Below are 72089 nucleotides of genomic sequence, written 5' to 3' on the forward strand. Positions count from 1 at the left end.
TTTATTAAATGTACTTTTAATATTTTTTTAAAGTGTTTAGAAACATTTAAAAAAATTTATATTTTAATATTTTAAAAGAAAAAAACATACACACTTAGAAACATACTTGTAATATTCTATTAGAATATTACATGTAATGTCAAAAATTGACACACACACACACACACACACACATATATATATATATATATATATATATATATATATATATATATATATATATATATATATATATATATATATATATATATATATATATATATATATATAAAACCTAACATGTATGTTCACAATAAGACTTTAACGCTTAACTTTAAAGAGGGATCCCGACAACTGATATTATATATATATATATATATATATATATATATATATATATATATATATATATATATATATATATATATATATATATATATATATATATAGAGAGAGAGAGAGAGAGAGAGAGATTTTTGCATCACCATCTTTTAGTAAAATAAAAAAACATTATTGGAGTCAACCATGTTGAAGAATATTCAACACACCCACCATCCTGGTCTTTCTTTCAATACTATTTTTTATGTTTAAGATAATGTTTTATGTTGAACCACAAATGATTCTGTCCAGTGTATATTACCAACAAATGCTTGTTTTTATTCTATATTGGTTGCATAATTATTTAAATATGACTTATTTTTTCTTAAAAAATTACATTATTGCAATTGAAGGGGACTTATCCCATTTTTTGGGATTAATTAAAAAAGGGAAAGTTGAAAAGCAAAAAAAAATTAAATACATGATTGGACCATTTATGCTCGTATCATTGTAAATATTCATTTAACAAGATAATGGAAGACGTCACATTCAATTGCTCTTGTAATTGTGTTGTAAGTGCAGAGAACATAGATAAGTAGGTTTCAATAAATTAAAAGCGTTATTTAAGTACGAATAAATAAGCAAAATCAGCTATAACTATTGCATTTAATTTTAACCGTTAATGTAATGAAGTAATTAATTGAATATATCATATTTATTAGAAAATAATTTTGTCATTTGTCATATTCTAATTCATTATATCTTTAGATATATAAGAACGATATATTACATGAGTTTATTAAAATTAAAAATTTAATATAAAATTGTAAGTGTTATATATCTTTTAAACTAATACTTTTATATAAATACAAATGATATAATAAATAAAGTAAATAACTCAATATATTCTAGCTATAAGATTTGGAATAGGAAGGAAAGAAAATGATCATAGAGCGTTTATTTTGAAATTTAATAAACCCTTAGTAAGATGTTGATTTTAAATTTAAAAAAACGAAAAATAAAAAAAAAAATGACAAATGAAAAAGAATAATTAAAAAATCTCAAAAATTGACATATGTCAAATTCAATAAATACATGACATTTGGCAAAAATGATTTTTATTTAATAGGTTATATATGAATTTTTTTTCTTATTATTTTCTTTTATTTTTTTCCACATGTCGTTTTATGATTTTTTTTTCGTTAAAATTTTCACATAATATTTAAATATAATAATAAATTCATATTAATTTCATTAATGTAGTTTCCTTCTAATTTTAAAATTACCAAATTAAAGTGTTATTAGTTTCGTTTGTTTTTCTTTTTAAATTGGCGAATGAAATTCTATATAAAAATCGAGCATAGCAAGAAGCTAGGCAAGGAAAAGCAAATAACAAGGAGTACAAGTACATGAAGAAAAATTAAACACAAAGAAACATATAATTACACCAATTTGCCCAAGAGCCCTAGCTGAAGGGATGTGTCTCATTTTAGCTCTTCATGTGAAGCAAAAGACTTTTTTCAGGAGCTCATTTGCCCATACGAAATTGTCAGAGGATGAGGAAGTACCTCTGCTAATTTTTTTTCTTGGAGCTTCGACAGTATATACCTTATCTGGGTTTATTACATTGGTGTCACACCCCAAAACCATGAACGGCGAAAACGTTCTGGGGCGGAGGACGTCATGTACAGTATCACAACAATGAAAAGTAGTAAACAAGCAACAACATCATCCATTGCATTAATAATATAATTTTAATACAAGTGTCTTCTGTCAAATTATGATAAACACTAAAGTATAAATCAAAATGAAAGATGAGTCTTGAACGAGCACCATCTTCTCTAAACCTTACATCAGTACCTGTCTACTGTTGACCTGAAAATACAAGTTATTTTGAAAGAGAGTATCAGCTTTAAAGCTGGTGAGATCATAAGTATTTTAGTGTCTTAATTTGTATGTAAGTATTTCTATGTATATGAACTGTAAGTATTTGTATGTATATGAACTGTAAGTATGAAAACGTCTTGAACATCCTAGAAAGCCCTATGCTTCCTACTGAGAGTAGCCTTCTACCAAGGCATCTAGTATATGTGTGTGTCTCCTGTAAGAGTGTGTATTTTCCCAAATCCGACTATCATTAACCAAAAATATAGCTTCTACATTACCTTGCATCGTGTGAATGTTCACGAAGTGAATGTAATGGGAAAATGAAATAGTACTATGGTGCAGTATCAAATAACTACGACCGTACTAACTACTTTAAATCTATTGGAATATAAAGTAACATCTGATCGACCTATATCCTGCTACCGACTCTAGTAAAACGACGATGTAAGACGCCGTAAGAAATGACACTTGGCACCCGTAGACTTGCAAGTTCCACTATAGCGAGCAGCAAGGTGTAGGATAGTCAATCCAGTATAGATCTATACGCAAACTCATACGCTCCCCAATTAAGGAGATTCGGGATACAAAAGTGGTCATGGCAGGAAGTGCCATGACCCGCTTAATGGTTCATATAACTGCATGAAAGTACATGTAACGAATGTGCTAATCTTAAAGTGTACTCTTTCTATGTCTAGCCTGTATGTACTGTAATGTTCTGTGTGTGCTAGCTGTAATGTGTGTTCTCTCTCTGTCTAGCATGTATAGTAATGTACTGTGTGTACTAGCTGTAATGTGTGTTCTCTCTCTATCTAGCAAGTATTGACTCATGAATGAACTGACTCATGGTATGATTTCGCATTCTAGTAATAGTTCTAGTATCTTCCTGAACTACCCCTATGGTAGCTTACTAGTAATGTAACTGGTACGTATGAACGTGGAAGTATACCCTTGCTACCCAAGGTATTGAACTGACTGGACGACCCATTATGACTATATATGTACACATGAAATATAACTAATATTTATACGACCTTCGGACGGATACCCAATACCTTACCAGACCACATCCCAACGGGGAAAAGGAAATAAAGCAGGCAATCCTTCCTAAGTCCTTTAAACATTTCTTATATAACTATACATATATAGGCATGCAATTGACAATATAAAAGCATAAAATAAGTTTTGTAAAACCATTTGAAGTAAACCGTTTGGTAAAACAGCTAAAGAAGTAATAAATCCTTTTGTATGCTACTTATTAATCACATGTGACTAATATAATAACTAGCATGATTCAACTTGTATCCCCCCCCCCCCATAAAAACATTTAAAAACAAACATTTAAATCATTAATTAAAGAGGTATGAACTCACCTGTAGTGAGTGGTACGGATGAACTGAAGATGTAGGATTGCTAGGTGTCAAGTGAAGTCTTGAACACACTCTATGATCCTAGTTAACATATAATATCACATATATGTATCAAATTAGTCTTAAGCTACTAATAAACATAGTCAAAACACCCTAGGACATGTTAAACACCTTTAACAAGTGTTATAAGCCTCAAGGATTGCATCTAAGTGTTGTAGGGAAAAGCTAGTGTGTGTAGGGTTCAAGGAAAACTCCTTAATGGAGTTCACAGCCCTAAGGTCATCAACAAATGAGTTTACGGTCGTAAACTCATGGGTTTACGGCCGTAAGCTCATACTTACTTGACCATTTGATGTTTTGAGGCTTTACAAGACCCTATGAAGCATTTCTACTTAATGGCAAAGTCTTTGGAAGAGATTAGGGAACCTTTCAACTCCTTTGAGGAGTTCACGGCCCTAGAACCAATTCCCTTAGAGATTACGGCTGTAATCTCTCATGGAAATGGTGTTTTTAGTGTTTTCAAGTCCCTAACTTAACTAGGAATGAATCTAGGCTAGTGTCCAAGGCTTATGAAGAGTTAAAGCACACTTTGGCACCCTTGATTGGGGTTCACGGTCCAAGAACTTCTTGGGCCGTGAACTCCTTACTCTTGGTGTTCTTGGGGTGTTTTCTAGTCCTACATACATTAGTGTACGAGTCTAGGCTAGTTTTATTGCAAAAGGAAGGGACTAAGGCACTCTTTTGTCCCTTAAAGAAGGGTTTACAGTCCAAGATGTTCTTGGGTCGTAAACTCTTTGATCTTGTGGGTTTCTTATGATTACTTGGTTACTAGACACATATCAAGCCCTATAATACACTTAGATAGAAGTACTCACGATTTGGGATGAAAGGCCGAAGATCCGTGAGAGAGAATTTGGCTTTTCTCTAGTTGGAATGGAACAAATGAATAAATATGGCTAAGGACCATATATATACCCCTGGGGTTTTTGGCAGAAAATATTTTATTCAGGCAGTAAACTCTAATATCATAGAGTTTTGGAATAACAGAGTTGCACAATACCCTAGTGCATCCTCTCTCCTTATATCTTTTTAATTGTAAATCCTGAAATACTCAAACTTATACCAAAAGTCTGAAAATTTACTGCAACTATTCTAACTTCTATTGACTTGATATTGTTTGTACATAATAGAAATTTCGGGTTGTCACATCATCCCCCTGTTAGAGGGAATTTCGTCCCGAAATTAGAATTTAGGTAAGGAAGTAGGTATGAATGATCGAGTCATGAGGTGGGAACTTCCTAATCGATTGGTTCTCGCGCTCATAAGTGAATTCGGGTCCTTGGTTGGTATCCCAACGAACCTTCACTAAAGGGAGGCGGCGCTGCTTCGTCCGCTTGACCTCTCGGTCGAGGGTCACTACAGTTCTTCTACGAAGGTGAGGATCTCGTTAATCTCGATCTCGTCGAGTGGACTTACGAGAGTCCTGATGGAAAGGTACGTTTTCAAGTTCGAGACATGAAGGGTAAAATGTACGTTACTGAGTTCGCGGAGTAGGTCTAGTCTGTGAGATACAGGACCGATTCCGGTAAGAATCTTGGAGGTCCTAACTATCTTGGATTTAGCTTTCCACGCGTTACGAAGCGTATTAAGCCATTCACAGAGTGAGTTTTCCTAAAGAACTTGGTCTCTCGCTTGGAATTTCCAAGGTTTCTTTTTTTCTTGCTTATCTTCCCAGTCGAGGGCCACCCTCTGCTGGGTCAAAGTCATAAGGGTTTCTGTAATTTGTGAGGAGTTCTGAATGGACTACGATAGTACGTCTGCAAGACCTAGAATTTGGCGAATTTCTGTCGGCGTCTTCGGTGTCAACAAATTCTCAACGGTTTTGATAAATTGAAAGAGTACTCAAGAATTACCACAACACTAATAGTGTGTCTTAGGAATCTGACTCTTCAATTCCAAAACTCGTGCTTAGAGAACTTCGCGAAAGTTTCTCAGAGGATAATGTTTCCATGGATTCCTTATTACTATGAGGGTAGATAAGTAAGTCATTACAAGGAGAATGACGAATTGATCCAAGTAAGAATGGCGTACCCTACTCATTAAGCTCTTGAATATTATGGGCGTATTGGTCCTATCCGAGGGGTATCACTTTGGACTCAAAGTGTCCGCATTGAGTTTGGAGGGTAGTCTTTAGGACAACCTTCCCTAACACTCGAAACTGTTGATATTCGGATCTCGGTCCAAGTCTGAAAGGTAATTCATTCCTTGCGTTTGCTCAACCGATTCATCTATGTGTGGCAGAGGTAATGATTTCTAATGGAAATCTTGACGGAGTCCTCGATAGCCGAGGTAAATAAGATGCAATCCGTCGACTTCGGGAAGAATAAGACTGGAGCTCTCCAAGGTGAGAACCCTGGTCTTCCAATTCTATTGTTGAGTAGTTCGCTAAGTTGTCCGGACTGTTCTTGTATCTCCGTAGGTGTTTAGACTGTAGGGCGATCTGGTTACAGGAGTCATACTGGGTTCTAAGTTTGTTCACATGACAATGCGATTACTCACAGTCTTGGGCAGTCTCCGTCCTGAAGTTCATATTATAATTCCTACATGGTTCAACAATCACAATCTCGTGTATACGAGTCGTATATAATTAAGATTGAAAATATAGTCGAATAACTTATTCTTCTTTAAGCTCACTTCCCATCGAGGAAAAAGAAGTTAAAGTGGAATCATCAATTCTAAACCTGTAGAACCTTGATTATATATCACCCCTATGTATACATTCTTCAGCGACAGATCAACCGTATGGATCTTTGGATTGAACTTTACGTACTGTATGAGTGGTACTTCGGGGATTTCTTCAGAAAGGAAAAAAATATGAGGTACTCCATGCATGAGTACTTCGGTGTTCTGATATGACGGCTTTGCTGGAAAGGCGATTTCGAAGAAAGAGGTGTACGTATGAAGCTGGTATTGTGCGGATCAAATTGAATCTAGTCGTATGTTAATGTCGGAATCATAAAGAAACTTAAAGACATTAGATTTCAACATAAGGCGTTACAGACAAAACACAACTGTGCAACCATCAATAGAGTTACAGTACTTTAGACTTATTACAAGACTATTGTTGCAAATAAGGTATACTACAAAAGACAAGTATACACAGCACGAGCATCCCTATACCGACGGGATCTCGAAAAAGATAAGACTCCAATTGCACTAGTTTTGGATGGTTGGTAAGTCTGTTACAACGAAACGCCTTAATTACATTAATGTGGGTCCGGAGCAGGTTCTCCTGCAGCTATGATCCTGAGAATCTTCCCGTCTACGCTAGAGTTCTTCACTATCGGGCAATCCTTCTTGAGGTGTCCAATTTCACCGCATTGGTGACATATCTGGACAGCACCAACATTGGTGATGGAAGTGATGTGTCGAGCTAGAGTGACGTGCACACGAGTGTTCTCCTTGTTCATCCACTTTGAATTTTTCCTTTCATAGGGTCTAGTTTTAACACCACCATCATAAGCCTGGTTGACTCTGATGTCAGGGGCTTGAGTAATAGGTCGTGCCGGTGCTCCACAACTACGAGCATGGTGCCCTATTTTTAGGCAATTGCAACATTGCATCTCATGTCAAGCCCCATGATGATGGAAACTACACTTATCACACTTCGGGAGTTTTCCCTTGTATGGTCTGCTCGGTACGGGGATGGAAGGGGTTTCCACTTGTTGTTGTTGCATGGACAGCTTTTGGGATTTCTTGCGTTCTTTCTGGGCTTGGCGCTTTCGTTTCTTGTTCTCTGCTTTTCGGCTTTGCGAGCCTGCGACTGTTACCGTTTGATGACTCCCTGGATTGATACTACGATCGGAATTCTTCAACCCCATCATCAGCGTTGATTGCACTGATAGCGCTACGGTGCTCAAGGACAGCAGTTACGGCAGCCATCGCGGTAGTTGTAACTGCGGTTTGGAAGGTAGCGGCGTCCATAGGAAAGGCAGGGGTTTCATTGTTTGGCTGGCTGTTTACGGGTGACGACATGATTCTATTATCACGAAAGATAAGGATTTTGTGAGTGATTTTGGTTGACCCTAGAGGTACTTCGATTGCTCAAGTAAAGAGTTAGAGTATGTTCTCGAAAGTTTGACCTACATCCTTATGATGCAGTCCTAGTACGGATTGGAAGTATGTTCGCGAAGGTTTGACCTACATCCCCATGATGCAGTCCTAGTACTGAGTGGAAATGTGTTCATGAAGGGTTGACCTACATCCCTATGATGCAGTCCTAGTAATGAGTGGAAGTAAGTTCGTAGAATCGTCTCAAGACGTTTGTCGTTCAAACCGAGGTATCGTTGGTTGGTGAATAACATGATCCAACCACTAAAAGAGGCTTGGAAATGTCTCCGGAGCTAAATTGATATAGTTCAATGTCTTGACTAAAGCATGTTTTAGATATACTCCAATGAAAGTATGATGAGAGTATTTGAATAAAGAATGACACAGAAGTTAGCCGACTGTCAGTGTCTTTGATATTCATGACGTAAAAGTTCGGGAAAATGACCTTGTAAAAGGTCTTACATCATATCCAAAGAAGATAGTCCTTGACAGCATAAAGACCTAACCAAAGGTACTTACAGTACAAGGTAGTTTCATAGAAAATGCCATATCAGGCATAGACAGAAAAACGATTCCTTTAAACAAGGAAAAATAAAGTAAGGCATCAACTACTTGCGACGGTCATCCCTCTGGTGATCTCTCAGTTCAGCCAGTTGGCGCTCCACATCAAGTAGATATCTTTTGTACACCCTCTGGCGTACTCGAAGTTCTATGACTTCGGCTCGTGATTCAGCCAGTTCTTGCAGCAAGCTTTCATGGTCTCTCTCAGATCTCTCACGATCATCTTCTAGAAGAATGGTGCGGAGGGTATGCATTCTCGCATTGTTGACAACTTATGTGATATGATGTAGGGCTGTCCTGCCTTGAATCTCATTTCGAGCCACTCTGCGGACCAGGATTGGCAAGATTCTATCTGTTGAGCCCCCATTGCTCAGGTCATAAAAGCTTCGGTCACCATTAAATGGCATGGGCTGATCTTGTCCTTGGCTCCATGTTTCCAAGCATTCCACCCATGGAAGCGTCGGGCCATGAAAAGTCGGACGAGGGTTACGATTTGGAAAGGGAGCTGTCTGGGGTAGGTTCTCAACCTCGGGTTCGGAGTTAGCACCTTCTGAAAAGTCTTCATCATGGTGATCATTCAATGGGATAGGATGATCATTCTCTGGTTCTTTTCCAAACCATCCAGCAATGACTTCGTTCGGAAGGTACTGGTTGCCGTGGAGAAGGAGTCCAGCCATGTTATCTACGCGAGAATTGGGGTAAGAAAATAATTATTAGATGGACTATCTAGATAATTATTAAGAAAATCTTCATTAGTTACATCACTATTTGTGAAGTGCATACCAGTTATATGTAATCGAAACATGATAGTCCTTCGAATAAGTGACCTTAACTCCATATTCACAAAGAATAGGGGTAAAGCAAAATTTTCACAGATTCTAAGTCTATAACGTACTAGTTACATATGACTTTAGTGTATCCACTTAGCAATTATCAACTTAGTAATGAAGATCCTTTTTAATTCTCAAGTATAAAGTACCTATAGTAACACCAAATACCTCTATAGTATTTTAGGTTTATGTTCTTTTGTTCTCATAGTGGTATTGTTGGTAAGATTTTAGACTTGTTGCAATCTCACAACTACACTTAGGCACATGCTACTCAACCCTCGGATAATATAGTTGATCAGGCTATATCTTCCCAGTTTTGACTATATGTCTCTAAGTCCACCTGTGTTGCCCAACAATCGTAATTCTTTTATACTATCCTAGTGACACTGATTTTAGTATGAATGCAAGCACGTATATTTAATTAAATATTTTATTATTTAAAGTATAAACTCTTGGTCAGAGTATTTTAATCACATTGTATTTATAGTCTGTATATCTTTTATGGGTTGAACGAGCACCATCTTCTCTAAACCTTGCATCGGTACCTGTCTACTGTTGACCTGAGGATACAAGTTATTTTGAAAGAGAGTATCAGCTTTAAAGCTGGTGAGATCATAAGTATTTTAGTGTCTTAATTTGTATGTAAGTATTTCTATGTATATGAACTGTAAGTATTTGTATGTATATGAACTGTAAGTATTTGTATGTATATGAACTGTATATGAACTGTAAGTATTTGTATGTATATGAACTGTAAGTATGAAAACGTCTTGAACATCCTAGAAAGCCCTATGCTTCCTACTGAGAGTAGCCTTCTACCAAGGCATCTAGTATATGTGTGTGTCTCCTGTAAGAGTGTGTATTTTCCCAAATCCGACTATCATTAACCAAAAATATAGCTTCTACATTACCTTGCATCGTGTGAATGTTCACGAAGTGAATGTAATGGGAAAATGAAATAGTACTATGGTGCAGTATCAAATAACTACGACCGTACTAACTACTTTAAATCTATTGGAATATAAAGTAACATCTGATCGACCTATATCCTGCTACCGACTCTAGTAAAACGACGATGTAAGACGCCGTAAGAAATGACACTTGGCACCCGTAGACTTGCAAGTTCCACTATAGCGAGCAGCAAGGTGTAGGATAGTCAATCCAGTATAGATCTATACGCAAACTCATACGCTCATCAATTAAGGAGATTCGGGATACAAAAGCGGTCATGGCAGGAAGTGCCATGACCCGCTTAATGGTTCATATAACTGCATGAAAGTACATGTAACGAATGTGCTAATCGTAAAGTGTACTCTTTCTATGTCTAGCCTGTATGTACTGTAATGTTCTGCGTGTGCTAGCTGTAATGTGTGTTCTCTCTCTGTCTAGCATGTATAGTAATGTACTGTGTGTACTAGCTGTAATGTGTGTTCTCTCTCTATCTAGCAAGTATTGACTCATGAATGAACTGACTCATGGTATGATTTCGCGTTCTAGTAATAGTTCTAGTATCTTCCTGAACTACCCCTATGGTAGCTTACTAATAATGTAACTGGTACGTATGAACGTGGAAGTATACCCTTGCTACCCAAGGTATTGAACTGACTGGACGAACCTTTATGACTATATATGTACACATGATATATAACTAATATTTATACAACCTTCGGACGGATACCCGATACCTTACCAGACCACATCCCAACGGGGAAAAGCAAATAAAGCGGGCAATCCTTCCTAAGTCCTTTAAACATTACTTATATAACTATACATATATAGGCATGAAATTGACAATATAAAAGCATAAAATAAGTTTTGTAAAACCATTTGAAGTAAACCGTTTGGTAAAACAGCTAAAGAAGTAATAAATCCTTTTGTATGCTACTTATTAATCACATGTGGCTAATATAATAACTAGCATGATTCAACTTGTATCCCCCCCCCCCACATAAAAACATTTAAAAACAAACATTTAAATCATTGATTAAAGGGGTATGAACTCACCTGTAGTGAGTGGTACGGATGAACTGAAGATGTAGGATTGCTAGGTGTCAAGTGAAGTCTTGAACACACTCTATGATCCTAGTTAACATATAATATCACATATGTGTATCAAATTAGTCTTAATATACTAATAAACAAAGTCAAGACACCCTAGGACATGTTAAACACCTTTAACAAGTGTTATAAGCCTCAAGGATTGCATCTAAGTGTTGTAGGGAAAAGCTAGTGTGTGTAGGGTTCATGGAAAACTCCCTAATGGAGTTCACGGCCCTAAGGTCATCAACAAATGATTTTACGGTCGTAAACTCATGGGTTTACGGCCGTAAGCTCAAACTTACTTGACCATTTGATGTTTTGAGGCTTTACAAGACCCTAAGAAGCATTTCTACTTAATGGCAAAGTCTTTGGAAGAGATTAGGGAACCTTTCAACTCCTTTGAGGAGTTCACGGCCCTAGAACCAATTCCCTTATAGATTATGGCCGTAATCTCTCATGGAAATGGTGTTTTTGATGTTTTCAAGTCCCTAACTTAACTAGGAATGAATCTAGGCTAGTGCCCAAGGCTTATGAAGAGTTAAAGCACACTTTGGCACCCTTGATTGGGGTTCACGGTCCAAGAACTTCTTGGTCCGTGAACTCCTTACTCTTGGTGTTCTTAGGGAGTTTTCTAGTCCTACATACATTAGGGTATGAGTCTAGGCTAGTTTTATTGCAAAAGGAAGGGACTAGGGCACTCTTTTGTCCCTTAAAGAAGGGTTTACGGTCCAAGATGTTCTTTGGCCGTAAACTCTTTGAACTTGTGGGTTTCTTATGATTTCTTGGTTACTAGACACATATCAAGCCCTATAATACACTTAGATTGAAGTACTCATGATTTGGGACGAAAGGCCGAAGATCCGTGAGAGAGAATTTGGCTTTTCTCTAGTTGGAAATGGAACAAATGAATAAATATGGCTAAGGACCACATATATACCCCTGGGGTTTTGGCAGAAAATATTTTATTCAGGAAGTGAACTCTAATATCATAGAGTTTTGGAATAACATAGTTGCACAATACCCTAGTGCATCCTCTCTCCTGATATCTCTTTAAGTGTAAATCTTGAAATACTCAAACTTATACCAAAAGTCTGAAAATTTACTGCAATTGTTCTAACTTCTATTGACTTGATATTGTTTGTACAGAATAGAAATTTTGGGTTGTCACAACTGGCCCATGTCTTCGACCCCACATTAGTTAATTTCATTACAATACTAGAAGTTGGAATCTCGTGTTTTGCTAAGACCTTAATGTTGGATTAATGTCTAAGTCCATAACTATAATTGGTAAGACTTGACCCGACCCGGCATGGTCCATTTGGGTTGCATACCATCATGCACTTGGATAGACTATAATGAGAGAAATAAGACACTTATGGTTATTAATATATTATAAGTTCTAGTATATTAATAATAAGAATAATAAGATTATTTAATTAGTATTGATCAAGAATTAATCTAGGATTAATTAAGTGATCAAAAGAAGACTAATTAAATATATGGGTTGATTGTGTAAATCATCCATACTTGTATAGTGGGCTAATGCTCCATGGATAATCAAGTTGGGCTAAAACCCATAATTTGGTCCATGGATGCTCCATGGTGTATTTGTACCCATGGATCATGGAAATGAAAGGCCATGTCAATTAGGGTTTACATGGTGTAACCCTAACTATATAAGCATCTTATTCTTGACCAAAATCGGCTACTAGTGTGTAAAAAGAAAGGGCTAGCCGATTTCATGAGTTGTAGAATTCTCTCAAGCTATTCTAAGTGTTTTGATGATTGTGATTCCATTTGAGGTGTCACACATGGGGCACTAGGCACTCAAGCTTCATGAAGATTTTTCTACATAAGAGGTATGTATTCTATCTTGTTATATTCATTGTTTTATATGCTAGATTAGGATAATACCTTGGAAGTTCTTATTTGCATGTATAATAGAGAAAACATAGATCCAAGGAATTTAGGGTTGCATGTACACTTAGGAGTGTTAGAATGCTCAAAACCCAACAGTGGTATCAGAGACTAGGCTTGTTTTCTTGTTATACCTGCTATAGAAGCTGAAAAAAAAAACGAATTTGGTGCTGTCTGATCATCTGACTCGGCGAGTCCATCAGAGGACTCGGCGAGTCCATGCCTAAAATGTGATCAATTCGATCCAACTCGCCGAGTTTGTTCATGCACTCGACGAGTTGGACCCCCAGACAGCATATTTTCGATTTTTTTGGCTAGAAATGCACTAGGAACATTACCCTAAGATGTTTTTGAACTTATAAACTTGTTTTTTGATGTGGTAATGTTCATGCTAATCCATTTTCAAAGATAATTGTCAATAGATTCATGTTTTGTATTAGTTTAAGGTTTAGACTAATTACATGAAAAAGTTTGATTTGAATTATCTTGTTCTTATGAGTTGCTTAGATTAATAGAAAAGTTAATTGAAATAGTTGTTTTCAATCCATTTTAATCTAAGAGTTGAGTATAAAATGTGTTTGTGTAACTTGTCCTCAAGTTACATGAAGAGTCACATTAAAGACTCATAAAACTCATCATAGTTGGCAATGGTTACAAAATGAAGAGTCTTGTGTCATTGAATAATTTTTATGACTCCATAACTTGTTCTCAAGTTATGGAAGTTCAAGAGTCACTTCATTAAGGAAAAATATGTAACCATAATTAAATCCATAAGTTATAAAATAAAGAAAAAGTTAGTTCTTTTATTAGTTTAAAGTCTTCCATAACTTGTCCTCAAGTTATGGAACTTGAAGAGTTTTTGGATTAAAACTACTTTAAACACATAAGTTATGGAATTAATTAGTTTTTAATAGTTTCAAAACTTGCTCTCAAGTTTTGGAATTTGAAAAGTTTTCCTTATGAATACTTTAATTCCAAGTTAGCCCTTAGAATTTTAAAAGTTAAAATTCAACCCTTATACTTTATAATATTATGAGTTAATAATATATATATATATATATATATATATATATATATATATATATATATATATATATATATATATATATATATATATATATATATATATATATATATGTATAAGAGTAAAGTCAGTCTTACCGCTAGTACGCCTCATTCACGAAGCCGGTCTATAAGGTGGGTATAAGGTTGTTGCCTATAAAATGGCAACTTAATGGGTGTCCACTCTCACCCACCGCTTGCTTGACTGGTGGAGGGTCGTTAGCCGAACGGGTTTGACAGGACTAGAATTCTCCCTTCATTAAAAGTATTAATGATAATACTAAGTAACTAAACTCTTAATAATACCCAATCTTAGTTAGTTAGGAAAAATGTGAATAAGGTGCTAATCCATAAAATTACACTTTGCACTTTGTTTAAGTCGGTTAGTGGAGCGTGTGTGGTTAACCGGCACACTAACGCATATTTAACAAGGTAGGCAAAGGGTAACTTAATGTTTTATCATAGTATCGATGGAGCGTGTGTGGTTAACCGGCACATCGATTGAGGGGTAAACACTTAAGGGTACCAAGTAATTTGCATGGTTACTTCACACCTTGTTTTGTGATCCTCGGCATCCCAGTCACAAAACCTGAAGGGCACACTCGAGATTGAAACATGCCATTGAACAGTTCAATGAATCTCAAAGATCTAGGAGTTTCAAAAACCAATTAAAACCTAATAATACATTTCGTTTATCTTGGTGGAAATTGGTGAATCGTCATTCACCTACCTTCAAATATTTTATAGCTTGGATTACGGCATACCTCTTCTAAGTTATAAAATAGTTTGTTGGGTCCTAGCCTTAATATTTCATATTGGGTGTCATATTAAGGACTTAAGATCAACTATCTTGAATATCTCCCAAAAGATGTCTGGTTTAGACACCTATGATCTTCCCGAATCTCTTGAAACAAGGTTTCCTAAATGAAGATGATGTCCCATGGAAATCATACTTCTTTATTCTCCCCAACCCACAAATTCATGAAAAGTTTAAGGTCACTCAAGCCCTATTGGCAAGACAAGTTCTAGGTGTGGTCACGTCTTGGAGATGTAGTCACATATTGACAAGCCGGGAGAGTTGGGTGTCAAAGTCTTGAGAAAGTTGGTGATTCAATCACTTTCTAAGTCACATAGTGAGTTCCTTTGGGACACCTATGAAACAGACTATGACAAGACCCTTAATGATCTTATCTATTTGTTAAGATCAACTTCCTTAAAACTTGATGGACATTGACAATAGTGACACAGGAAATCCAGAAAAGCATTCTCTTCCCAATGGTAAAGGGATCGGCCATAGTCAACTCGGTTGACCAAATGGTAAAGAGAAAAGCTAAGTCTGTGATAGTCCCTTGTACCATTATCAAAGGGTCCATATGTTTATATTGCCAAAGGAAGGGGCATTGGTTGCGAAGCTGCCAAATTTACCTAAGGATGTTGAAGTCAATAAGTTTGACTCTACTTCAGGTAAATTCCACTATCTAACTCTGCTAAGTTTCTATTCTGAGATTCCTGATACATGATGTGACTGGGTCACATGGTGATGTTTTAAGAATCAAAGAAAAGTGAAGAAACTTAAAGAAAGAATATGCTGAATCTGATCGCATAGATGGATTTCTATCGCATAGTTTGAAGATCGGATTCTTGAGCTACCTCTTAAGAGTTATGAGATATTGCTTAAGGAATAGATAACAACAAGTTTTCATATGGATTGTAAGGATAAGTTTTTCCGCAAAGTTTTTAAAATAAAAGGAAAATTTTGATTTTATTTATTTTTTAAAATATCCTTACAATGGCATTAGAGGAAAAATTGTTGCTTATAAGATTCCATTAATAGAAAGAGTGGAAGTATGAAATTGATTCTTTCATTTGTGGTAATGTCTAAATCTACCAAATAAGGAAAGATTCTCATCACCCAAGTTTCAATTGGACCGGAACTTGGAATCATGCAAGTTGTATAACATGATGAATGAGAACTTTCAAGTATTGGAAAAATTAAGACTAATTACTCAGTCACATGGATGTGTGAGTCAAGTAAAGGACTAAGAGATCGAGTACACATTCTTGTGCACTGATTAAGTCCACCACAAAATTCGTCATAGTTTACTAAAGCTCAGTAAACATGATTATACTTACAAGCTTAAGTGTAACTTTGAGACATTGGAAAAGGTTCCAATGTATGACAGAGCGAATAAGAAGAATCAACTTAGGCAGAAGGATAAAAGTTTCTCAAATCTGAAAAGATGGGAGAGTACTTTAGTATCAGTTTTGTGATCATCTTAATGATTAAGAAACCATATCACAATTAGTTCTCTAAGGAAATCAACTAAGAAGAGGAACTTGAATTGTTGAAATGGTTAAATCAAGAAGATGAGTCATACTTCGTTCCAATACAAGTCTTAGAGTCATACTCCAAGATTGTAACTTAGAGTGACATGTCTTAAAGAAGGTTTAAAACACTTGTCAAATGTAAGAGTAAAAGTTTTCTACTCTTGTACATTTGAAATTGGTAAGTTGTGATGTTTTGGATAAAGCAAAGATCAACTTAAGCCAAATGTGTGAAGTGTTTGTCTTGATTAGAATCCACACTATCTCTTGGATATTTGACAAGGGAGTCTTATATGTCAAGAGGACAGTGGGAGTCTTAAAGGTCTTGAAAGTCTCAAGAACTAATCAAGAATAAACCTGAAGTTCTTCACTAGCACACGACTTGAAGTTTATAACCTATCGTGTTGACATATTCTGTGCCCATTCCAGTTAAAGTTGGCTTTGCATATGAGTTCTTAGAGTTCTCAATTGGTTGCACAGCAACTTGGAAGCAATGGCAGGCCCTTGAGCTGCCAGGTGGCAAGAAATTAAGATTGAGTTCAATCCATATGGTTTTGGATTTGTCATCATCCTTGTCTTGTGACTATGATTTTGACCATTCACATGGATAAGAACACATACACCAGTAAATCTAAGTGTCATAAGGTTTCTCTCCGATTCATGAAAATGATGGTGAGGAAATACTTTCACTAAGTAGATTTTATCTAGATAGCAATTGTGATATTTGCATTCTCAAAGTCGTTAGTGGAGCGCGTGTGGTTAACCGGCACACTAATATGGACTTGTGAGAAGTGGCAAAAAGGTCTAACCATTATGATTACGGCATACCTCTTCATAATTGTTTAGACACACCCATGTGCTATCTAAGGGAAGGTGTATGATTTTTGATAAAGTTTTATCAAAACAATCTAGTATCCGAAATCTGAACTTTGGTAAGAAAGTCAATGAATTATTGATTTCTAGAAGTCCAGCTGATTTCTGGGTACATGTCAAAGCTAGTGGAAGCATAAGTGTTGTGCTAATAATCATCATGTTAGTGGGAGCATGATAATTATGATAAGTATTGCAAGTTAGCAATGTTAATTATAGAAAACAAAAGTTTCAATTGGGAAAAAGTTGTTTTGCTATAATTAAGGGAGAGGAAATTATACTTCATCTCAAATCTATAAGCTTAGATCGTGAGGTTTTAATCACTTAGTCAAGGATATATATATGAATTTCATGTTGGAATGGCTCAACATAAGAAAATTCTGTATATGGGTTCATTATTTGCGTTCTAAAATTCGATTATGATTACGGCATCCCTTTTCATAATCTGAATTATGAGAACTTGGCAAATTGAAATGGAAATATTATAGCAAAAGACTGGTTTAGTCTTTATGTAAGACATCATGAATCAATTCCCATATGCTTCGGATATAGGATCGATTACATGTGCTATATTCATCCGTTCTAAAATTTTCCAAATGCCTGGGGCATTAAGAAGGGAAAAGGTTTAGAACTGGATATGACTAAAAGGATTAAATAATTGTCGAGGACAATCTAAGGTTTACCAAAGATTGGTTACTCAAGGACAATTGGAAGTATAGTGATAATTCTGGAAGGACCATATTGACATAATCTGTAAGGAGGCAACTCTTGTTCAGAAGTAATTAGTCAAAATGGAATCTGGAAATGTTTCAAAGTTAGAATTTTTCAATCTGTGTAAGATTAAGGAAACTTAATGCAAGAAGGATGTTTCCAAGGAGTTGATCTCCTTTGGAATTCTCTGTAATGATTGTTGCCAAGTCTTTGTGAGTTTGTGCATAATCGTTACAAGAGGATCAATGCATATAAGTTTAGAATCTAACAGATTACAGTAAATGGCATGAATTTGGAATTCTTGCATTTGCAGTAAGGATTTGGGAGTGTGAAAAGAGAATCATTGAAGTTATTTTCAATTGATCTAGTTCACAAAGTAAAGATCATAGACAAACATAGTATGCATACTTGGTGTATGGCATGACTAGTATTTAGAAAACATAGTGTACATGCTTGGAGCATGGGACAACTATTGTTTTTAAATTCAAGAATAAATTTGATAGCTGAAACAGTATACAATGAATAATGAGTAATCATATGGTGATAAATAAAAGGTGTTTTATTTATATTCATAAGTTCTGAGACCATATTGGATTCGATTATTATTGTGTTTCACTTTGCATGTTTTGACTTCCCGAATAAACTGGGTTATTCTTCCGGAATGACTAAGTTATTCAAACCATCCACAGTCGGTCATATGTTGGAAGTAGATATGAATTAAGACTGTCATGATGGGTTGTAGAGGTCTAAGGTGTTGGACAAGGCTACAACAATCATGAGTGCTCATAAGTTCTGAGTATTGGATTCAACCCGCGCTCATTGGAATCACTTCATGGATTTTATCACGAGTGATCATGAGACGATAATATCTTAGATTCTTTAAACCTAGAGATATGATTTGTTACTATGAGTTGATAGTACATTGATTGCACGAAACCGCTTTTGGTAACTCGGTGCTTTAAAACGTGCCTTTGTGTATGATTCAACAAGTAGTAGAACAAGCCATATGAGTCGAAGTTTATCCGTTCCTTTTACCTTCGGGATAAAAGCGATATTTGTGGGCCCCTCGATGATTTGATGATGACAAATGGAAGTGCTCGGCCGGGCCAGGACTGATTTGATTTGTTCAATTAGTCAGTCGTCATAAATCGAAAATCGGGAAACAACAAATGGACAGAGAGAATGATTATAATCCATGTCTCAGTCCATATGATATCTAGAATGGAGGAATATATGATCCCTTATCTAATGGACAAGTCATTGACAAAGGTCAGAGTTCATCTACAAGGTCAGAATTCGACAGAAGCTTTTGAGAGCTACGATTGCCACTTGGTTCCTGAAGTCATACGCAATAATAGTTTTAGACTTATCCAAGTGGGAGACTGTTGGATTAATGTCTAAGTCCATAACTATAATTGGTAAGACTTGACCCGACCCGGCATGGTCCATTTGGGTTGCATACCATCATGCACTTGGATAGACTATAATGAGAGAAATAAGACACTTATGGTTATTAATATATTATAAGTTCTAGTATATTAATAATAAGAATAATAAGATTATTTAATTAGTATTGATCAAGAATTAATCTAGGATTAATTAAGTGATCAAAAGAAGACTAATTAAATATATGGGTTGATTGTGTAAATCATCCATACTTGTATAGTGGGCTAATGCTCCATGGATAATCAAGTTGGGCTAAAACCCATAGGATGGTCCATGGATGCTCCATGGTGTATTTGTACCCATGGATCATGGAAATGAAAGGCCATGTCAATTAGGGTTTACATGGTGTAACCCTAACTATATAAGCATCTTATTCTTGACCAAAATCGGCTACTAGTGTGTAAAAAGAAAGGGCTAGCCGATTTCATGAGTTGTAGAATTCTCCCAAGCTATTCTAAGTGTTTTGATGATTGTGATTCCATTTGAGGTGTCACACTTGGGGCACTAGGCACTCAAGCTTCATGAAGATTTTTCTACATAAGAGGTATGTATTCTATCTTGTTATATTCATTGTTTTATATGCTAGATTAGGATAATACCTTGGAAGTTCTTATTTGCATGTATAATAGAGAAAACATAGATCCAAGGTATTTAGGGTTGCATGTACACTTAGGAGTGTTAGAATGCTCAAAACCCAACACTTAATACCTGCAACATTTTTCCACACACATGTTATTGATAGATTGGCATAATAATCCATGGGTTTAGATTCGAGTTTGTGTATAGCTGTAATTACCCGGCTTCGCAACAGATAAAAGAGATTTTCAAAGATGTTACCACCACTTTGCGATTAACGTAATGTTTAAAGCTTTGATTGTGCCAACTGCTAATCTCATCCTTTTTTACAGGTTTCCTTTGTTTATTATATAAATTATTTACTTAAATTTAAAAAAGAAAACAACACTTTTATTTTAATAATTCAATATTTTTCTCATTTTTTTTATAAATTCAAACTTCTCAAATGTTTAGAATTTCATATTTAAATTTTCTTTTAAATAAACACATGTAATATATGGGTCTCAAACCTAGTGTGAGATACAAAATAAAACAAAAGCCACAAACACGACATAAGCAAATAAAACATATTCAAATAGAATCATATATTCATAAAACGATTTGCATCTTAAAACACACATAAGAGAATAAACAAGAATTCATATTCTTGAACCCTTTGATTTCTTCTAGATATGATGTAATGGATGTAGAGAACCCAAACAAGAGTTCTTCTAGTGGAATTGCACCAAGAAGAGATGCATAAAACATTAACACCTCATTGATCTTGTGAACAACTTGAACAAAAACCTTAACTAAGGTTTCAGCTTGGACATTTGGCCTAGCCGAGGGCTATGCGTTGCGTACTCGAAGCAAATACAGGGAGGAGGGAAAAGAGAGAAGTAAAAACTGAATGCAAAGTTGGGATTAGGTTATGGACATTTTTGCACATATGTTTATAGGGGTACGGTTTAGTTTCCTTATTGGATAATTACCTTGGTCACTAAGTAATTATTCCTAAATTCTGAATTTCAAATCTTACATAGTAAATCCATGAGATCTACAAGTTTCTATTAATTTATCAATGACTAATAAATTAATAAACTATATCTAATAATCTTTTTTTGTCAAATATTGCATAAATGGTTTCTTGTGTGTAACTCAAAAGAACTTATAATTAAGAGTAATATTACCAAAATGTTGTGACTGTGGACGTACTTTCAACATTCTCTCATTTGCACAAGCCACCAACAAATGTATGGTATAGTATTCCCTAATACTTCAAGGAGTGTGCAATCCATGAATATTATTGTAATAACATTTTTAAGTTGTGAAATAACCCTTAGATAAGTGATCATATATTCATTTGTTCTTATGTATATCTATATGAACTTAAGACATTAAACATGTCAATCTCAATGTTTAAGATTATGTTTCCCGATAGAGATTTGTGGTGACTACATGAGACTTGTTGATCCATTATCAACTCATTCTGAGCTCGCTCAAGCATTTGATGTCAACACCAAATCATCGAGGGTCCTAAATCTATCATTTCTCCTATTAAGAAGAGGAAACAAATAAGCTTTGACTACATAGATCCCATCTACACGTCATGTTATACCTAGATATTCCATGTATGGCTCCCAGTTACAAACAACATTGTAGAAAACGAAAGCATAACATATTGTAGAACTAAAGTCACATACATCTTTGTTAAAAGAATAAAGGATATTACATCTTAGAACTACCTGTGAAAAATTACATGAAGTAGTTTCTAAGTGCGAGTTACTCCAATACTTAACCTCATTAAGTAATCATGAGTGTTACTTGCATCTCCATTCTATTTGCATCTTCATGGACAATATACAAATACTCCATGACAATCTTAAATCACTACTTACTTCCAGAAGTACAACCGGATGTGGAGTTTTGAGTAAAATAATACTTTGGAATTTGTTTCAAAAACATGTAAAACGGAACATGGTAATAAATTAATGTAAATGGTTGCAATCCAACATATCCTTAAGTCACTACCAAATAATCATCAAGTCAGATAGAATTTATAGTGTATTAGTTCCTAATGGTTCAAACCAAACTAAAACAATAAAACCAATTCATTAGCGGCTCTAATACCTATCGACCTAATATAACTGTCATGCTCGGTCTATGATAGTGGTTTAGCGAACAAATCAGTAAGGTTCTCTTTTGATGATAATCTATTCACCATGATGTTTCCATCTTAAACAAGCTTCGTAATGTACTGATACTTTCTGAATATATGTCTTGATCGCTTGTAAGATCTATGTGCTTTTGTCAAGGCAACTGCACCCTCATTGACGAAGAAAAATCTCCACGACATCATCAATAGTAAAACACCAAGATCACTGATGAAACTCTATAGCCACAACCTCCTTTGTAACTTCATAAGTTGTTTAGTACTCAGACTCTGTCATTGAATCCGCCAATATATTTTACTTGGAACGACCTGTCGTCCTCAATGTACATGAGACATCAAGCCTAGTACAAATCATGACATACATGATTAATATTATAACAGAAGAATATTTGATATGACTCATCCTTTCTAGTTCATCACTAGAACTAAGACATTGAGTCCTACTCAATGTTATGCCATGTTGTATAAACACAAACCCATTCTTAGAGTCCTACATCTTAAATTTCTTCCAGAATTTATCTATATACGTACTCTGGCTTAATCTAATGAGTCACTTAGATCTATCCCTATATATTTTTATACCAAGTGTGTGTGTGTGTGTGTGTGAATATATATATATATATATATATATATATATATATGTTGCCTCTCCCAAGTCCTTCATAGAAAAATATTTCCCAATCCAAGCTTTTATACTTTGCAACGTTAGGACATTGTTTCCTATTAGTAGTATCTCATCAACATCTAATACAAGGAAGAGTGCAATAGTCCCACTCACTCTAACATACACATATGACACATCTTCGCTTCTCAAAAATCCAAAATCTTTGACTTTCTCATCAAAACAAAGATTCTAGTTGCAAGGCGCTTGTTTAAGTCCATAAATCGATTTCTCAAGTTTACACACTCTATTTGGATATTTGGACTTCATAAAACTTTCTGGTTGTGCCATATACATTGCCTCTGCTAGTTTTTTTCGTTAAGGAAAGTGGTTTTTACATCCAATTCCCATATTTCATAATCCTAAAATGATACTATGACCTTTAATATCTCAATAGACTTAATCATTTCTATTGACGAGAATGTTTCTTCATAGTCAATTCCTTGAGTCTCAGTGTAAACATTCGTAACCAATCGAGATTTGAATGTGTGTACATTCACATCCATGCTAGTCTTCTTCTTGGTGAACCATTTACAGTCGCGGTTTAATGTCATATGTATGCTCAGCCAAGTTCTAAACTTGGTTATAATACATGGATTCAATCTCATTCTTCATTGCTTCCTTCTATTTAGTAGGCTTTGGGCCTTCCATAAATTAAGGGTACCTAGCCAGCTCATCTTCGTCTACCAATGAGTCATCGACCTCAGTAATATGGAAACCATTAAAATCAGGTGTATGACGTTCTCTACTAGATCTATGCGGAGGAGGTGGAGGCATGTTACATTCTTCAACAGGTCTTTCAACCTTTAGTTGAGTGCTAGTTCCAACTTCACTTTATTCGTTGGTTGACTTTTAAATTTCATCAAGGTCAATTTTCTCGACTATCCTTTTTGGATATCAACTCCATTTCTCATAAGACTTTCCTTCGAGAAACAAACACTTTGTTCTCAAAAGGTTTATAAAACAAATACACAAAAATTTTTGTTTGATATAATAAAGTAACACTTCTCTGATCTAGGTTCAAGTTTGCTAAGCGCTTCATGACACCCAGGGCCGGTCCTGAGGATTCAAATGTCCAGGACAAACTGGAAAAAAGGCCTTTACGCCCTAAAGCGTAACGAATTAAATTATATAAACTAAATTTAAAAAAAAATGATTATAAACTTTATAGAAATAAGCATAGAAAAATCATAGTATTTTAATGAGTAATGACATATTGTAATAGCTAAGTGATGACCCATGGATCTCTCTTCTGGTGTGCGGTGAACTAGTTGATTAACATGAATGTAGACTATCACTTTCGGCATGAATGTAATATATATATATATATATATATATATATATATATATATATATATATATATATATATATAATTGGGCCCGATGTAGATGCCCACTTTTCACCCCTTCAAAATTGGCCCTGATGACACCGAAAGCCTCACAACCCAAAACTTTCATATATACTAGTAAGGGAGAACCCCCCCCCCCCCCCCTCCTCCACATATCAGTGGGTGTCTTGAGAAGAAGTCTCTAGGACATGAGTAACAATCTCTAAGGCATAACCCTAGGAAATGATCAAAAGTGTAGCATAAGTTGTCATGGATCAAACCTTATCAAGCAATATTTGATTTCTCCTCTGTGCTACACCATTATTTTGCGGTGTTCCAGGCCGAGTTAAATGTGAAACAATTCTACAGTTCCTTAGATGATCGTGGAATTCTAGACTAAGATACTTTCCACCTTTATTTGTCTAACATCCGGTTTCGAAAGTGGTCGATTATGTCTTCGGAGGCCAAGGGTATAAGCGTAATCTGACGTTTCAGTCTTTTATGAGTCTCGGGCTTTATTCGAAAGTTCTTAAGGCTTGGGTGTAGCTAGGAGAGTAGGGCTTATTGCCACCTTTTCGTGGATATAAAGTACGTCGAAAACGGACTTAGAACAAAGAACTAATAACACTTCGAAGTTGTTGGCAGAATTGGTCCCTGAATGGAAAATTTTGCATTTCAGCCCATGCATGCAAGATGGCAGCCATGTGAGTACGTCCAGCGTAAGCTGGGGTACGCCCATCGTTGAGGGGATGAGGAGTCGCGGGTGTTGGAGGCGTACGCCCATCATACGAGAAGTGCGCCCAGCGTACGCTCAGAGTCCCTAAACCCTAATTTTTAGGGTTGGCTCACTATTTAAAGCACTTTAAGTTTGAGAGTATGCGCCTCCCTTTCATTCTTATAGCCTTAAACCCTAAAATCAAGTGGTAGCTACATTCAATTGTGTGGTGAGCCTTGTGGGTGCATATTGGGTTGTTTTGGTGCATTTCAAGAAGGTGGAACTTTTTGCAAAGATGGGAATCAAGGAGGAGCATGTGGATCTGGCATTTGAAACTCATTCTCAACTTGATGAAGGTACCAAGCTTTGATGTTGATCATTTATCATCTTAGATCTCTTAGAGTGGGGTTTGGACCATTTTGGTCCAAAGGTGGAAGCTTTGTGGGTTAATCTGATTTCTAAGACTTAGAGTTGCTACTCTCAGTGTTAAATGAGTCCCTAAGGCAGAAAGTTGCCATCTTTGAGGTCTTAATGGGTTCATGCATGAGTTAAGACCATTTCCATGGAATTAGAAAGTCATTTTTGGAGTTTGGACTTGTTTGGAGCATGCAAAGTCACCAAGTCAGTGACTTTATGGATTAAGACGTTAAAAAGGACTTTGATCTATGATTGTAGCTTCGGGATCGGAGTATTAAGCACTTAATGGGAAAAGGACTTAACAGGGGGTATGTTGAGCGTACATGCAGGTACGCCCAAAGTACACACCATTAGGCTAGTACGCTTAGCGTACATAAGAGTACATCCAGCGTACTCATTAGATATGGGTTTGGGCTGTTTTGGGCCTCAGTTTAAGCCATGCAAGGGATTTTGATTCTTTGGGCCTTAGTGGGCCTTAAGAAGTTAGATAATGTGTGCCAAGGAGATATTTGGGCTTAGGGTAAAGCCCACTAGAGGGTTTGGGCCTAATTTAGCAAATTGGGCCATAAGTGGGCCTGGGCTTGGAAAGCCTACCTAGTGTTGGGATTTTGTTTTGGGATTGGGCCTAAGTTTGGATCATACTGGGCCAGGGGTAGAACGGTCACTTTACCCCCATGCATGGATTAAGGATTATGGTATGGAACCCAATTGCTAATTGGGTATATCGTTTGGTAGTGGCAACTCGGGAAGTTGGCAAGGGAGCAGCAAAGGAATTCATACGAGAAGCTTCTACAGTGCGAGGTGAGTTTTCTCACCATACCAATGGGTCTAAGGCACCAAGGCCGGCCCATTTTATGATAGTTGGTATGCTTGTTGTGTAGAGGTGTGTGGCTTGAGTATGTGGTAATATGCGGTAAAGATAGCCTTTTTGGCTAATGGTAGAGGTAGCCTTTATGGCTAATGGTGGAGATAGCCTTTGTGGCTAACAGTAGAGATAGCCTTTGGGACTAACGGTAGAGATAGCCTTTACGGCTAATGGTAGAGATAGCCTTTACGACAAAGGGTAGAGATAGCCTTCATGGCTGATAGTAGAGATAACTTGATAGCTAATTGATATGTGATACGTGGTAGAGGTAGCTTTTATAGCTAAAGGATATGTGATATGTGGTAGATGTAGCTTTTGTAGCTAATTGTTCTGTATTATGTGGTAGAGATAGCTTTTATAGCTAATATGATATGTGGTATGCGGTAGAGATAGCTTTTATAGCTAACAGGTTATGTGTTATGTGTGTGGGTATGCTTTGGAGGGACTCATTAAGCTTCGTGCTTATGGGTTATAGTTTTGGATTCAGGTTTCATCGATCGGAAAAGAAGGGCTCGGGAGTATTGCAGCGCACACACCTATGATTTTCCATAATGAATGATTTTGGGATGAACTCTGATAACTGTTATACTTAGTGATGATTTGAAATGGTTGAAATAAATGGTATCGATGTTTTATTATATTAAAATAAATTTTTACCCTTGATTTTTGGGTCGTTACAAGTTGGTATCAGAGCCTTGGTTTGAGGGATTCAGACACATTTTCGGGTGTGTCCGGACTCACACTGAGGATTTGTAAAGTTTTTAAAAGAAAAATGTTTGAAGTAAAGAATTTGTAAGACAAGAAAGGGTGTGGTGCATGCAATTAGCCGAGCTCAAGTAAGTTTCCCCATAATACCCATATTTGTTATCTGTTATGATTTGATTAGGAATCTGTGAATCGCATGCTAGTTAGGGCTAGGGGAGATGCTTGTTTATGTTGTTTGAGCTGGTAGACTTGCATGCGAGTGTTGAGTAGTCAACAATAGGTTGGCCTGATATGTGGTGCTTGTAGCCATGAGGATATTGGATGTCCTGTTGGAATGAGAATGATAATTGGTATTTGTAACTGCAATGTGTATGTTTTGAAAATTCTATACGGTTAGGATCTTATAGCCTTAGAATTGCTGATTTGACCTTATTTCTAGTGGTGTTAGGGTAGAGTCTATTATTCGACAGTCTATTAGATCCTGTTATGTATACAATTTGCATGCATAAGGCAGCCGACAACGAGGATGGATGAATGTGGACAACATGGGTTGTGGTACGTGGACTGGATGCCCGATGATAGCTTTGCAGGTTGGAGAGTGTCCTAGGGAGAGCCTAGGATGAGATTAGTGACACGTGTTACCTGCTTGCGGATTGTACGGGTGGATAGACTGGCTTGTCTAGTGTATGCTAGTTAGATTTACCGATTACCTGGATGTTGCTTGTTTTGTGCTTTGTATGACTCTTATTAATGTGCATTAGCTATTAAGTGAATATGCTAAGTCACATGTAGCACAAAATGGATAATCTCAGAGTGATGGACTTGACCCTATTGTGCAGCTCTCGTTTGAGTCTAACCGTTCTAGGGATGAGTCTTTTACTTGAAGGATTATCTGATCTTTGCTACATGTGGCTATATTCATTAGGTAGCTAGTTGACATTAATATGAATCTTTCAGCAGCTGAGGGCAGGGTGAGGTTGAGAACCTAGGAAAGCCTAGGTTATGCTCCAGTGAGCTCATTAGGGTGGTTCGATGAAGTTGGGAACCTAGGAGGTGCTACAGTAGAGATCGTCTTGTTGTTTAGCAAACATTTAGTATATCGGTGGAGTAAGCGACCCAGAGGATTCAATAGGATTGCTGAGGAAAGTATGGATAGGTGTGGAAGGTAGTATTGGACCCGTACCATTGAAAGCACAGGATACATACTCGAATCAGTGAGAGTCTTGGAGAATCTAAGAAGCTTATGGGAAGGAGAATTCTTGGTTATGCCTTGATCATGGAGATAATTGCTTTGTAGAATGAGGATGAGCACGCGGGGATGGGACCAGGGTTTGGCCCCGGTTCCGGCGGTGAGACAGTTAGCGGAAGGACTACGGGATGAAGTTTCGTTCCAAGGGTTGGATTGTCATTGGGATCGGAATGAGGTGTTACATCATGTTCTCAGGGTGGTCGAGGTATCGCAGGAGGAGGTGGTCGGGATTCCTTCAGATGTTTGCGGATAAGCTATCTTTGGTCATTTCCAGTGGATATCGGGTATTTGTATCGCATGGGAATTGTGATAAGTTGGATCTCGGGTCGGTTTTCTGCAATTGTCCGGGTTAGCAAGGGTTGTCTTATGCCATTCTTCTTGTAGAGGAATCTTTGAGAGATCTTTAGACGGATGTATCTCACGGAGCGGATTCCATGTGTACCATGATTGTTCCGGGTTGTTGTCAGAATCTGTTCAGCGATCTGGGCTGCTACAAGTGTATCAGGTTTGGCTGCGTCTTCAGGAATTGCCCACAGGGAGGAGCAGTGAGTGCACCTGCTCCAGTCATCTTCGAGGTTGGTTCAAGGGCTTGGACGAGGGATTTATGACTAGTTTTCAGTAGCCTTAGTTTTTATGTTTGGAAGAGCCATCGGGATTGCCGAGGGTAGAGAGAGTTGTCGATGAGGTTTGGTTAGACTATCCGTTCGTTGGACTCCGAGATCTGAGCGTGATAACGTTTTTTTTAGCATTTGAAGTCATTGATGTTGTTGGGATACAGGAAGTGTTAGCTAGATTTCAGGAAGTGTGCTGTTTGGGCAGGGATATTTTTGGTATGCTAGCTTTGGTAAGCACCGACCGTCAGCAAGGTGAGCATTGGAAGGTAATGAGGATTGGGAATCCTTCAATTTTTGTGTGCCGAGCGGACTTAGTTGAATCTAAGTGGAGGAGAACCATTCAGGTATCCAGGGCAGAAGCAAGGGTGAAAGTGATCTAAGGTTGCAGGGGAGCGTAGCATTCACTAATGGTTAGTTAGGGTATTGTGTTGTAAGACTGCAGGGGATCCGTAGCATTTACTAGCAGTAGAGAGTGTTGTAAGCTGCGGGGGTGCCTTAGCATTCACAAATTCTTTCAGGTGATTTGGACTAGGGCAGGCTAGCTCGCAGGGTTGTGGGGGAGCCACAACATAGTGAGGATCAGGACCAGAGGTGATTGACTGATCAGTTACTCGGGGGCGAGCCCGGGTGGTTATAAGAATTCAGGTTGGAACCGTTAGAGACTGCTGAGCCAAGGGTTGGTTCTTCAGATAAAGGATCATGTGGATGAATAATGCATGTATCAGTGGGGTTACGGCTGGGTAGCCCTGATTTTGGATCTCATAAGAAACTGGTGGTTGGACCGGGTGCGAGATAAGTAGTCTCAGGGAATCGGCTAAGGGTACTTATTGATCGGTTGAGTAAAGGAAGACGAGAAGTCATGGTGCATTTTTCAAGTGCCTATTTGAGGATCTTTGGTTAAGAGTAGAGTAACAATTCGGATTTGGATAGGAACCCGAATCGGAATTCATGCAGGATTTTGTTTCAGTGAGATGGGATATGTGGCATTTATATGCCAAGGGCACCGAGGGCATAATTCTAGGGTGATGTACGGGTTGGTTGATGGTAGTCTAAGCCATTATGACGTGTCTCGGGTGACTCTATCCGCAATAGAGCCACAACATATCATAATCAGGAAATAGTAGGTCGAAGGAGACCGGGTATGACGCAAGACTACAACTATTCTGGTAGTATTCACCTTTTTATGTTGGATTCAGTGGCGACAGGTCGTCCACCTATCACGATCGGATGGATCAATCGGATGGAAGGAGATATGGCAGTTAAGGTTAGACGAAGTATCCTTTGGAGGTCGCAGGGGAATGCTGAGTGTGTTTTGGTTCAGCAATCGGGTGGGAGTATAGTGTTCCGAACAGTTGGCAGGCAGGTTGGGACCAGGGAGGTCCCCGGGTGTTCTTCAGGAAAACAGTCATGTGGCAGCAAGAGGAGTAGGAGCGACTTCAGTGATTTGGGGTATATGTGTGGAATTGCTTGTTATTCGGTAGTTGCAGTTGACCGGTGATTTTGTCCATGTGGAAGCCACAAGGTATTGCGGGTGGAAAGTATTTTATTTAGGTTGGTCTTCTTGTGGAATTAGTTCGGCAATGATTCGACGTGGGCAGTCTGTCAGGGAGACAGGCCATCTCGAGACTTCAAGTCTCAGATTGAGTAAGTGGAATTATGTTGCAAGGAATTCGTTTCATCTTCGGGCTCTAGAACCTTATGAGGATTGGCTTCAGTTACCTTGGGTAGGTTTTAGTATTCACAGGTTGTGGTGGTGTTGCTTAGGTTGTCTGGTATGTCGTGGATGGTGATGCATGATTTCGATGACGAAATCTAATTTAAGTTGGGAAGAGTTGTAACATCTACTTTTGATAGTGTTCGATTATGTCTTCGGAGGCCAAAGTTATAAGCATAATATGACATTTCAGTCTTTTATGAGTCTCAGGTTTTATTCGAAAGTTTTTACGAATTGGGGTGCAGCTAAGAGTGTAGGGCTTATTGGCACCTTTTCGTGGATATAAATTTCGTCGGAAACGGACTTAGAAAGAAGAAGTTATAAGACTTCGAACTTGTTGGCAGAATTGGCCCCTGAATGGAAAATTTTCCATTTCAGCCCATGCAAGCAAGATGGCAGCCATGTTAGTACGCCCAGCGTAAGCTGGGGTACACCCAGCGTTGAGGGGAGGAGGAGTCACGGGTGTTGGAGGCGTACGCCCAGCATACGCTCAGAGTCCCTAAACCCTAATTTTTAGGGTTGGCTCACTATTTAAAGCACTTTAAGTCCGAGGGGTGCGCCTCCCTTTCATTCTCATAGCCTTAAACCCTAAATTCGAGTGGTACCTTTATTTAATTGTGTGGTGAGCCTTGTGGGTGCATTTTGGGTGGTTTTTGGTGCATTTCAAGAAGGTGGAACTTGTTGCAAAAATGGGAATCAAGGAGGAGCTTGTGGATATGGCATTTGGGATTCATTCTCAACTTGATGAAGGTATAAAGCTTTGATCTTGATCATTTATCCTCTTAGATCTCTTAAAGTGGGTTTTGGACCATTTTGGTCCAAAGGTGGAAGCTTTGTGGGTCAATCTGATTTCTAAGACTTAGAGTTGCTACTCTCAGTGTTAAATGAGTCCCTAAGGCAGAAAGTTGCCATCTTTGAGGTCTTAATGGGTTCATGCATGAGTTAAGACCATTTCCATGGAAGTAGAAATTCATTTTAGGAGTTTGGAATTGTTTGGGGCATGCAAAGTCACCAAGTCAGTGAATTTATGGATTAAGACGTTAAAAAGGACTTGGATCTGTGATTGTAGCTTATGGATCGGAGTATTAAGCACTTAATGGGAAAAGGAATTAACAGGGGGGAGTACGTTGAGCGTACATGCAGGTTCGCCCAACGTACACACCATTTGGCTAGTACGCTTAGCATACATAGGAGTACGCCCAACGTACTCATCAGATATGGGTTTGGGTTGTTTTAGGCCTCGGTTTGGGCCATGTAAGGGATTTTGGTTCTTTGGGCATTAGTGGGCCATCAGAAGTCAGCTAATGTGTGCCAAGGAGATTTTTGGGCTTAGGGTAAAGCCCATTAGAGGGTTTGGGCCTAATTTGGCAAATTAGGCCATAAGTGGGCCACTAGTGGGCTTGGAGAGCCTACCTAGTGTTGGGATTTTGTTTAGGATTGGGCCTAAGTTTGGATCATACTGCGCCAGGAGTAGAACGGTCATTTTAACCCCATGCATGGATTAAGGTGTGACATCCCCAAAATCTCGGCCAGAAAAGACCGTTTTCATTTATGCTTTTTAAACATTTTCAGAGTAAATCATTTTTAATTTTAAAACAGATGCGGAATTTGTTCCCAAAAACAAAACATGATAAAATAGATATTTATCAAAACATTTCATATAGAAATATGATTTCATTTCATAATCAAAAGTCGGGATGTCATGTTCCGATACAGATCATAAAGCATAAACGATAACATTACAAGTCATTCAACAAATATATACATATACAGACTTGTAAACAAAACAACTTGTTGATTCGCCCATCCTAAGCTCTTGCGCCACTTCCTGTAATACAAATAAACTGAGTGGGTCAGGCTTGGGAGCCTGGTGAGCATATAGGTTTTCAACCCACAATAATTATATTTAATTTCAACAATCCACAATAAACCTGATTACCCATTCCCGTTATCCTCACTTTACGTCCCTAAAATAACATCTATTATAAGGAACCTAATTCAGGATTTTCATCGGGACGGACATTACTACAGAGGGGCTTCCTCAACAATAAGTGCCCTAAAGGCAACCATGTGGGGAATAGAGTACACCGGTGAACACGTCGTTCACAACACCTACAGGTAATGAGCCTGCTAGTGTTCCACAGGACAGTCTAGAATAGTCTGTGGTCCTCATCCATACTCTGCTGAATGACTAGAATAACACCAATAACACCGAGGCCTCTCATCTGTTTATTTCACACCAATTATCTACCCATGTTCTACCCAACATATTAGTAGATAAAAATTATACAATTTTTATACATTATTTAAAAACTTGTATAGCATGCTTTAATCAATACATATTCCACATAACAGATGAGGCATACACACATAACACGTCTTTCATAGAGAATATATCAGATCTATGAGATAGAAGAGAGTGAATATACATTCACACATATAACAGCAAAATATATACACATAGCACGTATTTTATATAGAATACTTCATAATATTGCGTTGGAATGAAAATGACTACACACTCACATCCCGTATTCTTAAATACGTTTAACGATTACTCGTATAATATCACGTATTGAAAAGGGACTATACACTCACTTGATCGGAAGACGATCGGGCAGCACTACGGCTTGCAGAAGTAGTGTTTCTCTGTAGATCTGGAATATCTTCACAAAAACCGGGCTCCTCGTGGGCAGAGCTTCGACTCGGGAATAACGCTCTTCGGGATCTTCGGGGCTTCGGATCTCGCCTCGGGGCTCGGGAATATTATCGGGGCTTTGGGGTACAAACGGCATGCAAAACGAGGCAAAGACTAGAGAGAGAAGGAATAAATTGTAAAAAGAAAAGAGCTGCCTTCGGATCCCCTTTTATAGGAGCTGAACCCTCGCACGTACGCGGGGCGTACGCCTCGGATCGTAAGCACTTGCGTCATCGGAGGTACTCGAGTGCTGACTTCGTCATCCTTCGTTGTACGCTAGGCATACATCAGTACGCGGGGCGTACTTCGGATAGGTCGGTTGACTCATCTTCGGATAATATCGGAGGTTTAATTAAAAATAAATATTAAATATTTAATAAACATCAAAAATTCATATCTCCTTCATACGAACTCCGTTTTCGACATTCTTTATATCCACGCGTAGGTGAGACTACGCTCTACAACTTTCGTTTAGACTTCGTCGGTTAATTTTGAATTTATTTTTATTAATTATTTATAGGAGGCCGGGACAGAAAAACTTCGTTATAAATTAATAACTTCTTCGTCTGACGTTCGTTCTCGCCTATCTTTTCATCGTTTCACTACTAACAACGAGATCTTCGATTCTCGTTTAGATTGTTTCGGCTAAAAACCGCTCGATCTCAAATCGAGTATTCGGGCTGCATACTGCCCAGTCGAAATTTCAGAAATTCATAACTTCCTCATACGAAGTCAGATTTGGACGTTCTATATATATTCGGAAACCACGTTTCAACTACTACAACATTATCCAAAGATATCGAGTTTATTTTACACTTAAATTTTGACGCTCATTTTATTCTAAATTCATTAAATTATAATAATTAAGAAAATACACACATAAATCACATAATTCACAAATAATATATTTTTATTATTTCAACTTGGGGTTACAAAGGTTAACCTAGACTATTACATTGCTAAAAATGGCAAGCCCAGAAACACGGGCGTTACATAAGGATTATGGTATGGAACCCAATTGCTAATTGGGTATATTTTTTTGGTAGTTGCAGCTCGGGAAGTTGGCAAGGCAGCAGCAAAGGAATTCATGCGGGAAGCTTCTGCAGTGCGAGGTGAGTTTTCTCACCATACCAATGGGTCTAAGGCACCAAGGCCATAAGTGGGCCACTAGTGGGCTTGGAAATCCTACCTAGTGTTGGGCTTTTGTTTTGGGATTGGGCCTAAGTTTATATCATATTGGGCCAGGGTAGAATGGTCATTTTACCCCCATGCATGGATTAAGGATTATTGTATGGAACCCAATTGCTAATTGGGTATATTTTTTTGGTAGTGGCAGCTCGGGAAGTTGGCAAGGCAGCAACAATGGAATTCATGCAGGAAGCTTCTGCAATGCGAGGTGAGTTTTCTCACCATACCAATGGGTCTAAGGCACCAAGGCCGACCCATTTTATGATAGTTTGTATGCTTGTTGTGTAGAGGTGTGTGGCTTGAGTATGTGGTAATATGCGGTAGAGATAGCCTTTATGGCTAAAGAGGTAGCCTTATGGCTAATGGTGGAGATAGCCTTTGTGGCTAACGGTAGAGATAACCTTTGGGGCTAACGGTAGAGATAGCCTTTGGGCTAACGGTAGATATAGCCTTTGAGCTAATGGTAGAGATAGCTTTTACGGCTAATGGTAGAGATAGCTTTTACGATAAAGGGTAGAGATAGCCTTCGTGGCTGATGGTAGAGATGGCGTGATAGCTAATTGATATGTGATATGTGGTAGAGGTAGCTTTTATAGCTAATGGATATGTGATGTGTGGTAGAGGTAGCTTTTGTAGCTAATTGTTCTATAGTATGTGGTAGAGATAGCTTTTATAGCTAATATGATATGTGGTATGCGGTACAGATAGCTTTTGTAGCTAATAGGTTATGTGTTATGTGTGTGGGGTATGCTCTGGGGGGCTCATTAAGCTTCGTGCTTACGGTTTACAATTTTGGTTTCAAGTTTCATCGATCGGAAAAGGAGGGCTCAGGAGGATTGCAGCGCTCACACCTATGATTTTCTGCAATGAATGATCTTGGGATGAACTATGATAACTGTTATACTTAGTGATGATTTGAAGTGTTTGAAATAAATGGTATCGATGTTTGATTGTATTAAAATACATTTTTACCCTTGATTTTTGGGTCGTTGCAATTAGATAGGAGGATCTTAATCTTTTTACCAAGTTGATTCTCTACTTCATTTCAGAAGTCTTGCACATCGAGAAGGTTTAAATTAATAAATCATTCTTCTCTCTCTAACAGTCATCCTATTTAATTTCCAAGATTGAAGGCAATCCAAAAGGATTGTGCTACTATCAATTCAAGTATATACCAATTATAGTAATGGGCTTAGACACCTAATACAACAGTCTCTCAATTGGATAAGTCTAATAACTATAACTGCCAATATAACTACCAAATTAACTAGCAAATTGTAGCTACCAAAGGCCGTTGTCGAACTCTGACCTAGTCAGTAGCGTGTCCTTAGATAAGTGATCAAGTATTACCCCGTTCTACAAGTTATCATATAGACATGAGACATGAATTATAATCAATCTCATTGTCCAAGTTTAGTTTCCTGATTTCTGATTTATCATGACTAAAATCAGACTACTAATTGAACACATCAATTCAGTCCAAGCTTGGCTAAGCGCTTTAGATGTCATCATCAAATCATCGAGGGGCCCATAGATATAAACTTCTACTTATATTATTGCACTATTCACTAATCAAATCATGCACAACAATATTTTTTAACATTGAATTACAGATGTGTTTACATATTGTCAATGCACAATTGACTCGTAAACAACTCATATATCTCTGTTTCAAGAATATAATATATTATCGTCTCAAAATTACTCATGATAAAATCCATGAAGTAATTCTCTAAGTGTGGGTTTATCCAATACTTAAATCCTCATTTCAAAAGTAATCATGAATACTGCAGCAAACCATTATTATGTCCAACACCTTAGACAATCTACAGTGTGATTTATGACAGTCTTAATTCACTACTTACTTCCAAAAGTATGATCGACTGTGTGTGTTTGAACAATCCAATTATTCGGTAAGTAAAACATGTGAAGTGAAACACAATAATAACCTAATTAACTATGGTCTCTAAACTATTGAATATAAATAAAACACTTATTATTTAATCACCATAATAATTAGACTTAATTAATTGTATAATGTTTCGATTAATCAACTAAACACTTGAATTAAACATCAGTCATGCCATGTTATAAACATACATACTATGCCTCTCTATGGTTCTTCCTTTGTGAATAGATCAATTGGACACAATTCCAAATCCTTATACAAGTGTAAGAATTCCAAATTCTTGTCACCACTAAATGTGTTGGAGTCTAACCTTGCATACAATATCCTTTTTGTGATGATGTGGCGTCAAAGTCACCGAGACTTAGCCAACAATGTCACCAAATGCTCCATTGAAATCTTGTTACTAAAACAATTTCATGGTGATGAAGTATCAAATTCAAGGTAACTCCTTGAACACCTTCCTTGCGGTAAGGTTTCTAACTTACACGTAGATTTCAATAACCAACTCCTATTATGGAAGTATTTCCATATTCCCATATGACCATCAATTCTAAACAAGAATCACCTCCACTCAGAATTATGTCAATATGATATGTCTAAATACTATACTTCCAACTATCCATAAGCAACCAATCTTTTGGTGAACCTCAGACTGTTCTTGTCAGTTGTTTAACACCTTTACTAACATCTTGTTCTAGTCCTTTTCCCTATCAATGACCTAGGCGTTTAGAAAAATCAGAACAAGTGAATATTATAGCATATGTAATCAATCCTATATCCGAAGCATATGGGACTTGATTCATAATGTCTTATATAAAGACATGATATATGTTCATTCTCTTGCTATAATACTTCCATATATCGAATTTTGTCACACCCTCAAACCAGAACGGTGGAAACGTCTGGGGGCGGATAGAGTGACTTCATGTATACTATCATAACAATTGAATAGTAATGAAACATAGCAACACAAACATTCATACATTTAGATTTTAAGTATTACATTGTTTACAAACACAGTTGTTCCAAGAGTTGAATATTAATAACTGAAAAGTAGGAAAACATGAGACGGTGACGCCGACCCTCAAGAAGGGTTGAGTAGTTGTCTACTTGTTTCCTAAGAATACAAGTGATTTTGAAAAGTGTCAACAATTAAGTTGGTGAGTTCATAAGCATTTTTGCATGAAAAAGGTTTCTAACAGTTTCGCGAAAGATGGTTTCATATTTTTCCAGAAAATTCAATATTTCCTTTAACATGAACTAAAATTTGTAAGGAATTCCTTTGTGTCTTTTCCTTGTAAAGTAATAATGTATACTTCCAAAAAATACAATATTTTCTTAAAGGTGAATTGTAGTCTTAAACCCTAAGACCAAGATATAAGTGGATATTGTACAGAAAATAGCATATAGTTTCATTTCTTTTAATAAAACTAATGAAGTATAAGCTTCCCGTAAACCAAATAGTTTTGTTAATCCCTATGTGAGTTCTTAAAACCATGCTTGATATGACTTTTATCCCTGAACAACATTCTTCAGGCGTCGGAGTTGGTAGACTTTTGTCACCCTAGACTTGTCGGTCTAACTGTAGTGAACAACTGAGGTGTGGGGTCGTTAATCCCGTATAGATCTATACATAACGGTCTCGCTCTCCCTCCAGTAGACTCTAATTATAATGCAGGACTTAAAGTCTCACAAGACCATTAACAGATTTGCGTGAACTCTAACTCCTTTTACTTGCAAAATAAGATAATTATACCTTTAAATAATTATATGTATTTTTGAAAGGTGTGGTTTGTGACTTCCAAACTATACCAATTGTAGTTTATCTTGTTGGTTGAAACTATTTATATACTCTTTTATATAAGCATAGTTGCGTATTCGAGCATGAAAATATGAAATCAAAACATAATATTTTGGGGTTAAAACCCACTAGATTAATGAATGACCATAATGTAACAAATTTTTTTGTTAGTAACGCTATCTTTTAGTAGAGGTTCCTAAAAACCATGTAGTTTATAGATCTTAACTTTTCTTATGATTTTATAACATATATTATGTTTGTTTTACCATAATATATATATATATATATATATATATATATATATATATATATATGTGTGTGTGTGTGTGTGTGTGTGTGTGTCACAAATATTTATACCAAGACTAGAATATAGCATAACTTGCACAAATAATAATTTATCTTTAACATAAGATGAAAAGCTTGTAATTATTTATGGGATAAACAAAGTTTTACTTGTATTCCCCTCCCCACTAAAACATGGAAAAATCTTGAAAATATGGGGGTATGAACTCACCTTGTTGATTTCGTGAGTTGAAGGAAGGAAGTGAAGAAGATTTTGAGCCTAGCCTTGCACAGCTTGAAGAATACTCGAAAATGGGTGATGTTCTAAGGATCATCCACACGAAAACTGGGTGTATAAATGGAGTGATCTTAATACTAACAAGTATAAAATACTTTAAGTTTCACACGGAACTTACCAAAATACCTAGGTCAAATTTTGATGATGGTGATGCTCGAAATTTTTTGAGAAAAGATTAGAGGAATTCTTTGAAAGCAAAGTGAGTGAAAGTGTTTGTTCGGGGTGTGTGGTTTCTTGGCCAAAAGTATAAGAGGGAAAAAAAGAGGTGATAGCTCATAGATACATAGTGGGTAATACTTAGATATTTGGTGCATAATTACCTAGAAACATGTTGGTTAATAGTACATGTGCATGGGAAAAGGATGAAACTTTACATCTGAACGTCAACTACTCTTGTCTTTTTCCTTCCCTTGACCATAATCTCCATTGAAACACTTTAGTGTGACCGAAATCATCCCATCCCTTGGAGATTTCAGTCCTAATGGCTCTAGGATGGGGTTCACGGCCAACTATGGTCCACTAGGGGTGTTTATGGCCAAACCATGCCCCATTAAAAGTGTTTACGGCCAAACATTGATCCACTAGGGTAGTTTTCGGTCCTAGGCACTTTGTTTTGGTTTTGTTTTTGATCTTGAGTCCCCCATGGAAGGGGTTTTCTGTCCTAACTTGTCCCCACACGGGTGTTTTCGTCCATGGTGGAGTTCTAGGCCCTAATTCATAAAGGAAATGCTTATGGTGTGCTATCTTATTGATTTGTCAAGAATGCATTTAAACATGATTCCACAAAACTTGTTCACACATATATGTTAGCTTAAGTCATTGTTCTTATGGCCTTCAATGTTCTAGGGTGGGTGGGATACTAGGCTAAATACTAGTAAACAATATTTTAATCCATAATTCCTATTCCAATTTATTTGTCCAGTTTTGCCTTGATAAACTTGTTTATTCTCAAGAGGTTATCTTATATATGATCTCCAAAGTGTATACGTCCATTGACATGCACTTATGCCCTTTTTGGTTTTCAAGGTTTTTATTGTAATAGGGTTACAATTTAGACCTTGCTTGATCCAAATCTTTCGGGTTGTCACATCATCCCCCCGTTAGAGGGAATTTCATCCTGAAATTAGCATCTTGGACGACTCTTGCAACTAGGAGAAAGTCGCACGTATCTCTGTTTCATCTGGTCTCTTCGTTCCTAGGGTAATTTGGGTCCTTTCTTGGTGTTCCAAATGGTACTTTGCTATTGGTATTTGACCTTGCTCTTTTTGTTTCCATGCCCATGATTCTCACATGCTCCTTTTTCGGGTGTAGGTTCTTGTTTACTTAGATTCCGTCGAGTGGGATTACAAGATCTTCGGCGATTAGATACTTATTAGGGTTGGACATGTGGACTGTGGGATGTATGATGTTGAGTTTTTGTGGTAGCCGAAGTCTATGGGTTATTGGACGTATCCTGGCGAGGATCTCGAATGGCCTAATGAAGGTTGTGTTCCTGATGTCCTAGAGCTAGTGTGCCTAGTCCTAGAGGATGGCACTATTGTTACCAAGGTTAAGTTTGCGGGTGATGTGGTTGGCCTTATGAATATTAGGTTGCCTTGGGAGTTCCTTCCTATGGAATTCCGAGCTAGTGGAATGTCGACCTTTGCTTGTTTCTTAAAGTTGGCTGGATAGGTCTTCGATTTGAAATAAAGGGGTTTTGATCCTTGATGATGTGTTTGTTTGGCTCTTAAAATTCAATGGTCCTAAGGACAATCTTCCCTTCTTCTTCACGAGTTCTACTGGCATTTTGCGAGGTGAGGGGCTCGGTCTGATGATTTCCTCACTTACTAGGTCGTTCTATTCACCGGACAATTGATGCTAAGTGGTATTGGGTGTTGGCTACTAGAGTGGCTTCAAGAGTTGATTCGATTCCGAACTCAACTTGACACATGGGAGATATTTTTGAAAGACCTTATGGGAACTACTTTAGAAAGGTTATAAATCTTTAGGTTACCCTTGGCTTCTTTTGCTTATTATTTCTTATTTCTTTTGTGGGCTAGGTAAGAGTGTGGTACCTTTTACATAGGTACTTATGAGTCCGGATATAAGAGATGATTCGAGGGTTTGTCATATAGATTGAAAGAGTTTCGTTAGTCGGTCGGATAAGGTGAAGGATCTCTTCGCAGCACATGAAATTGGTATGATGAGGATCAAACCAGCCCATGTCAAATGATGGTGTTGGACTTCTTATTGTAACAAATGTTAAATTGATTTGGAGGGATGATTGTTTGGAATGATAGTGTATTATATGTACAAGTTCTTACTACTACCAGTTTCATCCTTGTTATTACTACTGCAATATTTTGTACCTAATTTAGGGTGTCTTAGTAATACGAGTACTTTGATATAAAATGATGAAATTTCCTAGTCTGATTTCTACTAGGTCTCTATATGATAGTTTGGTGTAACCTAGTCATATATAATTAAGATTGAAAAGACAGTCGACTGAGTGGCCCTGCCCTAAATCCATAACCAGACAAGGAACAGGAAATTAAGGCGGGATCACGCACTCTTAGTCTGTAGAATCTTAATTATATATGACACTGTGTGTACACTAAGCCATCGTAGCTCACCTGTAAGGATCTTTAGCTTTTCTATTAATGATATGATTTGTTTAAATGAGGGAACAATCTATAATTATGATTTTAATTGGCAAAAAAATTTTGTGAAAATTCGATGCTTAATTTGTTTTTCTTGTTTGAAAACGTACCAAAAATCTCGGTAGGGTTCCTCGTTGATTCTTCATGTCCAGTTGTTAAACTCCTCCTGCTCCTCCGTCATTCCTCTCTGCTGGACACTCCTTCTTGAAATGTCCCATTTCACCGCATGTGTGGCATACTAGACTTATTCCAGCATCGGGGGTTAGAGTGATGTATTGGGTCGGGGTCCTACAGAAACGGGTGGTGTGCCCCATCTTGTTGCACGTATCGCAATACAATTCCTGAAAAACTCCATAATGATGGTAGTAGGGTCAGTGGGGGTATGGACTGTTGCAGCTTGTTGCCTTTTGGTATGCCCTTGAGTTGAACTGCCCCTTTCTCATTCCAGAACTTTCGTTTCATGTTCTTAGGTTTGGGGTTTGGGATGTCCTTGTAAGTAGTCACTCGTTGGTTTCCTTGGTTCTTACTATGGTTGGAATTTTCGACACTGTTTCCATTTTCGTTTGTGTTGTTGGCGTTGAGTTGTGCCATGACAGCTGTCATGGCAGCTGTTATGGAGGCTTGGAATGTAGCGGAATCTATCTGCAAAATTGGTGTTTCGCTGGTGTGCTGGTTATTTCCATGGGAAGACATGATTCTTTTGCATGATGAGAAACGATCTCGTAAGTAACCATGGTCATTTCTAGTTGTATCCATCCATTTATATTTACATATAAATTCCACGTGTTGTTGTATGATTCTCAATGTTTCGACCTACATCCCTATGATGTATTTATGGTAAAGAGTAGAAATAGGCATTGTACGATCGTTAAGTTTATCAAAATAGAATATAGCTATCAATACAATTAGTGGATTCGGATTACATGTGTTCTCGGAGGGCGTACCTCTCTTGATTTACTACTACTAGTTGCAACTAAAGACATAATAAACCGAAGACGAGTAGTGTAGTCACTAGCTCACTTGGCTATCCTAGTCTATCATATGCAAAATTGGCGTGTAAGGTGCCCAACCATTTCACTCATTTCATGAGTGGCCTCTTCCACTCCCTGTTCTGCTAAGGCTGCCCTAGCCTCAGTTGCAATGATTTGTTGTCTCAGGGTGACTACTTCATCCTCTAAGGAGTGTACACTGTTTGTAAGGTCTTCCTGCTCTGCTTACTGATTCAACATTGCTCCTGAATGGCGTTTCTATCCTACGTGGAGGCGTCGAATTCGCATTGTTGCACTCCAGGCTTCGCCTCCAATCTCCATTACTTCATGAAAGAGAGCCTGAACCTGGGTGTCTAGACGGGCTACTTGTGGTACAATTGGAGGGAGTGTTATATTCGTGAGGGTGTCGGGGCCCGAGGTAAATACTAATAAACAATATTTTAATCCATGATTCTTATTCCAATTTATTTGTCTAGTTTTGCCTTGATAAACTTGTTTACTTTCAAGAGGTTATCTTATATATGATCTCCAAAGTGTATACGTCCATTTACATGCACTTATTCCCTTTTTGGTTTTCAAGCTTTTTATTGTAATAGGGTTACAATTTAGACCTTGCTTGATCCAAATCTTTCGGGTTGTCACAAATTTCCTATGTTGAAACATTTCAACATGATATTCATATATGTCCAAGACTAAGTTTTATTAAATCCTTCAATCTAAACTTTTAGATTTGAAATGAAGTATGAGTTCCCTCTCCCTAAGTTTTTTTTGTAGCGAAACAATTCCAAAACTTTTCAATTTGAAAATTTGAAAACTTTGTTTCCTACAAATAGTATTGCCAACTTGCAACATTTAGCATAACAATTACGCTTCTACTAGCATAACAAGTATGCTTATATCTTCATAACAATTATGCTCCCACTAGCAATGACATGTACTCATAAATCAGTTGGACTTCCATAAATCAATACTTTTTGACTTTCTTACTAAAGTGAAAATTTCTGATACGTAATGCTTCGATAAGTCTTCAACTGGACTTCTCAAGCTCATACACCTTCATTAGATAGCATATATGTGTGTTTAAACCCTTTCAAAACTTATAGTTATCAGTCCTGAACGTACAAACTATTTCTTGCCATTTCTTACAATTCAAACTATGAAAAGGGATTTCGTAATCATATGCGAATTTGAGAACGCAATCATCACAACTGTTAACCATAATGATACTAATCAAATTTAAAATCTACTAGCGAAAGTGTTTCCTCATAATCATTTTCATGAATTAGAGCGAAGCCTTTTGCCACCCAGATCTTATGGTGTATACGTTCCTATCTGTGTGAATTTATCAGTTCCAACCTACAATCATAAGATAAGGTAGAGGACATAACCAAAATCAATTTTATGTTTTTCCTTTCATGGACTGAACTTGCTTATTCTTAATTTCTTGCCTTCCTGGTAGCATAAGGGCCTACCAATGCTTCCGTATTGTCAAGCAGCTCACTTCCATCGACCAATATTTCATCACTAACGAAAGTGCTCTGCCTTTTGCAGTCAAATGAGAACCATAAAACTCATAAGAATTGCCAACTCAACTAGAAGGTGCACAGAAACAAGAATGTGTCAACACGACAAATTATAAACCTCCGGTCGTGTGCTAGTGATTAATAAAAAGTTTTTTTTGTTAATTGACACTTGAAACTCTTCAAGATCAATACGAATCCCACTGTCTTCTTGAAATATAAGTTTCTTTTTTCAAGTAACATTCCTTGACGAACTACAAAAAATATTCAAAAATTTAGTGTGGATTCTTGTCAAGATAACACTTCATTTAATTGATCTTAGTTTATCTTTGTTTTTACCAAAACATCACAACTACCAATTTCAAATGTGCTAGAGTAAGAAAAATTTTCTACTCCACATATCATGAGGTGTTACAAACCTACTTAGTTTGAAATAAGCTTCAAGATACGATTCGAAGTTACTAGAGTGTGACTCTAAAACTTGATTAGAAATGAAGTATGACTCATCTCTTGATCAAACCATTTCAACAATATCAGATTCCTCTTCTTAGTCAAAACAATTGCACTAAGATGTCCTTAGGGATCAATTGTGACATGTTTCCACAATCATGAAGATGATCATAAAGCATGATACTAAAGTAATCTCCTTTCCTTTCAGATCAGAGAAACTTTTATCTTTCTTCCTAATAGATTCTTCATATTCATTCTACTACTCTTTGAAACTTTTCATAGAATCAGAATTACACATAATCTTATAAGCATAACCATATTTACTCAATCATAAGTAAATCATGAAGAATAGACTTATGTCATATGTTTTGGATCTAAATAATCCACATCAATGTGTACTAGATCCTTTATTCCTTCACTTTGACTCGCATAAACATGTGATCAACGAATTAGTCATAATCTTCCAATGATCAAAATTCTCATACATCACACAATTCGAATTGTACGACTCTAAGTTTATATCTAACTGAAGCTTGGGTGATGAGAATTCCTTTTCACTTGGTTAATTATGATATTTCCACAAACAACATAATTTAAGAATCAAATCCATTTAACATTGCTAATAATAGAAATATAACCACCAATTCTCATAAATGTGATTGCAAGGATATACATAAAGTAAATAAATCAGAAATTCAATTTATTGATAATATGTGGAAAAATATGTCCTTACAATGCAAATATATGAAAACTATGTTTCTAGATATTTCCTAATCAATCTATTAATCTATCATAACTCCTAATCAGCAACTCAAAAATCCGATCATTGAACAATGCGACCAAAATTCATCTTTCACGATCAGATTCATCTTGCTCTTCTTAAGCTTCCTTCTTTCTTTTAGATCCTGCAAAACATCAAAATTTGACTATCACATCATGTATTAAGAATCTATGAATAGGAACTTAATAAAGTTAGATAGTGGATGTACCTAAAGTAGAGTCATACAACTTGACTTTACTATCTCTGCGATCTTTCAGGTAGACAAGACAGCTTCCCATCCAATATCCCTACAATTGGAAATAGAAACATATGGACTCTTTAGGAATGGCACCTGGAACTATCTCAGAATCAACCTTTCTCTTTACTATATGGTCAAACGGGTTGACCTTGGCCGATCCCTTTCCATTGGGAGGAGAAACCTTTTTTGGACTACCAATGTTGCTATTTTCCATGGAGTTTTAGGAGATAGATCCTTCAAACACATTTTCTTGACCAGTGCTCTTCAGCATTTCTGCTTTAGTAGTAATTAGCAAATATAGCAGTCCTTAATGAACTAACTATATGATTCAAGAAGCCAGTGAAGAACCAGGTCAACAGCCAGCTCTTTTGGGAAAATGACACCCAACATTCCCAATTTGTCAATGTGTGACTTCATGTTTAGAACATGTGCACACACAAAATTTCCATCTATGTGTATGCATGCAAACAGGGCTTGAGTAACCTTGAAATTTTCAAGTTGAAGAAAACGTGGGTCGGGGAGAATCACTGGAGGAGGTGGAGGAAGAGTTTGAGAAGTATGATCTCCAATTCCACCAATGCTCGAAGAAGGGAACGTTCTTTCACCTTGATCGAAAAGTAGAAGATCATCTTTAGAAGGAAAAACATTTCCAAAAGGACGAGGAAGACCATTGTTGTCTGAACTCGACGTCTATAATAGGAGAATAGAGAATTCAAGTTAGTTGATTTTAATCATTAATTATTAACCCAAAAATATAAATTAAGGCTAGGATCCATATTTTTTATTCGAATTTTTAAGAGGGATGCCGCAATCAAATTCAAATCTATTTTAGGTAGGTAAGCATTTACCAGTTTCAAGCAAAGGAAACTCCTAGATCTTTGAGATTAATTGAACTATTCAATGACATGTTTAATCTCGATTATGCTCTTAGTTTGTGACTGGGATGCCAAGGATCCCAAAAGAGATATGAATAACCATGCAAATTAGCTTGGTACTCTCGATGCCATTTATCACCCAATTAATGTGTCGGTTAACCACACACGCTCCATTAATCAATGATAATTTATGAGACACCCATTCCAAATAATATTATTCCATATTAGTGTGCAGATTAACCACACATGCTCCACTAACGACCAATAAGGTGCAATGTGCAGTTTCATGGGTTAGCATAAAATTCACATTTTTCCTAAAGTAACTACGAGTGAGATTTTAGAAAATGGTTTAGTTACTTTATAATTCATTATACTTTTAATGAGAGTTCAGATTCCTATCAAACCCGTTCGGCTAAGGACCTTCCACTAATCAAGAAAGCGGTGGGTAAGAGTGGATACCCAGTTGCGGTCATTTTATAAGTCGCTTCCTTAAACTCTCCTTATAGACCAGCTTCGTGAATGAGGCATATTAACGATAAGACTGACCTTATATATATATATATATATATATATATATATATATATATATATATATATATATATATATATATATATATATATATATATATATATATATATATATATATATATATATATATATATAAGGGTGTATTTTAAACTTTTAAAATACTAGGGGTTTAATCGTTTAATAAACTAAACATTTAATTTAATTAAATTTAAACCTTCTATGGATTTATTAATTATCGTTTAATTAAACATTTAATTAAATTATTAATAACATCCATAAGGATATACTTTAAACCTTTTAAAATACTAGGGTTTTAGAATTTAAGATTTCAAAATTAAACTATTTAATTAAATTTTAAATTCCGAAACCAAGAGGAATTTTTAAAACTTTTCAAAAATACTAGGTTAAATTTTTAATAATTAAATTAACCATTAATTTTATCTTTATCAAAAATTAAATCAAATCATAAATTTTGATAAGGATATACAATTACCTTTAATAAAAAAATCATTTTTTAGTAAAAAACGAATTAAGGTAGTAATCCTAATGAAGCCAAGATTATCAAAACCAAAAAATCAGGGATCTGACAGGCCAACTCGTCGAGTTCTATGAACAGAATGACGATTCTTCTCCCTTCTCTTTTGACCAATTCATAATTGCATCAAGTTCAACTGAAAAACATCCTAGGCTCTGATACCACCGAAGGATTTTGAGCAAAACATACAATCCTATGTATGCATGCAACCCTAATTGAAGATATACGTTTTCTCTAATTGAACATACAATAATGAACAACAAAGTATAAACCCTAGATCTATGGATAATAATCAAATAATAGGTTTATAATACATACCTTTAAGATTGTTAATGTAAACAATCTTGAATCCTTACTTGAAAGACCTTTGGTAACAAGCGCCACAAGTGTCGTGCCTCTAATAGTTCACAAACAAACTCAAGTAACCAATGAATACTATAGAGAGAGAGAGAGAGAGTAATGGAAGAGAAATTTTGGCCCTTAGGCTCTTAGAGGAGTCATAGCCGAATTTTAACCCTAAGGAGGGTTTATATAGGTGTTAGAAAGGTATTAGATAAGGCAGGTGTATCCAAGATAACCCTAATCCCTTAACTTCTTCCCTAAGGCATCCAAGGCACCCTTAGAGCCCAAGGAAACCATAGGAGCATCTAGAAGTTGTTCGCCCTACTATAAGGAGGTTCTAGAATTGCCCAATGCTCAACTATTGAACATCGTCACCTTTAGTCCCTATAAATTTAATTAATTCTTTTAATCCCAAAATTAACTCCGAATTAATTTCTGATTAAATATTAATTAAACAATATGATTTCTAATTAATACATTATTTCCATATTACATTAATAAATCATTTACTTTGATTTCTAATTAATTTATTAACCAAGTAATTAATTAATAAATCATTCTTCTCTCTATAACAATCATCCTATTCAATTGCCAGGTTTGAAGGCAACCAAAAAGGACTGTGCTACTAAATTGACTAGTAAATTGTAGCTACCAAAAGCCGTTGTCAAACTCTGACCTAGTCAGTAACGTGTCCTTAGATAAGTGATCAACTATTTCCTTGTTCTACAAGATATCGTATAGGCATAAGACATGGATTATAATCAATCTCATTGTCCAAGTTTTGTTTCCTGATTTCTGATTTATGATGACTGAAATCAGACTACTAATTGAACACATCAATTCAGTCCAGGCTTGGCCAAACGCTTTAGAGGTCATCATCAAATCATCGAGGGGCCCACAGATATCTCTTTTTCCAATTAGGGAAAAAGGAACGGATAAACTCCGACTTATATGCTTGCACTATTCACTAATCAAATCACACACAACAATATGTTTTACAACATCAAGTTACTAATGTGTTTACATATAATCAATGCACAACTGACTCGTAAACAACAACTCATATATCTTTGTTTCAAGAATATAAGATATTATCGTCTCAAAATTACTCATGATAAAATCCATGAAGTAATTCTCTAAGCGTGAGTTTATCCAATACTTAAATCCTCATTTCAAAAGTACTCGTCACTAGCAAAGAAGAATAATTGAGAAAGAGAAGGGAGGTTAAAATTTTCAGCTGAAACTCTTCAAGAACAAGTGGCGGAAAATCATAGGGTATCAACCCTATTTATAGTGCAGTCAGGAAACCCTAAATTAGCCCAAATCCAAGATTATCTTAAACCGGGTAATTATCCACTTTCCTGATTATCCATTAAAGATTATTCTAGAAACCCTAAGGCCTATGAAAACCGTCCATAGCCTATGGAGGGTTCTAGATTGTGTCTTGCTCGACTATTGAACAATTCCAATTCGGTATCTGCACTTTTTAATTAATTCGTTTAATCCCAAAATTAGTGCGAATTAATTTCTTATTAAATATTAATTAAATATTACTATTTCTAATTAATCTATTATTCTCATAATATATTAATAAATTACTTATTTTTATTAATCAAGTTAATAAATCAACATTCTCTCTCCAAAAGTCATCATGTCCAATTGCTAGGTTTTAGGGCAACCTAAAAGGACTATGCTACCATCAATTCAAGTATATATCAATTGTAGTTATGAGCTTAGACACCTAATCCAACATTAATCCCCAATCCTAGCAATTGTAACGGTAAGGGGTCGTTTGATAGTTACTGACTGAGTTAGTGTTGCATGAGTTAAAACATCTGACTAGGTCCACATTTGACCGACACCATAGTGTTTGATTATATCTTTAACTGATTGTTATGACCGATGAAAAATGAACATATTACCCTTATATTGTCTCTTGCGTTGGATAATATAATAATAAAAAGTATAACATAATCAATTCATTAAATTGTATCAATTCATCAATTTGACTATTATAGCATAATCATTTCATCAAGTTCAGTTCCAAATGTTAACAATATTAGTCCCAATATCATAATCACCCTATAGCCAATTATAATCATCCTATATCCAATTCTAGGATGATTGCAAGATTGTATCCAAGATAAGTTCATAGTAATGGACTGATAGTTTTATCAACAATTCACAGAAGTAAATCAAGTAAATGAAAATTATCCATTGCAAGATTAAAAACATTAAGATGCGTTTCTCTAATGTGAATATCAATAAAATAGTGACCATGAATTTAACCATTCAACAAAGCACATAATCAACTTGAATATAAGATAGTTTATCAAGTCATATGAAATCCATGTGCCAATATAAAATTCAATATACTCAAATTGTTTTGATGAACATATAGATGATGAGAGAAGTCAAAAAGAACCAAAACCAACTAAAAAATACACCAATTTAAATTAAGGAATACATGTGTAATAATTATTTAGGGATGAAATCAACATAAGAAATAAGGATGATTACATGCTGATAAATCCTAGTTGTTCTTAATATCCATTATAGATCAGAACCCAAAAATTGCTCAATTTAAGAGTCAAGTAGTTCCATTGAGAGAAAGAGAAATGAGTGCAAGAAATAATTCGATTCTCATTTTTAATCCATCAACTCATGCACGAACAATGTATATGGGTGAATGGACGATAGTGATGAAGGTATGGATGAAGACATTTCAGGAGGAGGCGATAGAGGTGGTGTCACCAAAGAAATTTTGGAGAAAGGTGGTGGACAGAAGCAACATCGACATGGAGAATAAGAAAGAAAATAGCAAAATGGAGATTATTGATTTTGCTCCAGGTCCTTCACATTTGCATAGCTGAACGAATCAAGGGATTTACATGGACTAAGTCCTATGTTTGGATCGAGTCCAAGGTTTTAAAAGGCATAACAAACATGTTATTTGAAGATTTTAACCCAGTCCAACTTGGAACCAGTGAGAAGGCAAATCAAACACACCTTAAGTTTGTTTCTTATGATCAGGTCGAGCTAACATTGACTCGTCTTTCTATTATGCTTTAGTCCCTACATATCAACATAAATATGAGTACCATATAATGTATCAAGGATCCGAGAATTAGAAGTTGAAGTACTATGAAGTTCAATCATAAAAATACATGAGGTGTCACACCCTTTGACCTTGTTCTTCTTAAGTTCCTCCAGGTACTTTGGACAGCTATGTTTCCAATGTCCATTTGGTTGGCAGTAAAATCAGATGGCCTCATCACAGTTGCTTGTAGGTGATATGTTAGAGCTTTTTGTGGGTGCTATATAACTAGAACTATGAGGCTTAACCATATTAGCCTTAGCGGTACTGAGCATACCATGTACCTCCATCAAAGTCTTTTCATCATTGTTCATATTATAGTTCAAGATGAATTGGTGATATAAATTGTTTAGCAAGTGAGGATTATATCAATCGCCAGCTCCTGTGGAAATTGAACACTAAGATGCTCTATCCTATCAATGTACTACTTTATTTTCATCACTTTTATATTGACAAAAGTTCCCTCCTATTGCTTACATCGAAAAAATGACCTAACAATATCGAATCCTTCCTTCCTAGCTTACTCTTGAAACATTTCCTTGAGTTAATTAACCATGTGAAATGCCCAAGATCCTCAAAGTTATTTTGGAGCTCCAGAACCATGGTTGTGAACATTAGGCTTCATTGGATGCATTGGGACACCTTTCATGGTTCTCTCAAACGGCCCTTGTTGATCTAGCTTTAGGAACCCCACGAAGAGTTTCGTCCAATACATACTCCTTTTTATCGTATATAAGAGTGATTTTCAAAGCACGAATCCAGTTAATCTAGTTTGGTCCTGTCAACTTTTCCATTGAGATGATTAGGAGTAGTGTAACACCCCATTTTAAATAGAATAATTAAATGGTTAGTGGGGTGTTGGTTTTAGGAAGTCAAATGGGAAGAATTGAATCTCCAGGGGTTAAAGTGTAATTTCGGGACTTATTCTAAAAAGGTTTTGTAAAGGAAGGGCTATTTGGTATCATTTGGGCTTACTATAAAAGAATTATGGAAGCAGGGGTTAAAGAGTAAATATCAGACTTAATTTAAAAGGATTTTGGATGGCTGGGGTTAAAAGGGTAAATTGTAGGTTTGTTTTGAAAGAAATTGGAGAAGGAAGGGCCATTTATGTCATTATTGGTTAAAGTTGTATGAGAGCCGGGTATATAACCCTCTCATTCCCATCAAACCCTAACCCTAACCCACGTATGTTGCATCCGTTACCCCACCTCCCTCCAGCCGCCACCGTTCGCCCCTTTACTGTTCCGACCAATCATGACCGTCGCCGACTTGTTACGAACCACCAAGGCGGCCACCTTCGTCTCTTGCTGCACCGAGCCGCCTTGCTATAGCGGCTGCCTTTCCTTCCCAGCGAACTCGAATAACCGCTAGCACCCACCGTCTTCTTATTCTTTTGTCGCTGCAAGGTCGCCATTTCGGACAGTTGTTGCGGCTGATGCTCTCTTTTGATGGCCATGCGCCACCGTTCGATTTGCTGCTGATGGGTTTCGTCCTTGTGATCACCGCCATGTGATTGCTCCACCGGGAAGCTGCTGCCAACGCTATTTGTCGCCTTCAGCCACCGTTGTGGTTCATGGTTCGTGATGAGGTCACGAGTACGTGTGGTATCTGTCGAAAGGGAGTCATGAAGCACCACCATGGCGGTCGATCATGGTGATTGTCGCCGATAATGGAGTTGCTGCCGTCGACCATCGCCGGGGGTGGCTGGATCCGTTTGCTAGAAAAAAAGCGGGTGGGTGTTTGGTTCTGCTGTAGGGTGTGTAGTTGTTGGCTGGGAAATCAAAAAGGGGCCACCACCACCATGAGGTGGTGGCTGCCACCCTCTACCACCACTTGGAGCCACGGTACGGCTGTGTGTGTGTGTAATTAGTATGTGTTATTAGTGTATGCGTGTGTTAAGTGGATAATATTGTAATTTGTAACAAAAGTTAAATAATAAAAAGAAGAACCCAAACCACCACCGTAGAGTGGTGGTTGCCACCTCCTACCGCCACCGGCTGCCATGTCGGGTGGCGGTGTGCTTTGATTGCGTTTGGACCTCATTTGGGGGATGTTTGGACAATATGGAATCAAGGAAACCCTAATTGGCCCAATAAGGCCCAATGTGACCTAAAAGCCCAACCAATGGACTAATGGGCTAGTATTGGGTTGGAAAACCTTAATAAGGGTTTGGAAAAACCCTAATGGCATAAGACCCTAATTTTGAGAATTTATCGGGACACACACGAGAATTAATTATTAAATCTAAAATAATAATTAATAATCATTGGCAAACTAGCTTAAGGCAATAATGGACTTAATAGATTAAGTCCTTAATGGATTAAGTCCTTAATGGGTTAAGTAAGAAACACTTAACCCTAATCATCATTTCATGTGAAAGCCCTAATCTCACTCGGGCCTTGAACTGGGCCTTCGTATTGGGCTTTGGCGATTGGACTAGTAGTGGGCCATCCAAGAACAAGTTAATGGACCAAAGTAATTAGATGGACTTTAGGATAAGGCCCATGTGAGGACTTGGGCCTAATTTGGAAAATTAGGCCATAGATGGGCCATAAATGGGGCCTTTATGATTATGCGATATTGGGCCATGAGAATTGGATTGGAATAATTGGATGGACCTTAAGGAAAGACCATGTAGAGGTCTGGGCCCAACTTGGAAAAGTCGGGCCATATGTTGGGCTTTGGCCTATTACTGACTTTTGGGTTCTTGTAGTGTGAGTTGGACCTTGGGCTTGGAACATAATTATTAATTGGGTATTGTGTGATGCTGACAGTTTGGGGAATCTATCAACCAACAGCTGGCGCTATATCTACGGGACTTTAGTAGTGTCAGGTGAGTTATCCTCACTATACTAAGGGGTCTAAGGCACTAAGGCCGACCCATTGGATATGTGATCCTAGCAATGTTAGATGTTGAGTGTCGGTTAGCATTGCATGCTAGTGGTTATGCCGGTTAGGTAGGCTTGTAGGACTACCTGTGTTATTATATGTTATCCGCATGCTCAGTAGTTATATCATTAGATGTTAATATGTTATGTGGGATGGGTTGAGGTGAGACTACTTCGTGCGGTAATCCAAAAAACCCGGGAGCATTCCAGTTACGGGCTAAGGGAGACTCGTACTATCGGCTCGATGGCAAGCCAGATGTGAGCTGTGGGCCGGAAGCAATCTACACTCACACTGTGGGCCCAGTGGGGTAATCCAGACTGTAAAGCGTGGAACCATTACATGTTGTTCAGTTTTTTATGTTATGATGTTGTTGACATGGTTATGTGGACTGTATGTGTATCGGTATTTTGGGGGTAACTCACTAAGCTTTCGGGCTTATAGTTTCAGTTTATTGTTTCAGGTACATAAGGGGATCGTGGCAAGGCAAAAGCGTGATCATACAGCTCCTCACTTTTTATCACTTTGTTTTTGGGATACTCTGATATGATACATTTTGAAAACAAGTTTGTAATAGTTAATGGATTTGAAATGTTTTTAAAAGTTTAAATTGGCTTGTTTTTTTATGGGTGTTACAAGTAGAGAAAAATTTGTTGTCACTTTTTCGTTTTGAGCCATCTAAATAACATAGAGTTTTAGTTAAACTGATTTAATTCCTTAAAATATAATTACTGAATTCAAAATTATAAAGTTAAAGTTGGGATCCATATTTCACTCCAAGATATGAAGAGGGTTGTCACAATCACACCTAGGAACTATTTAGGCATGTAATACTATTTGCTAGTTTCAGTCTCTATGAAAATCCTAGATCTATTAAGATTCATTAACTTATGTTAATGGCATGTTTAATCTCTACCTTCTCATATTTATCATTACAGGGATGTCGTGGATCAGTAACTTGGAATGTAAATCAACCATGTGAATCCAGACCCAAGTAACGCTTGAGTTATCCTGGGTATCACATCACCTCATCTATAATCCAATTGACTCGTTGGCTACAACCACTCCCGTATGTCAAAAAATTATAAGAAGTGTCTATTTTAATGGATAACATGAGATTTACATTTTTTTTATAAAAATAGGTTTTGTTTTCGTGTTTAGTTAAAACACTAACTATTTCTTTTTAAACATGCAATTAAAGATAGTTTATAACTTTTATAAAAGTTTGTTTTTCTTTTATAACTTTTAACGACTTTAAGTTTCCAATTCCAATCATCATTAAAATAAAGAAACATACACAACATGTCAAGACAACACTCGCCTCAATCCTATGATATTCCCCATGAGCCATCATACGAAAAACATAGTCAGACTAACGATAAAAATGACACTTACAGAGGTCCAAAAACTTGTATATGACATATTAATTCATACCTTATGAGGTAATATTTAGTTAAACTCAATGGAAAATATTATTTTCACAAAATAATAATTTATCCAATTTAAATACAAGATTTAATAATATTTATTAACAATTGATTTTAATAAATATTTAATAAGTGACTACTTGCTAAATTTGTGACCCTACCTAATCATTTGTTATTGGCAATATTATTCGAAAATGATTTTTGAGCATATAGATCTAACACACGAAACTCCAAAACTTTTAGATCGTCAACTTGTGTCTTCGGTCTTCGTTACATTACAGTTTTTTATTCTAATACATTTTTCCTAACAAAACTATGACATTATACACTAGAAAACTAAGTGACATACAGGTCACAAACAACAACCCAAAAAATACACACAATATATAGGTCAAGTTGAAGCATAGTGTTATCAGGTCATACAATTCAAAATAACAATTAATTTGAACTTGGATTATAATTTATAAATTATTGAGCTAAATCAACAATCACAAAAATTGAAAGGAAGTTGGCATACAAATATTTCTATGATCTACATATGCAAGATATGATCTAAACAATAATGTCAAATAATATCAACATAAAATTGAATTTAAAACATACTACAAAAAGATACCAACATTTATAAAACCTTTTTATTTGCATCAATTTAAGCCCTTTATTAATTATGATTTAATTGTTAAATCATAAGAGTTTAAATGTATACATAATAGTGACCAATGCACACTCAAAATAAGAAAAAAAAACTTTGCTATGAGAAATAGGGATGAGAGTGGGTCCAAACTCGGACCGGTAGACCCGGACCCGGAAACCCCGGGAACTGGTTAACGAGATTTTGTAGGACCGAAAACTAGACCGGTATATAGGAATTCGTTCCGGATTGGTTCCGGGTAAAGTGAGTCTAGAATCGGAAAACCTAAAAACATTAAAGTGGGTCGGGTAGAATCGGGTAAAGTGGGTCTAGAACCGGAAAACCCAGAAATCCGGAATTTTTTGGTAGTTATGTAGTGGTTAAACTTTGAAAATTTCCAACTTTGATATCCAACTTTAGGGGACTGTAAGTCATTGAATATTAAACCAAAATTTTCAAAATTATACTCTAAAATCATTTACAAACTCTAAACTACACGTTGAAAAAACCTCATGATAATCCGACTTCAAACGAATTAGATATGTATTTTTAAAAGTTCACAAAATATAAAAATAAAGCTGAAAAATAGAAAATTCACAGCTTTGATATCCCGACTTTGGGGAACTGTAAGTCAACGAATATTAAACCAAAAATGACAAAATTATAGTCTAAAATCATGTACAAACTCTATACTACACTTTGGAAAAAACCACATGCTATTCCGATTTCAAACGAATTAGATATGCACGTTTTAAAACATTCACATAATACAAAAAAAATCTGAAAAACATAAAATGTCCAGCTTTGATATCCTGACTTTGAGGGGCTGTAAGTCAATGAATATTAACTCAAAAATGACAAAATTATAGTCTAAAATTATATACAAACTACAAAATACACTTTGGAACAAACCTAATGTCAATCTGACTTCAAACGAATGAGAGATACGTATTTTATATTTTTCATATAAACTGATTCCGGCCCCTAAAACCAGTTATGGTTCCTAACACGATTCTGGTTCTTAAACCCGGTTTACCTGGACTCGAAGGACTCGAAACCTAGATTACCCGGAAACCGGATAAAGCCATTCTTTAAACTCGGGACCCGGACATGTTCTACATGTTCCAGTTCTAAGCGTTTCGGTCCAATTCCGGTTCCGGTTCGGTATTCCGGTTCTAAATTTCATCCCTCATGAGGAATGTCAATGTGTAGCGCAACATTAAGGGACAAGTCACATTTCAACTTTAGGGTTACAAGTTTAAGCTGGTAGTTACGTTGCATATGCAGAAGTGATGTGTCGTATCACCTCATCAGATGTATTTTATCAAAAACTTTTGTTTAGTTTCCATAAACAAAAGTGATTTATTTATTTTTCTAAACCAGTGGCTTGATCTAATCAATTCACTATCATGAAAATTAGTAATCACAAATTCAAATCGGTTACACAAAATGCTAAAAGGTATGAACCAGTAGCTCTAATACCACTGTTGATGTAACACCGTGAATTTCAAAATAATTTTTCACAAACTATAAAAACATTTCTTGTTTAATTTTCATAAAAACATTAAGTTTAAATCCCAATTCACATCATACAAAATCCCAAGATCATATATATATCAAAAATCCCATGCGTGTGTACAGATCAAGTCGGCGCCTTCCCACGGTCATCGCTAGTACCTGAAACAACAACACTAACACTGTAAGCACAAAGCTTAGTGAGTTCCCCAAAATACCACACACATAACACATATTAGCCACTCGAGGCTATAACTCTATGGGTCCGTGCACCCAAACTCTGTGAACCCTCAGGTTCTAACTCTGTGAACCTTCCGGTTCCAACTCTAAAACATGCACAACATAAATCACATAGAAATCATGCAGTACAACACATCACATACATATAGCATACAAATACTCTGATCACATAACTCTGGTTACCTACTCAAGGCAAAGTATAGTGAGAAGACTCACCTCATGTATCTCGATAACTCGCGAATCCTGGAAATCACTCGTGCTCGATCCTCCGAGCTATAATCCCCCTATAACATCATACATCTCAAATTAACACTTTTACCACTAAGGTTGACTACCCCTATCAAGTCAACTCTGGTCAACGGTCAACTTTAACCGGACTCGGCGAGTGCACTAGGGCGACTCGGCGAGTCTATATGTATTCACCAACTCTCTAGGATTCTCTTTTGACACGTCGAGTACTCCCCTGACTCGACAGGTTCCACCTGGCATGAATCGCGGGGCCACCACGACTCAACTCGCCGAGTCTCAAGAACAACTCGGCGAGTCCCATCTCGACTCAGTCCAACTGTCAACCCTCTCTAACTCTCCCTGACTCACTGAGTCGACCCTTAACTCGACAAGACCACTCGCTGAGTGGTTAAGGACAATCTTCATGCTACTCGCCGAGTCTGTTCTTCAGACTCGGCGAGTCCATGCCATGCATCAACTCAAACTAGCTTCTGAGGTCAGATCCGCACCATCCACTCATAGATCTGGCCCTCCTAAGCTTATTCATCACGTAAAGTTCATATCTTGGTTACCATACAACACCTACAAGGCTCTTTTTGGAGAAATGACCTCTAGAATGGTAACCCTAGCCTCCAACCCAAAAGGGAGGACATAAAGAATGACATTAGGGACTCTCTGGACCTACTAAGGTCCAGATCTAAGCACCATATCCCCATGGGACCTCTCACACTTCCAATACAAAGCAAATAAGGCATGAAGAAACCCTAGATTTGACCATATCAACAAAATACGGAAATAAGCTCTGAATGATACCTCAAGAAGCCTCCTCTGATGATATGAAAGAAGATCCAAGCTCCCCAACTCTTCTAGCTTGACTTTCCTCTTCCTTTCTTGCAAAAACACACAAATTTGGTGAACAATAGCCTCTTTTCTCACTCACATGAATCCCTCAGCTGCTTTGGTGCTCTCAAGATCCAGGTAGCCGCAATGAAGGGCCATAAGGTCCTTTAAATAGGGCTTAGGACCGGGAAATTAGGGTTTCATTAAACAGCGAGGACTCGCCGAGTCCAGGCGCGAACCCGCGTCCAGAACCGCGATCCTACTCGGCGAGTCTGAGCTCCAACTCGCCGAGTCCCCTCACAAAACATCAAAAACATAAGCATAAAAAGATACCTGGAAATCCGGGCTGTTACAACTCTCCCCCACTAAAACTAGACTTCGACCTCGAAGTCTCGCTCTGAAAATAGCTCTGGATGCTGCTCATGCATCTCACGCTCCGGCTCCCAGGTCATCTCTGATCCCTTCCGGTGTTGCCACTGAACCAACACCAGGGGTACCTCCTTGTTCCTCAGAACCTTGATTTTCCGATCTCTGATGGCCACTGGTCTCTCGGCATAATTCAGGCTCGCATCCACCTGAATATCCTCCAATGGAACCACTGCCGACTCGTCGGCTATACACTTCCTCAGCTGCGACACATGAAAAGTGTCGTGCATCTGCCCAACTCTGCTGGCAAATCCAAACGATAGGCTACCCGGCCTACCCTCGCGATCACACGGAATGGACCAATATACCGGGGCCCCAACTTGCCTCTCTTCCTGAATCGAATCACTCCTTTCCAAGGAGAGACCTTCAGGAGGACAAAGTTGCCGACCTGAAACTCAAGCTCGGACCGACGCCTGTCTGCATAACTCTTCTGTCAGATCTGAGCGGTCAACAACCTCTGTCTGACCTGCTGAATCTGCTCTGCCGTCTGTAGCACGATCTCTGTACTGCCCATCACCCGCTGACCAACCTCTCCCCAACAAATAGGGGTCCGACACCTCCTCCCATACAACAACTCAAAGGGTGGCATACCAATGCTCGAATGATGGTTGTTGTTGTAGGAAAACTCTGCCAAGGGTAAATACGTATCCCAGCTGCCCCTGAAATCCAACACACATGCCCGGAGCATGTCCTCAAGCGTCTGAATCGTCCGCTCACTCTGACCGTCTGTCTGGGATGGTATGCGGTACTAAAATGCAGTCTAGTACCCAACTCCTCATGAAATTTCTTCCAGAATCTGGAAGTGAAACGCACATCACGGTCTGAAACAATCGAGATCGGCACCCCATGCCGAGATACCACTTCCCTCACATACACCTCCGCCAATTTCTCTGCTGAAGAACTCTCACTGATGGCAAGGAAGTGAGCGCTCTTCGTCAACCTGTCCACAATCACCCAAATTGCATCAACCCCTCTGGCAGTCCTCGGCAATTTGGTGATGAAATCCATAGTGATCTGTTCCCACTTCCACTTGGGAACCTCCAATGGCTGCAACTTACCATGCGGCCTCTGGTGCTCAGCCTTAACCCTACGGCAGGTCAAGCACCTCTCAACGAACCACGCGACATCCCTCTTCATACAGGGCCACCAATACTCCTTTCTCAAATCCAAATACATCTTAGTGGCCCCCGGATGGATCGAAAATTTCGACCGATGCGCCTCCTCCAACAAAATAGTACGCGTTCCTCCCACAAACGGTACCCAGATACTCCCCTGAAATGTCATAAGCCCCTGACCATCGGTAACGAACTCTGAAACCAAACCAACAACCCGTTCCCTCTTCTGCATCTCAGGTTGCACAGCCTCGGCCTGTGCCCCACGAATAGCGTCCAATACCGGGGCTATCACTGTCAATCTCAAACATACCTCCCGCAGCGGGGTGCTCTCCGCCCTGCGGCTCAATGCATCGGCTACCACATTAGCCTTGCATGGGTGGTACAGGATTTCACAATCATAATCCTTGACCACATCCAACCACCTTCTCTGACGCATATTTAGGTTGGGCTAATCCATCAAATACTTCAAACTCTTATGGTCCGTGTATATCGTACACTGAACCCCATACAAGTAGTGACGCCAAATTTTGAGGGCGAACACCACTGCCCCCAACTCTAGATCATGGGTGGGATATCTCGTCTCATGAGGCTTCAGCTGCCTCGATGCATACGCTATCACATGCCCCCTATGCATCAGCACCGCTCCCAATCCCAAAATCGATGCATCACAGTATACCACAAAGTCCTCCATCCCTTCCGGGAGAGCTAACACCGGGGCTTCGCACAACCTCTAGTGAAGTGTCTCAAAGGAGGCCTGCTGCTCGGGGCCCCATGAAAAAGCAACACCCTTCCGGGTCAATCTGGTGAGTGGCACTGCGATCTTGGAGAAATCCTTAATAAACCTCCGATAATACCCTGCCAACCCTAGGAAATTCTTGATCTCGGAGGGTGACTTCGGCACCTCCCAACTCATCACCGCCTCAACCTTGGCCGGATCGACCAATATCCCTTCCTGATTGACGAGATGTCCTAAGAACTGGACCTCCCGCACCCAGAAATCACACTTGGAGAATTTAGCATAAAGCCTCTCCGACCTCAGAACTCCGAGAACCTCTCTCAAATGCTCCTCATGCTGCTCTCTAGATCTCGAATATACCAGAATATCATCGATAAATACAATCACCGACCGATCCAGCATCAGCCTACATACTCGGTTCATGAGATCCATGAACACTGCCGGGGCATTGGTGAGCCCGAAAGGCATCACCTCAAACTCGTAATGCCCATATGGCGTCCTAAATGCTGTCTTCTGGACGTCCTCATCCCGCACTCTCACCTGATGATATCCAGACCTCAAATCGATCTTGGAAAACCAAGATTCTCCCTGCAACTGATCGAACAAATCGTCGATCCTCGGCAACGGGTAACGGTTCTTGACCGTCAGCTTGTTCAACTCCCGGTAATCAATACACATCCGGTGTGAACCATCCTTCTTTTTGACGAACAGGATAGGTGCTCCCCACGGCGAGCTGCTTGGCCGAATAAACCCCTTCCCCAGCAGCTCCTGAAGCTGCGAGGATAACTCTTGCATCTCTGGAGGTGCAAGGCGATAAGGCACCTTGGCGATAGGCGCGGCCCCCGGAACCAAATCGATACTGAACTCCACTTGCCTCACAGGAGGCACACCCGGCAACTCCTCGGGAAACACATCCGGAAACTCACGCACCACCGGAACCTCCTCAACTGAACTCGGCCTCTCGGAATCCACCCACGTATCCATCACATACGCCACAAAACCCTTACAACCCTGCTGTAGACACTGCCTCGCTCTAGCGGCCGAACAAAACGTTGATCCTGAACGTGTACCCTCGCCGTATACCGAAAGAACTCCCCCACTAGGGTCTCGTATGGTCACCAGCTGTCGCTCACAGTCAATAACCGCACCGAATCTCCTCAACCAATCCATGCCCACAATGACACAAACATCACCCATAGCAATAGGAACCAGATCAATCGGGAACTCAACACCGAAAATCTCAACTACGCAACCTCGGAGAACCTCCGTGGCATATATCACCCTCTCATCAGCTATGGAAACTCTCAGAGGCCGACTCAACGCCTCACGACTAGTACTGATATGCTGACTAAAAGCCAAAGATACAAAATACCGACTCACACCCGAGTCAAATAACACCAAGGCAGGTACAGAATTCACAAGAAAAGTACCTACGCATAACATAACATAAGCATAATATCACAACATCAAAATAAATACATGAAAGAATACATACCAGCCACGACATCGGGCGCTGCGCGGACCTCCTCCGCGGTCAGCTGAAAGGCTCTCCCTCGTGCCCTCGGCGCCTCGGCCTTCACTGGCCGACTCTTTGTAGCTCTGATGGCGGCAGGGGCAGATCCCTGAGATGACCCTCGCAATTGCGGACACTCTACCTTCCGGTGTCCGGTCTGATTGCAGTGGAAGCACACTGCAAACCCCTTGGGGAAATCCTTGTCCATATGCCCCTCCTTGCCACATTTGTAGCAAGATCCCGCTCTGCAGAATCCGTCGTGACCCTTGCCACACTTCCCACAAGTGCGGCCCTTCTGACTCCTTGGTTTGGGATCAGCGGGCTTGGCCCGCTTGGCTGCCGGCTGAGACTGTGCCGGTCGCCGATCCCTCCCCTGAGACTCCGCCTCCTCCCTGGCCTGAGTCTCTAGCTCAATCTCCCTCTTCCGGGCATTTGCCTGAAGCTCAGCAAATGTCCGGTACGAGGAGTTCGCCGCGAACTCCCGAATATCCGGCCTCAAAATGCTCAAATAACGGCTCATACGTGCCTGCTCAGTGGACACGTGCTCAGGGCAGAACATCGCCCTCTCATGGAACATCCTGGTAATCGCCGTAACTGACTCAGTACCCTGCTTGAGGGTCAGAAACTCCTGTGCCAAACGCTCCCTCTCCACCTGGGGAACGTACTCATCTCGAAACATGACAGTGAACCTCTCCCAGGTCGCTGCTGCAAGCTCAGCAGGCGTATAATGCGCCGTCACAAACTTCGACCAGTCCTTCGCTCCCAAGCGAAGCTGGTTCAACGCGAACCGAACCTTCAAATGCTCAGGAGATGAGCAAGTGAAAAAACACCCCTCTATATCAGATATCCACCTCATAGCTGCCACCGGATCCTGGGTCCCATCAATCTCTAGTGGTTTTGTGTTGCTGAACTCCCGGAACAGCAACGCATCACCACCCTGCGGCCTCGCGGCAGCAATTGCTGCGGTGGCCGCTGCAACAGCAGCCTCAGAAAGAGCGGCATAACGCTCGTCAAAGGTCTTAATCAGCGTGGTCTTTATAGACCCAAACATCTCCGGTATCTCTGCCCTGATGGCCGCAGCCACCTCCTCATGGATGATCCGGCGGATCTCCTCATCACTGGTACCACTGCTCTCAGGCATCAAGCATGTCCTCACCATGATCTACCTCTGAAATACAACATACGATAAATTAGAACCCATACGAGCATACTCACACTCGTCAACTCTTTCCTCCTTGATCCTTGGTATCCCAAAGATTCTTACTTGGGCTGTACACTGCTCCGGTGCTTTCAGTAGTACGGGCCCAATACTACTGTCCGCACCATATCAGAATACACCCCAAGTCCTCCTCTTCGGATCCCAAATTCCAAGTACTCTAACATGCATAGACCTTCTCTCTAATAGATCTCTCACAAGCCCCTCGCTGCTACCTACTCACTCTCAAGCAGCTCATAGCAGCTCACCTCTTCCTAGGCTAAGGCATCACAAATCAGGCCACTCTAGTCCGAATAGGAATACCTAGCCTACTCTAGCATGCGGATACATCATATCAATATCAATAGCACATAACATGAAGGTATTTTGGGAAATCACCGTTCGGGCGCGGACTGATCGTACACACAACTCTGCTCTGCGTTTCTTTTCAAAATCTTTTACTCTTTTTGAAAATACTTCTCAAATCCTCAGTTTGAGTTCAAATACGCCCGAAGGTGTACTCGAATCCCTCAAACCAAGGCTCTGATACCAACTTGTAACACCGTGAATTTCAAAATAATTTTTCACAAACTATAAAAACATTTCTCGTTTAATTTTCATAAAAACATTAAGTTTAAATCCCAATTCACATCATACAAAATCCCAAGATCATATATATATATATATATATATATATATATATATATATATATATATATATCAAAAATCCCATGCGTGTGTACAGATCAAGCCAGCGCCTTCCCACGGTCATCGCTAGTACCTGAAACAACAACACTAACACTGTAAGCACAAAGCTTAGTGAGTTCCCCAAAATACCACACACATAACACATATTAGCCACTCGAGGTTATAACTCTATGGGTCCGTGCACCCAAACTCTGTGAACCCTCAGGTTCTAACTCTGTGAACCTTCCGGTTCCAACTCTAAAACATGCACAGCATAAATCACATAGAAATCATGAAGTACAACACATCACATACATATAGCATACAAACACTCTGATCACATAACTCTGGTTACCTACTCAAGGCAAAGTATAGTGAGAAGACTCACCTCGTGTATCTCGATAACTCGCGAATCCTGGAAATCACTCGTGCTCGATCCTCCGAGCTATAATCCCCCTATAACATCATACATCTCTAATTAACACTTTTACTACTAAGGTTGACTACCCCTATCAAGTCAACTCTGGTCAACGGTCAACGGTCAACGGTCAACTTTGACCGGACTCGGCGAGTGCACTAGGGCGACTCGGCGAGTCTATACGTATTCACCAACTCTCTAGGATTCTCTTTTGACACGTCGAGTACTTCCCTGACTCGACGGGTTCCACCTGGCATGAATCGCGGGGCCACCACGACTCAACTCGCCGAGTCTCAAGAACAACTCGACGAGTCCCAGCTCGACTCAGTCCAACTGTCAACCCTCTCTAACTCTCCCTGAATCACTGAGTCGACCCTTAACTCGGCAAGACCACTCGCTGAGTGATTAAGGACAATCTTCATGCTACTCGCCGAGTCTGTTCTTCAGACTCGGCGAGTCCATGCCATGAATCAACTCAAACTAGCTTCTGAGGTCAGATCCGCACCATCCACTCATAGATCTGGCCCTCCTAAGCTTATTCATCACGTAAAGTTCATATCTTGGTTACCATACAACACCTACAAGGCTCTTTTTGGAGAAATGACCTCTAGAATGGCAACCCTAGCCTCCAACCCAAAAGGGAGGACATAAAGCATGACATTAGGGACTCTCTGGACCTACTAAGGTCCAGATCTAAGCACCATATCCCCATGGGACCTCTCACACTTCCAATACAAAGCAAATAAGGCATGAAGAAACCCTAGATTTGACCATATCAACAAAATACGGAAATAAGCTCTGAATGATACCTCAAGAAGCCTCCTCTGATGAAATGAAAGAAGATCCAAGCTCCCCAACTCTTCTAGCTTGACTTTCCTCTTCCTTTCTTGCAAAAACACACAAATTTGGTGAACAATAGCCTCTTTTCTCACTCACACGAATCCCTCAGCTGCTTTGGTGCTCTCAAGATCCAGGTAGCCACAATGAAGGGCCATAAGGTCCTTTAAATAGGGCTTAGGACCGGGAAATTAGGGTTTCATTAAACAGCGAGGACTCGCCGAGTCCATACCTTGGACTCGCCAAGTCCAGGCGCGAACCCGCGTCCAGAACCGCGATCCTACTCGGCGAGTCTGAGCTCCAACTCGCCGAGTCCCCTCACAAAACATCAAAAACATAAGCACAAAAAGATACCTGGAAATCCGGGCTGTTACAGTTGAAAAAAGTGGAATACAAAAAAAAAAAAAAAAAAAAAAAAAAAAAAAAAAAAAAAAGAAGGCAATGGAAGCAAACAAAACATATTACAGTAGGATCACATATTCATAAAATGATCTGCAACTTAAAAAACACATAAAGGAAAAACAAAAAGTCATACCCCTGAAGCCTTTTGATTTCTTTTAGATTTGACGTGGTGGTTGTAGAGAACCCAAACCGGAGTTCATCTAAAGGAATCACACCCAATAAGAGATCCAACAAACCTTGCACCTCCTTGATCTTGTGAACACCTAGAACACAAAAACTAGGGCTTCGGCTTGGACGTGCCTCGTGGTCAAGGGATACTCGTCATATACTCGAAGTAGATACGAGGAGGAGAGAAGAGAGAGAAGTAAAAATCAAATGCAAAGTTGGGATTAGGTTATCGTCGATTTTACACCTCTATTTATTAGGCTAAGGTTTAGTTTCCTTATTGGATAATTACCTTGATCACTATGTAATTATCCCTAAGATTTGACAAATTGAATGAGAATGTGACAAGTAGCAAAAAAACATTAATTTATTAGAGATGATGATTTATAATATTTTTTTCTTAACTTTAAAAAAAAAAAAAAAAAAAAAAAAAAAAAAAAAAAAAACCTTATAATATTTTCGTAACATTTTTACAAACTTTTGTATTGTCTCATATACATTAGCAACCGACTTTTTGTTTGTTGATTGTTTAACAATTGCTTTTGATGAAATAACAAATATTATTTAAAACCAAAGAAAATAATAAAACAATGATTAATCATTTTTTTCTTGAATTTTAAATTAAAATTGTTATTTCATCAAATTTAAGTGCTGCATAATAGATAAAAAAAATTGATCTGTTAATATATATGAGGTAACACAAAAGTTGGAAAAAACTTAAAAAAGTATTGTAGAAGATTTTTAAAAAAATTGGGAAAAAGTTAAGAATTTTTTTATAAACCATTATAACAAATTCTTAGAAAAGTTGTAAGAAAAAACTATATAGAAGAATTCCTAACAAAATTTTAAATTCGAAATAAATTTGTTTTAAAATTTAAAATTCGGATCAAGAGTATAGCTTAAAAAAAATGAATTGATTATCTTTTTAAAATATAAAATTGATTATTTGTCAACTTTAAAATATTTTGAAATTTTACTTTTTACATAAAACAAAGTAATAATCTTTTATATAAATTGCATAAGTTAGCCCTTCAAAGTTTGCTAATTTTTTATATAAATTACATTACTTAGCCTTCAAAGTTTGCTCAATAAAAGTAATTTTATTTCCATCTCTTTCAAGATAAGTCGAATGCATGGTATTTATTTCACAAGTCTATCCAAGTCGATTTAAATTTGAAATGGACTAATAAAGCAAACGTGTCATTCCATTAAAATAAAGATACATGATTTTGAGAAGTCGTTTTCTTTCTTACCACCATATTAATAACATAACTGTAAAATATTAATATTATGAAAATGTAGTCTCTGAAAAACCTATAAAGAAACTATGATGATCTTTATATAAATTACATTAGTTAGCGTTTAAAGCATGTTCAATAAAAATAATTTTATTTCTCTCTTTCAAGAAAATTCGAATCAATGTTATTAAAATCACGATTTTGATCGTGAGATCGTACGATCCGACAATCCCACCTAAGTACATCAATCCCGATTTTAGTATGTCGTTTTTCGGTAAAATCACGGTAGGATCGTAGAATAGTTCGTAAGACCGTACGATTGTTATTTACTTTTTATTATTTTTTAATTTCTAATATTTTTTTGAACTAACTACATAGAATATCCTATTTTGAATTGTTTATCGATAAATTATATATTTGATATGTATTTTTGTACGTTTTAAACTATCTGTTAACTAAATCGTTAACAAATGGATGAAAATATAGTTTTATGTTTTAAAATATTTTTGGTAGGATCTTACGATTCGATTAAATCTTATGATTACGATTTTGCAAAACATAAAACAATCTTATATAAATGTGTGTTCGGTAAAATAACTGGTAGTGAGTAACAGTAGCAGTAGCGGGTAACTTGTAATTGGAAACGTCTTGTTAAATGCTACGCGAGATAATTTTTAGATTTGAAGCATTTTATTTAAACTAAACGCTAAAAATTTGTAGTGTCAAACGAAGCTTTCTTGTTGATCGCTTAAAGTTTGTAATGACAAATGAGGTTTTTTCTTCAAAACATAAATTTTTGTCAAACGCTGAAAGCTAGAAGATCTCAAATACTCTTAATCGCTCTATGCCAAACATATCTAAAATCTTGTTCTTGACAACCTTGAATCGAATATCAAGAGATGAGCTGTCAAGATCATTCCCGCCAAGTTTTATCATTCACATGTTTCATATGCAGTCAATATGTTGTTATTATCTTTCCTTATTTTCCTCATTAGTTAGCTGTAAAGTTGTATTATTTATACCGTGTATTTTCTTCATTAAAAAATATACAAGCAGAAAACATTTTCCAGATCTTCTCTTTTCTTTATATGGTATCAAAGCTTAGGCTCATATCATTGACACGTCCAAAATGTCAGGCGCAACGCCCATTGCAGAATCAAGCACAAACACATCTCTGATTGTCAACACCACTTCCAAAGACAATCTAACCATCATCAATTTTCCTTCTACCCTAAAACTTACATCCACAAATTACCTTGGATGGAAGACACAGATCGAAGCTCTTCTCCATGGTCTTGATCTGTACAAATTTATCGATGGAACACACCCCCCTCCATCACCAATTGTCGCACCTGACGGTACAATCTCACCCCATGCCGATTACTCCAAGTGGTTTCGGCAAGACAGGCTCTTGTTTGGCGCACTTGTTGGCAGTCTTCCCCCCCCCCCCCCCCCCCCAATTGTTCCTCTGATAACAAATGCATCATCTTCTCAAGATGCATGGAAAACCCTAACTAACACTAATGCCTCACCATCACGAGGACATATCAAGCAACTTCAACACCGCCTCAAACACATCAAAAAAAACCTCAAATCAAACCATCACTGAATATATGCAAAATATCATAACCGTAGTTGATGAACTTGCGATTCTTGGCAAAAAGCTTGATCAGGAAGACATCACAGATGTTGTCATCAACGGACTAGATCCTTATGCATACAAACCGATTCTAGACGTCATTCAAATTCAATGAACTCCATGAAAAGTTGATCCACCATGAACTAATCCTTGCCCAACAAGTCTCATCCGCAACTATCCACCAACAGTCACCGCCTTCTATGCAAATCATCAACAACCTTAGAAACCATGGACACCACGACACAACAACACAACTGCTGGTCTATTGCCCACACCCAAACAAACCTCTCCACCTGCAACACAGAGACCATTCTTGGGAAAATGTCAGTGGTGTCATCAAAAAGGACATGCCCTTAGCAACTGCAATACCTTTAAAACCTTTTTTCCCACAGTATTTGTACCTCCTTACAATCGCAATTTGCAGGTTACTAATGCACAAGTTCACACGATGTCTCCACAGCAAATGAACTCTTCCAGCACTGCAAATTGGCTCTTCGACAGTGGTGCCAGCTTCCATGCCACAAACGATCTCAATAACTTGTCCATCCATGCTCCATACGATGGGACAGAAGAACTCGTCATTGGGGATAGTTCGTGTTTACAAATCTCTCACATTGGCTCAGTAATTATTCAAACACCTCACACACAACTCATTCTCAAACACGTTCTCTATGTTCCATCTTTCTCTCGCAATATTATCTCTATCTCTTGATTATGTGTTGATAGCCACTTTCTAATAGAAGTTAATTCCTTTGTTTTTGTCATTAAGGATCTGACATCAAAAATTCCCATGTTCAAAGGCACAACAACCAAAGGGATGAATGAGCTCCGTTCATCGCTATCTCCCCAAATCTTCACCATCCGCTGCACCAATTCATCCACCTGGCACCACAGATTAGGACACCCTCAACACAAAGTTTTCAAACAATTATCCTATGTTCTTTATTTTTCTAGTTCAATTGACAATTGTAATTCTTGTCAAATTAATAAAAGTCATCGCCTACCATTTCATAAATCATCCTTCACTTCTAATGCTCCTTTAGATCTCTTGTTTTCTGATGTATGGTACTCTCCAATTGAATCTATTGATCACTATAAATACTATATTATTTTTGTTGATCACTTCACAAAATACACATGGTTATATCCCATGAAAAAGAAGTTTGATTCCTTTGATATCTTTACTCATTTTCAATCTCTAGTTGAAAACTATTTCAACACTAAAATCAAGCAATTCTTTACAGATAATGGAGGTGAATACTTAAAGCTAAGATCTCACTTCTCATCTTCTGGCATCACTAATCTCACCTCTCCACCCCACACACCAGAACATAATGGTTATGCTGAAAGACGACACCGACATATTGTTGAAACTGGCCTTGCTTTGTTATCACATGCAAATATTCCCACAACTTTTTGGCCCTATGCCTTTACCACATCTGCTTACCTGATAAACCACCTCCCAACCTCAACCCTTCACAATCTATCTCCCTTTCGGTGTTTCTTCAACAAAGAACCCAATTACAGCAAATTAAAAAGTTTTGGCTGCCTTTGTTACCCTTGGCTTCGCCCTTACTCCCCACATAAACTTTATCCTCGTTCAACACCTTGTGTATTCGTCGGGTACTCACCAACACAAAGTGCTTACTACATCTTTGATCCCGTCTCTCACAAAACTTACACCTCTCGACATGTTATTTTTGTTGAAACAAAATTTCCTTTTCAACGAGTTACCAATAACCCCACATCACCTTCCACAATAAATCTTGATCATTGGCTTACTCTAAGCATACCAATTATTGGCTCCACAGAAACCCAACCCCATCTTGAACCCTCAACACCATCTAGCACACCCATTATCTCACCTATCAACTCACCACCCCCTTTTCCAATAGAAAATCCTTCGCCTCCTCCCTCCCCAGAAGACCATACTCATCCTACAAAAATGACCACTCGTCCAAATCCAAAACCAAACCAAAAATACTACAACTCCAAATTTCATATATACACTATTTCTACTACCTACCCCTCTGAACTTACCACCATTACTCAAGCACTCAAAAATCCCTCATGGCGACAAGCCATGCAAGAAGAGTTTGATGCTTTGGAGCGAAATAAAACCTGGTCTCTTGTTCCTTCTTCTACTGCTCAAAACATTGTCGGTTGCAAATGGGTCTATCGCACAAAATATAACCCTGATGGTTCCATTGACAGACTCAAAGCCCGCCTTGTAGCCAAAGGATTCCACCAACGCTTTGGCATTGACTACCGTGAAACCTTTAGCCCCATTCTTAAACCTGCCACACTTCGACTTGTTCTCTCCCTTGCTATCTCGAACATTTGGCCTCTTCGCCAGCTAGACATAAACAATGCTTTTCTTCAAGGCCATCTCCATGAAGATGTATATATGGCCCAACCTCCAGGTTTTGTCAACTCATGTTTTCCAAATCATGTTTACAAACTCAATAAATCCATTTATGGATTACGCCAGGCCTCTCGTTCCTGGTATGATGAACTTAAAAACCATCTCTTATCTCTTCATTTTAAACCCACCATATCATATTCATCCCTTTTCATTCTTAAACATTCTTCCTCTTATATTTTAGTCCTTGTCTATGTTGATGACATCATTGTCACTGGTTGTGACAACCCGAAATTTCCTTTCTGAACAAACCATTTGAAGCCAATAGAAGTAGAACAGTTACAGTGAAAACTCAGATTTCGAGTATAAGTTTGGCAGTCTTCAGGATTTTACACTTAAGGAGATATTAGGAGAGTGGATGCACTAGGGTTTTGTGCAACACTGTTATTCCAATACTCTAGGACATTAGAATTCGTTTCAGGAATAAAAATATTTTCTGCCAAAAATATCTCAGGACTATAAATAGAATTCTAAACCAAATTGGTTCATTAGTTGAATTCCATTTAGGGAAAAGTCAATATTCTCTCTCACGGATCTTCGGGTTTTTATCCCAAATTGTGAGTAATTCTTTCTAGTAGTGTTAGAAAGCTTTAAATGTGTTCATAACATAGATTACATAGCTAAATCATTCGATTTAGGAGTTTACTCCCCAAGGTGTTCTTGGGCGGTAAACTCCCGAAACCAAGCCTAGATTGTCCCCCGTGATATACTACTGCCTTGGACTTGTATAGGAGTGTATTAGGGACATGAAATCAACCAAGAATCACCCAGTTTGGTAGTTCACGGCCCAAGAGTATCCTAGGCCGTAAACTCCAAAAAGCTACTTAAAATGGTGCTTTAAGGCACCTAAGGCTTAGACTGATGCAGATTGGGCTGGAGGACAAAGATAACTACCACAACACAACTGGTTACATTGTTTATTTAGGTTCCAATCCCATT

Source organism: Lactuca sativa, chromosome 9 (assembly GCF_002870075.4).
Source record: "Lactuca sativa cultivar Salinas chromosome 9, Lsat_Salinas_v11, whole genome shotgun sequence".
Classification (NCBI taxonomy): domain Eukaryota; kingdom Viridiplantae; phylum Streptophyta; class Magnoliopsida; order Asterales; family Asteraceae; genus Lactuca; species Lactuca sativa.